The 69,566-nt window shown below is 31.0% G+C and overlaps 9 protein-coding genes across 9 annotated transcripts; 8 read left to right on the top strand and 1 right to left on the bottom strand.

Moving 5' to 3' along the window:
* The first annotated feature begins 2,972 nt into the window (after nt 1–2,972).
* Nucleotides 2,973–5,307, top strand: LOC108477094 (receptor-like serine/threonine-protein kinase At4g25390). Its single transcript, XM_017779541.2, has one exon. The coding sequence runs from the start codon at nt 3,263–3,265 to the stop codon at nt 5,201–5,203; it is 1,941 nt and encodes a 646-aa protein (XP_017635030.1). The 5' UTR covers nt 2,973–3,262; the 3' UTR covers nt 5,204–5,307.
* An 8,093-nt stretch (nt 5,308–13,400) lies between these two features.
* On the top strand, nt 13,401–14,650 carry LOC108478475 (transcription factor bHLH118). The gene is made up of 3 exons (XM_017780935.2): nt 13,401–13,930; nt 14,019–14,363; nt 14,439–14,650. Exons 1-3 carry the CDS (start codon nt 13,634–13,636, stop codon nt 14,514–14,516), a joined length of 720 nt encoding a protein of 239 aa, XP_017636424.1. The 5' UTR covers nt 13,401–13,633; the 3' UTR covers nt 14,517–14,650.
* Nucleotides 14,651–28,137: 13,487 nt separating this feature from the next.
* Nucleotides 28,138–29,865, top strand: LOC108478923 (transcription factor bHLH36-like). The gene is made up of 3 exons (XM_017781377.2): nt 28,138–28,637; nt 28,724–29,065; nt 29,638–29,865. Exons 1-3 carry the CDS (start codon nt 28,362–28,364, stop codon nt 29,719–29,721), a joined length of 702 nt encoding a protein of 233 aa, XP_017636866.1. The 5' UTR covers nt 28,138–28,361; the 3' UTR covers nt 29,722–29,865.
* Nucleotides 29,866–35,778: 5,913 nt separating this feature from the next.
* Nucleotides 35,779–38,786, top strand: LOC108478139 (uncharacterized). The gene is made up of 2 exons (XM_017780560.2): nt 35,779–37,035; nt 37,104–38,786. The coding sequence occupies exons 1-2, from the start codon at nt 35,970–35,972 to the stop codon at nt 38,510–38,512; spliced, it is 2,475 nt and encodes an 824-aa protein (XP_017636049.1). The 5' UTR covers nt 35,779–35,969; the 3' UTR covers nt 38,513–38,786.
* Nucleotides 38,787–40,718: 1,932 nt separating this feature from the next.
* Nucleotides 40,719–42,146, top strand: LOC108479840 (carboxylesterase 1). Its single transcript, XM_017782657.2, has one exon. It carries the CDS (start codon nt 40,869–40,871, stop codon nt 41,877–41,879), a length of 1,011 nt encoding a protein of 336 aa, XP_017638146.1. The 5' UTR covers nt 40,719–40,868; the 3' UTR covers nt 41,880–42,146.
* On the bottom strand, nt 42,008–46,949 carry LOC108479839 (phosphoglucomutase, chloroplastic). The gene is made up of 22 exons (XM_017782656.2): nt 46,363–46,949; nt 46,195–46,260; nt 45,971–46,015; nt 45,560–45,652; nt 45,337–45,389; nt 45,049–45,100; nt 44,887–44,955; nt 44,718–44,786; nt 44,438–44,560; nt 44,296–44,348; nt 44,117–44,195; nt 43,963–44,027; nt 43,825–43,892; nt 43,595–43,713; nt 43,451–43,525; nt 43,216–43,331; nt 42,993–43,134; nt 42,814–42,895; nt 42,671–42,717; nt 42,515–42,592; nt 42,321–42,426; nt 42,008–42,239 (listed from the first exon to the last, which is right to left on the bottom strand). The coding sequence occupies exons 1-22, from the start codon at nt 46,600–46,602 to the stop codon at nt 42,172–42,174; spliced, it is 1,908 nt and encodes a 635-aa protein (XP_017638145.1). The 5' UTR covers nt 46,603–46,949; the 3' UTR covers nt 42,008–42,171.
* A 5,000-nt stretch (nt 46,950–51,949) lies between these two features.
* Nucleotides 51,950–54,769, top strand: LOC108476872 (probable fructokinase-7). Its single transcript, XM_017779233.2, has 7 exons — nt 51,950–52,171; nt 52,989–53,206; nt 53,463–53,675; nt 53,770–53,967; nt 54,047–54,187; nt 54,255–54,371; nt 54,458–54,769. Exons 1-7 carry the CDS (start codon nt 52,150–52,152, stop codon nt 54,593–54,595), a joined length of 1,047 nt encoding a protein of 348 aa, XP_017634722.1. The 5' UTR covers nt 51,950–52,149; the 3' UTR covers nt 54,596–54,769.
* Nucleotides 54,770–55,566: 797 nt separating this feature from the next.
* LOC108480031 (uncharacterized) lies at nt 55,567–59,676 on the top strand. The gene is made up of 7 exons (XM_017782930.2): nt 55,567–55,923; nt 56,022–56,053; nt 56,776–56,873; nt 56,977–57,059; nt 57,492–57,569; nt 57,644–57,742; nt 59,103–59,676. Exons 1-7 carry the CDS (start codon nt 55,840–55,842, stop codon nt 59,397–59,399), a joined length of 771 nt encoding a protein of 256 aa, XP_017638419.1. The 5' UTR covers nt 55,567–55,839; the 3' UTR covers nt 59,400–59,676.
* Nucleotides 59,677–63,844: 4,168 nt separating this feature from the next.
* LOC108477194 (uncharacterized) lies at nt 63,845–66,657 on the top strand. The gene is made up of 4 exons (XM_017779665.2): nt 63,845–64,298; nt 64,392–64,513; nt 64,600–65,613; nt 65,701–66,657. Exons 1-4 carry the CDS (start codon nt 64,040–64,042, stop codon nt 66,439–66,441), a joined length of 2,136 nt encoding a protein of 711 aa, XP_017635154.1. The 5' UTR covers nt 63,845–64,039; the 3' UTR covers nt 66,442–66,657.
* Nucleotides 66,658–69,566: the final 2,909 nt, after the last annotated feature.

Below are 69,566 nucleotides of genomic sequence, written 5' to 3'. Positions count from 1 at the left end.
TTATCTTAATATTAATTATCCTAATAAAATAAAATAAAATAGAGTCTTCCAAAATAAAATCTCTTCTATTTGCTTTTAAGTCCTTGTGCCTTCCATGTTCGCACTTTTGGCACCATATTTGTCCCACGTTGCATATTGGCCCATTTGATCTCCAAATTGACGCTTTTTCCCTTGGATTTACTTTTCGCCTCCAATTTAGTCCCTAAAAGATAAAAAGACATAAATAGCTCAAATTAGTAGGCTCAAGCTCAAAATAAACACATGATTAATATATAAAACACGTCATTTTAAAGTATTATCACTCATCTGTATTAATTTTTTATATAAATTTAAAAATACTAAAAAAATTAAAATAAAAATTTCCTAACAAATTGAAAATAAATTTTAAAATGCGATACTTAAATAACATTAAGATAAGTACAACTTAACAAGCAAATGTCTCAAAATAGTAACAAAATTAATGATAAAATAAGAGTTATGCAATATCTAAACAATAACAATAAAATAGTAGTAATACAATAGTAAAACTATAAAAAATAGTGAGAAAACAATATGAAAATAACAATAAAATAGTGAGAAAATAACATAATAGGCCGGATCATTTTCTAAATATTTTCCAACAAATTAAAAATAAATTTTTAAAATGCGTATACTTAAATAACATTAAGATAAGTACAACTTAACAAGCAAATGTCTCTAAAATAGTAACAAAATTAATGATAAAATAAGAGTTATACAATATATAAATAATAACAATAAAATAGTAAGAACATAATAATAAAACTATAACAAAATAGTGAGGAAATAATAAAAAATGACAATAAAATAGTGAAAAATAACATAATAGACCGAATCATTTTTAAACATACTTTTTATTATTTAAATTTATTTTAAATTTATATTTTACCCGAAACTCTTTAATTCTGATATATGGTAGTAATAATTGTACTTCTACCGTTATGGGTTCAAATAACCATTTAATACCACAATTGGTGCATGACATAGCATGTGAAAGCAGTTGGTTGGGGGGTGGGTGGGTCGGTCACCCACGTGCAATTTCATATATATATATATTTACTTTGACTTCACTATCCTCTCGATGTTTTTCTTCTTCTTTTCGATTGTTTTTAATGGATTGGATTCACTTTCCAGAATTGTGTTCTGTCTAATACGTGTATACGAAAATCAATGTCATCAGACAGACAGTCCGCACGTGAGACGTGACAATTTACCATTTCTTTTTTTTTATTTCAATTTTTAAAATTAAATACAAATGAGATATACATGTTTCTAGTTTTAAAAAATTAAATTTGATCTCGAGTTAATCAATTAAAATATTAAAATATTTATTAATTAAGTTTTAATTTTTAATTTACAAAAAGAATTAAACATAAATAATCAAATTTAAACTCATTTTAGAAAATTCATCTAAAATTTTGAAGTATTAATAATGAAAAATTATATTATTTTTGTTTCATGAAACAATTTTAAAATTTAGGATCAGTATCTTATCTGTCTCTTTAATATAGTTATAAAATGTAAATAATTAATAATTGAACTTGTTGAGTACATTAAAAATTAAAAATAATAATAACTCTTAAATTTTATTAATAATATTTAAGTGAAGTTTATATACTTTAATTCTATACCATTAGTATAACTAGTTTTTAATTTAATTTAATTTAATGAAACGGTCCAATTTGATTATGTGAGTAAAAATTAGAAAATCTTATACCAAGGGAATATATTCATGTAGCCAAAGGAGGAAAAGACATTTGACAGCAGCCACTTTGGACTTTTGAAAAGAAAATGCAAATTAATGTACCAAATATATGAATTGCATTAGGTTTTAATTTTTAATGAATAAAATAGTAATATTCCTTTTACCCATCAAATTCAAATTTTGAAAATATAAAAGAAAAGTAAAAAAGTCAAATTAAATAAGTAATAAGAAATAAAAATGGTTCAAGCTTTGAAAATTGGGAAGAAACAAACAAGAAATTGATACCTAATGCACTTATTTTTATAACAAACTAGATTTAATTTCAGAGACAAAATTATTTTTTGAGAATTGAATTATAATTTATTGAATAAATCAAAATATAATTTTATAATTATATTAACTACAAATTTTTAAAGTATTAAATAATAATTTTATTTTAAGAATTAAAATTGAGTTATAAATTTTGATGGTTCAAAATATAATTTTATTATTATATAGATTTAATTTTTTAAAAGTACCCATTTAATTTGTTGTAAATTTTTTGTATAAATTAAATGCTTTGAGAAATTTTTTTAATGGTTAGTTAAATTAAAATTGATTTCTATTTTTTTGCACTTGCATTAATTCGCCCAATTGTACTTCCTTTTAATATGCCAAGTTACATTTTTTTCAAAAATGGGAAAATTGTGATTGTTCTCATGTTATAATTTTGGTGCATTAATTGACAAAAAAATCAAATTTTATTGCTCATAATCTTATTTATTAGGAAATAACTTAAGCTGTTAAAATTATTTTTTTTCATATCAAATCTAAAAGCTACTTAAAAAAATAAATTAAACAAAAAGGAAAGATTTCAATTTAAAGTTCTAGCTTTGTACGTAGCTTGGCTGGGATTATTTTGGAGGGAATAGCACTGTCTTTTATACCTTATCTTTTAACTTAAAAATTTTCGATATTCGATAGTTATATTGGATATTGTCTGATTTTATGAGCCAACATCTTTGATTAAAGAGGAATTACTTTGTACGTTAAGACATTCGCAAGTTCAATCCCATACAAATTTAAACCATTTAAATTACGTACTTGACATGGATAAAACGTAGTTATATTAACTTAGATTAAAATTAAAATCAAATTATACGAAATCCTAAAAAAAATTAGACTTAAAATATTATTTAAATGATAATTAACTCCTTACTGATCGGAAATCATATATTTTAATAGATTTTATTAAAAAAAAAAAAACAAATGATATAGCTGCTCTATGAACTCAAGGGGTGAAAGTAGGCAAAGGTCAAAGTAGATGACTACAATTTTACAACTCAAAAAGAGAGGAGCTGATGTTCCTTTTGGAGCTCTAATCATCCCCCTTTTTCTTCTTGTCTGTTCATTTTCATTACAGGAAACCAAAACAAGTGGAAAAATCATTACATTCAGATACTAAAACAACCCCACTTTTTTCCCCTTTTATCCTCGTAAAATCACCCTCTTCTTTGGGTTTTTTTTTTTTTTTAATTTTGTTGTTGTTGTTGTTATAGAATGGGAAGGTCGATCCCTCCGTTGCCGGCGCCGCCGTTGCAGCAACCGCCTTTGATATACCACCAGAGTCTTTTGCCTGCACGACTCATTTTCCCACCTGTCGCAGCTGTTTCCGCTTCCTTTTCAATCTTATTGGTTCTGTCTTTGTGTCTTCGTAAAATCCGACGGCAACGTACTAATCCCGCCGACTCTAAACCGCCGCATCGGTACTCTTATTCCGTCCTCCGTCGTGCCACCTCGTCGTTTTCAGACTCTCGCCGCCTTGGTCAAGGGGGATTTGGCTCTGTCTACCGTGCTAATATTAACAACAGTAACGGCAATCGAACCGTCGCCGTTAAGGTGATGGACGCCGGTTCGCTCCAAGGGGAACGTGAGTTCCAAAACGAGCTCTTCTTCGCTTCTAAACTCGACTCTTCCCTGGTCGTGTCGGTCCACGGCTTCTCTTACGACCGCAAACGACGCCGGATGCTCCTGGTGTACGAGCTCATGCCTAACGGCAACTTGCAAGACGCGTTGCTTCATCGGAAATGCCCTGAATTAATGAACTGGAAACAGAGGTTTTCGATCGCCGTTGATATCGCCAAGGGACTTGATTACCTTCACGGATTGGACCCTCCGATCATTCACGGCGATATTAAGCCGAGTAACATTTTGTTGGATCAGAATTTCTCGGCCAAAATTGCGGATTTTGGATTAGCACGTTTGAAATCGGAGGAAATTAAAGTGGAAATAGCAGAGGATTATGGATCGGTAGCAGAAACAGAGAGTATAGCTACCGGAATCGAGGAGTTCAATTTTCCGGTTGATCAATCGCCGGTTTCGGTTACTGGGTCTCCGCTGAATGCGGAGGTTGTTATGGCCGTAGTTTCACCCGAGCCGGTTGCGGCCTCCCCTGATATAGGAAGTGTTTCGGAGGGGATTTTCGATAAGGCGAGTGTCGAGAGCGGTATAGAATTGACGAATGCCGGGAAGCACAATGATGCGGCGGCAGCGGAGGAGAGTGATGAAGTGAAAGATTATGTGATGGAATGGATTGGGACTGAGATCAAGGAGAGACCGACTAGTGATTGGATCGCTTCAGTAGCGGCTTCTTCGAGTAGTAAAACGAATGCGAAATTGGAGAAGAAGAAGAATAAGAGTAAGAGACGATTAGAATGGTGGGTGTCGATGGAGGAGGACAAGGAAAAGAACGTAAAGAAAGAGAAGCGAAGGCCGGCGAGGGAATGGTGGAAAGAAGAGTATTGTGAAGAGCTCGCGAAAAAAAAGAAGAAGAAGAAGAAGAAAAAGAGACAAGGGACGTACAATAGCGATGATGCGGAGAATTGGTGGCCAGTTGACGACGAATTGTACACGGAAAAGAGGAAAAGGAGTAAACGAAGTAGGAGTAAAGGGAGTGTTGGCAGTGTGGATTGGTTATGGGAAGGACTTAGCGGCGAATTACGAAGAGCTTGGCACGATTCATTCAGTGGGGAAATACCGAAGAGTGGTGGTGCTAGTAGTACACCGAGTATGCGAGGAACTGTTTGCTATGTCGCACCCGAATACGGTGGCGGTGGGGACGTATCGGAGAAGTGCGATGTTTATAGCTTCGGTGTTCTGCTTTTGGTTTTGATAGCGGGTCGGCGACCATTGCAGGTCACCGAGTCACCGTTATCCGAGTTTCAACGTGCGAATTTGATTTCTTGGGCTCGACGTCTCGCCCGAACCGGGAAACTTATCGATTTGGTAGACCAAAATGTACAGTTTTTGAATAGGGAGCAAGCTCTTTTGTGTACCACAGTTGCTTTGCTTTGTTTGCAAAAATTACCGGCTCGTCGACCTTCCATAAAGGAAGTTGTCAGCATGCTCACCGGTGAGGCGGAGCCGCCTCAGTTACCGACGGAATTTTCCCCTTCACCTCCGTCACGGTATCCATTCAAGTCTCGTAAGAAGGTCCGGTGAGGCATTTTCACAGTAGTTTATTGCTTTTAGCATCATTGTAAATAAAACAGTCATTTTTTATTCTCTTTTTTTTTTATTGGCATTTAAAATTCAATGGTTTACAAGTCACTTGCATTTTTCTTGATGTTACTAATATGGCCTACAAATTCATTTTGATAATTATATGACAACATATTTGCACTTTTTGTCAATTTCATCCTCACATCAACATTTTTGGCATTGAAATTTCTTACTGCTCCCATTAATAAGCCTCAAATGCATATTTAAGACCTAGCTGAGCAGGGACCAATCATCCATGGAATGAATCCTTAGAATTAATGGTTTTTTTAACTATATAGATGGTTGGAACAATTAGTCCATTGTTTCTTGTTTTGATTGGTTCAACTCATCTAACCTATTGATCTGATTTGATTAAATAAATAATTAAAAATAAAAAAAAATGATTTAATTAGTTCAATCATCTATTCAATCAGTTTTTTTTTTCAGTTCAATTGGTTTATATTAGTTTGTAGATTAATTAATTTAATTTTTTTCCCTGAATCGATGTACCGACTGAATCTTAATCCAACTGATTTCAGTAACCATTTCGGTTTGGTTCCAACATCATTCAAGAGTTGTAATAGTTGTATTGAAGGTGCTAATTGGTAGGGAAAATAAAAAGGGATCTAGCCCCCTACCCTGCCCTTTTATTCATGGCTCCAACCCATTGCGAGCAGTGTTGCTATGACCAAAAGAGATAAAAAGCTGCAAATTGCATATTAATTGCAACTGTTTTCTTCTTTTGTTCATTAAAAGTACGGTAGTTGCTTTAAAGGCAATCAATTAATTTGAAGCTTTTCCAGCAAATGTTGGATGCAATGAGTTGTTATACTTTTTATAAATTTATAATTTAATCTTCAGATTTTTCATCCAGTTAAACTTAGTGGTTATATATATATATCTATATATATATATATATATTAATTTTAAAATTCAGTTTCAACTATTAATACAATTAGAATTGTTTTGTAAAATATGAAAAGTAAGAGAACTATATTTTTAAAAATAAAATGATATGAATTAAATTATAAATTTGTGAATAGTACAAATATCAATAGTATATTTTAACTTTTTTCAACTAAAATGTATTGGTATCACTTTGTTTTTCTTATAACAGTGGATTTATTTATATTTTTAAAATATATTTAATATATGTATAAAATATATATAATAAATGACATTAAATAAATTTCAAATATAAAATATTGAGTAAACTATACTTTTATATAGCAATTGTATTGAGCATTACCTCGACATTCATGTTCTCTTTGAACTCAAATATATTATATTTAATAAGGTTCATTAACATTAGATATTTATATTTCAAGCTCGAAATTCTCCTCTGGCTTAAAGTAGAGACTTTCCCTTTAATTCTTGACTGGCTTGTTCAATTTTATGCTCCAGTTGAGTCAATTCTATAGATTGGACTGATACAAAAACGACTTCAACATCGGTTTCACAATTTGACCATCGTAATAAATAATAGTTCTAGTTCATAAAAAATTATATACAAAATTTAATAATTGTAAAAAAATAATTTTCACTCTAACTAGTATAACTTTAAAAAAAATAATAGAAAAAATTAGTTCAATCATTAGTTTAATGAATTTTTTAATCCGATTCAACTAGTTCACATATTAACCGGTTGAATTCCATATTTCAAATTAGTACCCAATAAATTCTAGATCTAAATACTTTTAATTCGAGTTTAATCTCTAAATATTTGATTTTTAATTATTTTATTTAAACAATTAATGAGTTAATGCTGTTGAAAACTATGGGCAACAGACTGAAGTCTACTTTTCTAGAATGGGCCCAAACCAACAATACGATAAAACTTAAAAGGATTCAAGCTTAGTCTTACTTTGTTCATTGATCACATTCAATATTATTGTTAACCATTAGTCAAAAGCCCATCAGCATATAAAAATCTCCCTTTACCCTTAAATGAAGGCCCATTAACATCTTAATATCAATCTCTCTCTTGCATTGGAAATAAGCTATTAATTAGGGTACATATTTTTTCTATAACCATGTATGCCATTATCCATTTTACGGTTAAAATATAATTTTGTTCAAATCAATGTGTTACTTAGGTAAAGTTTTTCTAATTCTAAAATTCAAATTTAATATAAATATTTGAAAAAAATTCACTTTTACTTCTTTCAATTATTTGTAATTAGTCACGAAATATAGATTAACTGTATAAAATAACAAATAAAAATAATTATAAAAACATCTAATCTAAAATATTTTAGAAAATATATAGAAACTAGTTTATGAAAAAAGATTCGTTGTTTAGTTTTGATGTATATTTATGGGATTAAGACAAAGAGATTGTGTTAATGATGTAATAGAATCACCAACAGATTACGAATACTGTGGTTTAGGATACGCTGACTCGCATTTCGTAGGCCAACAGTTTATTATGGAATCCTTTTTTTTCATCAAATCAACACCAATCTTAGCTGCATTATGTCTTAAGGTCTGTCTGTCTGTCTGTCACAATTGTTTCATCATTATTTTCTATTTTGGTTTTTCTTTTTTTGGCCTTTGACCATCAAACTCTTGTAGTATGTCACGCATGGATTTTTTGCATCAATACTTAAGCCGTATCTAATACAATATATGAAATCCTTTCCTAACCTTTCTTTTTCTTAATAAATGTCTTCCAACTGCACAAATTTAAATTTAATAATTGAGAATTAGTTGGTTTGATGTTATTGTTTTCGTGACTATTTGGGTGAACTGAATTCAAACAAATTTAAGTATATTATTTTATCTATTGTAAGAATCGGGTTATGAATAGTTTAAGCATTATCTATATATAAATTAAGTTTATCGATATTCATATGTATTATGAAACTTATGATTTGTTCGGGGTCAAGTGTCAAATAATACAAATGTTAAATAACATTTTGGGATTTGAACTTGGTAATTTTTTCACGTTGGGGCTTGAACCTTCTTTTGTTCAAGTTAGGCCTTAAACGTAGTAATTGTTCCGACATTGGGACTTTAATTTTGTTTTACCCAATTTAGTTTTTGAAAACCCTAAAGTTCAAGCCTTATGTGAAAACAATTGTCAAGTTCAGCCCCCAATTAATGTAAGAACAATTGTTAAGTTTAAGGTCTAGCTTAGACCGAAAAAAGTTTAGGCCTTAATGTGAGAAAAGTTGCCAAGTCCAAGTTCCAATGTGCAAATAATTGTCAAGTTTAGAACTTAACTTAGACAAAAAAAAAAAATTAGACCCTAGTGTGAAAAAGTTGCCAAGTTTAAGTCCGTGATTTGGACCCAGAATGCTAAAAGAATAAACTATTAAAATAAAAAAGGATAAATCTCAAATTTATACATAAACTTTGATTCAATATGCATATTGATACATCAACTTTAATTTGGTATAATTATACATATGAAACTTTGATTGTGATTCAAATGTATACATGAAACTTTATTTTGATCCAATCATACACATAAAAAGAAATAACTACATCAATTTTTTTATATTAGATAAATATAATTATTTGTATGTAATATATAAACATAAAATGATGCTATACCAATAATTATGTCAATAATTTGTAAGAATTGGATCACATCAAAATATCATGTATAAAATTACACATCAGACCAATATCTATGTATAGTTTTAAAGTTTATCTCAAATAAAATAATATATTTTTGTCAATAACAATATCAAAAATTATAGAACTCTTTTGTTTAGAGTTGAATCACAAGAAATAATTTTAATGTTATTTTTAAATAATAAATATTAATTCTATTGAAATTTATTTTATCTAAAAATATTTATAAAGTTATAAATATTAATATAAAAACGTCTTAATTAATGGAAATAAATTTCAGTACACTTTGGCAAACTTATGGATAGCAAAAAAAAAAAATCGTACTTGATGGGCTCTATCATCTGACCCAATTCGATTGAGCTGGATTTTTTCTTCTTCTTAATATCAGATTTTGGGATGGTTTTTGGAATAATTTGCCTCAGCATATTTACCAAAATGCTCTTTATATATATACTATTAGTTTAAATATATGATAATAAAATTTATATTAATATTTGTATTAATATAATTATACTTAAAAAATAATTAATAAAATAATTAAAATTTATTATGGAAACGACTCGTTATAACTTGTTAATGTTTTGAATTATTATGTACTTAGCAACTCAGAGTTCGCATTTTTAGGCGTTGTGCTTCCAATGCACTAGTAGGCAAGTTAATTAATAAGATGGCTTATACTCTTGCTCGTAGTTGTATTGACAACTAATTACTTTAATTGTGAAATTACTCTTAGGTACATTGTCGATGTTTTAAGGAATGGTAATTTTAATATCAATCTCAATACTAACGAAATAGTATAATATATGTTCGAGTGTAATGGATAAGGTTGCCGGTTTAAATTAAGAAACTCTATATTTTATTAATCATTGCTCTTACTTTTTTAAAAATATAAAAAATAAAAATTATGGCATATTATGTTGGATGAAAGGTGAATGTAGCTTTGATTTTTCAGGTGGGGCGACCAAAGTAGATTAGATTAGAGTAATGGTTAGAGTGGAAATGTTGTTTGTGGGGGGTCAGCCTTTGTCCTCCAAGTTTGAAGACAATGATTCTTGGGGTTAGTTAAAGAGATCTGGGAATGATATGCCCTCCCATTAAAGTACTTGAATATAAAAGATTTCGAAGGATCGACGCAACCCCCCATCTTATCTGTACTCAGTCCCCTCGTAATATAATGTTTTATAAACTTAATATCAATGTGGGATCTAATTGATTTTTAATTTATCTTCAAAAACTATGTAATAATTGTTTGTTGGTGTGAGACTGCGAGTTATCAACTTATCACTCTTTTTATTTTTAATCTCTTAAATTTATTAAGTTAAATTCTATTATTTTTAAAATTTGATGCGATAAATATATTATCATACGATATGTCATGTCAATTTATTCTTTTAAATATTACTCGTTAAGAATTCAATTAATAAATTAATAACTGTCATTTGCATTAATACTAAAATTTTAAATTTCGAAAAGTACAAGGGCTTAGAATGACATAATTGCACAATACAACACTAATAATTGAATTTAACTAAACAAATTTAATTTTTACTATTTATATCAGGATTAAAATTTTAAAATTAGAAATATATATACTAAAATTGATTAAATTAAAGTACAAAAATTAAACCTATAACATCAAATTTCAATCCACGACAAGATGGCAAATGAGGACTTAATGGTACACAAGTACTTTATGACTACATCAAATTCTATCGATTAATCCATGCATAACAACATTTTAAAAAAAAATAGAAACAAAGCTAAATCAACTTTGATTATAAAACTTCATCATTTAAATATTCGATTTATTTACTTATTTATTTTGGCTATTGTACAATTAGAGAGTTAGTATAACACATAAAATAAGAATATACTCACGCCACAAACACGCATACTACGTCTAGTGATGGAATCAAAAATTTTTAAGGAGGTTAAAATTAAATTATATATTTTACAATAATAAAAATATAATTTATTATTTTAATAGTTTATATTTTATAATTTTCTTTATAATTTTTAAATAATTAAATTAAATTTTTATAAGGGAAGAAGGTGAGGTATAATTAGTTTAAAATTAACAACTTTCTTGTACAGCTCATGCATGCAAAGCTTAATAATATTTATAATTATAGAATTAATAAAGTAAGAATAAGAAATAAAGGAGCTTACTTCAAATATTCTGAAGATCTTTTGCCCCTTGGGTCTTGATACAGTAGGTGGGTGTTTAGGAACCTTCCCTTCTTTGTCCGACCATTTAATTGGTGCCTCCACTTTCACTTCAATGATTAATTATTTTGTTTAATGCCTTTTTTTTTTTCCATAATTAACAATTGGCTGTTGATGGTTTCAAATAGAGGTGGAAATTATATACTATTTTTTTAAAAATTATTAATTTAATTTAAATTTTTAACCATAATTTTTATTTTATATCCTCGCAAAATTTATATATTATTCTGAATTTTCATTCAAAATTTCTTCCCTTAATCTCAAAGGCGCAAGCAATTTATTGAATTACATAATTATAAAATTTGCCTCTAATATTTATTTCTTTTATCACTTTGATTATAATTAATTAATTAATTTAGTTTTTAACAATTAAATTTTAGTTAAATTATTATTTTACAAAAAATTGTTCGAATTAATAAAATTTAATAATATTATTGTGGTAGCCTATGCGATTATCAATGCGTATTTTATTGTTTACATAAATAAAATTTATTATCTTTTAAATTTTTATGAAGTACGTGTAGATTATTTATGAGCTATCATATTTCCGTAATTAAAGTTTTAGCATCCCAATCAAAATTTCATTCCAAAAAAGGAAAAATCAATTTAAAACTAAAATCAAGGGTCAAAATGATTAAAAAAACTAGAACTAAGATACAAAATAAAGAAATATTAAATATTAAATTTATCATTATTACTTAATTATAATTTCTTGCTTCTTTTAAGATTAGGGTATATAAAATTGAATTAAAAATTATAATCGCTTCCACCATTGATATTAGGATAAAAGATAATTATGTAAAAGGTCAAGATCATATATAATATATATTTCTACCCTACATTCATTACATACTTCAATTTTATATCATATTCATCGAGTCACGTGTTATATATTTTGATTATAATACATGAATATGGTTGTAGTAGCGTAAATTCACAAAGTATACTTACATTTATACTAATTTTAAATAAAATTTGCCCTCTAGAAACCATATAAAGTCTAACTAAAAGTAATTTATTAATTATTTAATTACATCTTTCTCATGGGGCACTCCATTCAAGTTCTAAATATTTTAGAATATCATATCCGGTCATAATATCCTACGGTAAAGATAGGCCTTCATTGTGTGAATGCAAATAAGTGGGGTTACAAAATATAAAGCTACAGTACCTTTCAACCCTAATTTTTAATTGAATAAACTATGCTTAAGGTCATTAAATTAATAGGAAGTTTATGTTTTGGTCACTCAATTTTAAAAAGTTATAAAATAATTATTGAACTATATGCAAGGTTTTATTTAAGTGAACAAACTATTGGAATGTATTTATTTAAGTAATTGAGTTGTTAAATTTTTTTTCTTTTTAAAGTTCGAGCTCCAAGTAGACTTGTCCAATGGTCTGGTAGCTCTCTCGACCCAATACTTGGACACAAAATTTTGCACTTACGGGTCGGGTCGGGCAGAACTGAATTTAATTTAAATAATAAAAAATTATTTTTAAAGTTAAAAATTAATTATAAAAATATATCAAATAGTAACTAGAAAATATGTTTTTATATTTTATTAATTTTTAATAGTAAAATTGGCTTTTTGGGCGTCGAGGGCCGGCTTGAAAAATATTTTGGAATCGAGCTTCAGCTCAGCCCATGGGCACCTCTAGCTCCAAATGATGATTCGACAATTGGTACAACGGATTAATACCCACCGATGAGTAGAAGAACATACCTTAGAGATCGAAGAAGAAAATTGTTTGAATTTTAGTTCGCAGATTCGTGACATTCAAAGTTTCATTAAAAAAAAAACTAAACTATAGAATAAAAAGGGAATGAAAGCTTTCGATTGGTACAAGCAGTGCAAACAGAAGAGGCCATACAACAACAATTTTAACATTTCAATAACTTAATTGAAAACTTTCAAATAGTTTTGTGACCATTTTGTAACTTTTTGAAGTTGAGTGATTAATACGTAAACTTACTAATAATTTAGTGACATCGAGTGTAGTTTACCCTAAATTTTAGTTAAAGTGAAGTTTTCTTATATAATATCACATGAGCTTGATATTTTTGCATAATACTTACAAAAAGATAAGTCATTTTAGTTAATGAATTTAACAACTTAAGTCAAAATTGAAATTATAAAATTGACCAACAAATGGTTGGAAGAAGTGTTCGTAGATGATTGAATTCACAGGGTACACAAAGTATGACACTAATAGAATAATTTCACCTAACAACTTTAACAATGATAATTTGTGTTATATATGAAATTTCGAAATTTAAAAAATATAAATATTAAAATTAACAAATTAGAGTACAAACAATAAATACACAACTTATACATAGAGTAACAACAGAATTTCTTCATTTGATTAACAGTGGCCGGTGAGGTCATTTTCCATAATTGCTTTAGTTTATTCTAAGGGGGAAAAAAATAATTTGAAAAAAAGAATTTGCAGAAAAGATTCTTTTTTTTTCCCATTGAAGAATGATCAATATCTCTTTCTTTTCTTCCATTATTTCTGGTGATCAACAGACAAAATTTAAAAAAAAAAGCTTTAATTCTTGAATAATTATCATTGAGCAATATGTTTCCTTTACACCAAAGCGATGACCTGGTGTATCAGATTTTCTCCCATACCAAACAACACAAAATCCCACAAGATCCGATCACTGGTCACACCGTAGTGGTGGAATCCAACCCTATAATATCAAATCCCACGGTGAAAAACCGCGGCCGGAAAATCTGTCATATGGAGGGCGGCGCCGGTAGTGATAAATACAAGAAACAAAAGCTACATAGAGAGATTGAACGGCAAAGGAGACAAGATATGGCTTCCCTTTATGCTTCACTTCGATCCCTTCTCCCTGGTGAATACATCAAGGTAAACCAAAAAAAAAAAAAAAACCTTTCTCATAACTATGTTAAATTTCCTGGGGTTTTGCCACTTTGTGAATAGTTGAAATTTTTAGGGAAAGCGGTCGATGTCGGATCAAATGAACGAAGCAGTGAATTATATAAAACATTTGGAGAAGAAAGTCAAGGACCTTGATGCTAAAAGACATGAACTGAAGAGAGTGTCTGACTTAGCAAGTGTTGGTTCAAGAACCAAACCAGCTGCTGCTTCAATTTCGAATCATTGTTTCATAATCCGACCATGTTTGATAGGTATTGAGATCATGTTCCGTTGTGGCGTTGAAGACCAAGATTTGTCTTTATCAAGAGTGTTGGCTGTTCTTGTTGATGAAGGACTTCGTGTTGTTAGTTGTTTTTCTACCAAATCAGAAGAATTTTTGTTTCATACCATCCAAACCGAGGTGAGTTTTGTTTTGTTTTTTGTAGAAAATAATGTTAGGGTTTTTGTTTTACTCATGGAATTTCATTTCATACAGGTTAATGATCCGACAAGTGTTAACATATCAAGGCTGCAACAGAAATTACCCCAATCTAGTGAAGTAACTAAAAATTAACCATTTATGTATTATTTAGGTTTCGTAGGGATTTGATCTTTTCACCATTGGCTTATATATATATTGACTTACTGCAGTGTTGGAGTTTTAATGAACAATATCAATGGAAGGAGAAAATGTTTTTATTTGGAAAATATGTGTATAATAATTTTTCTTCTAACTAAGCTTCTTTGCAGCATTGTACTGCTTCATCTGATAAGACCCAAAATGAAAGTGCCAAAGGTATAGCAACTTGGTTGGTAAGGTCAATGGTAAGTTAACATATAGATACTGCATTATTTTGTTTAAAAGTATATATACTCAAAAGTTTCTATTTGTTGGTTTTTTGTAACGATATTGTTGAGGGGGATAACCATAAACTATGAAAAGATTAGTATCCATGGATCGTACAATAGTCATGAAAGGTAACTTGTGATTACAAAGAAAAGTTTCTCTTTAGTTGATTTGAATCTCGAAAGAATTAATTCCTTAATAAAACTTAAAATGGTCATAGAAAATACTTTGTGGTTGTCCCAAAAAAGTATCTCTCGATTTGGAGTTCCTTAATAGAAATATTAGCTGTGAACTTTTGTTGATAGTGTTTTAGTGAATGAACTCAATGCTCCTGCTAGTTTTATATGTATGTTTTCAATTAATTTAACTTTGCTGGCGACATGTCACATTTTACCCCATCATGAAAGGTTATTCAGTGAGTTACAAGATGTTATTTGTTAAAATTATAGCTGTTATATTTGTTTTTTTATAGTATGTTCATAATATGCTCCATTAATTAATATTGTATGAACTTATATAGACCATCACTTACGTTATAGTAATTATGTATATGTATGTGTATATATATATATTTCATCAGTAACTTGAATAATTGGGTAATGTGTGGTGCCGCCAGCCAAGCTAATTAATGGAATACGCACTTACAGTACATACGTACGTATATATAAATAAATAGTATATGTATAGGAGCCATAAGGATCTTGTGTTGTTTTGATATTCCTCATCAATGATCTGTTCATTCATGAAAATTAAAAGAAGGTTCCAAGTACATGCTTTGTTGTTATAACCTCACCCATAATCTTGGCCAGCTCACCCATAATCTCCACCTTTTTAATTTTTATTTTTGTTGAAAGATCTGACAGCTCGATTTATAGGGAACAAAATCAAATCAGAAAAGCTATTTCAGGATTCATTGTTGTTATAATAATGAATTACTTTACATGCATTACTGCACATATACATGCTTAGAAGCATTCAAACTTTTTCAGCCTTAATGTATATATAGCACTTGGATGGATGGATATGGATGGATGGATTCATGCATGCATCTATATACGTCAATCATTGTTCTATGAATTGTATTTCACTATATAGTTTAATGCCTCCATCTGCTTTGCTCTTGGTTCTTGATTTCATTGACTCTGGTGTGCATATTTTTTATGGTTGTATTCTTTAAAGTTCTTTTAAAAATAAATAGTAAGTCTAATAACGTAGAATTTCTTCATAAACTCCACAGATGAAATTAGAAATTTATCATTTGTTTTTTTCAAAAATAGAAAATATAGAAAAAATAGGGATTAAAAAAATAGGATTTTTATTTTTTTGAGCTCAAATGGTTTTGCTGTCATTGTATCAAATTATAATAATATTTGTATAGTTATAAATAAGATTAAAATATAATGCATATACAAAATAATAATCAATATGATTTTATAATAAACAGACTATTAATCAAAATACATTTGGAAAAAATTTCAAATATTATTAAATTTAAACTAGAATATAATCTAAATTACACATAATATTTTGAAGTCTTAGGACCTCACTTGAGAGACTGAAATTACAATAGATTAATATAAGTTATAAATATTTTCAACAAGCAAAGTAAAATTATAAAAATATATAAAAATTACAGGCTTAATGTAAATTTGATACTTAAGTTTATGTGTTATTTTTGGTCTAATGTAATATTTATATTGGACAAAAGTTATATATTTTGGTACCGAAGATAACAATGTTAATTTTTAATGTTTAATTCAAGTTTTAAAGTTAGTTTGATGAGAATTCACAATTAACACTAAATTTATTCTATTAACAAAATCATTAAAAAATCTAATCTAATATCAATTGATTACAAGCAAAATGGTGTAATAAAAAACTCCCAGCTCATGTATGATCGACAGAGCTGCAAAAAACAGCAGTACAACCTACAAAGAAATATAACAACAAGTAGACTGCACTAATACAAATCACCAAGAAATAACAGATTACCAATAAGCTTTAAAAATGTGATTCTTGGATAGTCCAACGTTTGCCAATGAATTAGACATACCATTCTTCTGACTATTTGTGACCACAAACTTTATCTCCACTAAATGTCATAATCCTCCTTCAATATCCACAAATAAATTTCTTACTGACCATGGTCGTAAACATCTATACTTCAACCAATTAGAAACACTACCACTACAAGAAAACAGGGCTTTAGTGGCGTTTGGATAAAAAATGCCGCAAATATTATATATTAGCGGCGTTTGCAATAAAACGCCGCAAAAAATTCAGCAATAGCGGCTTTTTTGGTCCAAACGGCGCTATAGATCGAGGTTTTAGCGGCGCTTCTGGAAAAACGCAGCTATAGGTCGAGGTTTTAGTGGCGCTTCTGGAAAAATGCCACTATAGGTCGAGCTTTTAGCGGCGCTTTTGAAAAACGCCGCAAAAAATATATCAGTCTATTTATTATTTAATAGTCAAAGTCAAACGTTTGTCGGTGGCAACATCGGCATGCGTTATATAAGACTTTCAGTGAATATTGTGTGATTAGTTTCGTCGGTGTCAAAAATATAGAATTTGAGTAGGCAAGAGAAGATTGAATCAAATTGTAACGGATTCTCACCAATTGAAAGGATCTTAAAAGAAAGCGCTTTGCCTTACCTATGATGATATGACCAATATATCATATCTTGACTGATTCTTTGGATCCAGATAATCCGAAGCGATGAGTTGGTTATTAGTGCTATAGTTATTAGCTTATACTGTGGTCCGCCCATTTTTTTTGAATCCTAAGCCTAAAAAACCCAACGAGTCGCACACTAAGCATAGCAATTATATCAAATGATCAATCAAATTTTTATTTAACCTTATAGAATTTAGAACTGCTCATTTTTTTATTTTTATGTTCAATCAAAAAATCAAAGAATTTGTCATTGAAAACAAATAGATGGTCACAAGGATTGTCTTACATTTTAAGTTTTTTTTTTATTGTAATTGTATTGAAACAAAAAAAATGGATAACAATGGTTTTACTTTTTTGAATTTTTGAATATCTTTTTTTTCATTTCCGGGGCGAGGATTCTTATTTTCCCCATCGCCCATTTGTATTTGTTATGTTAGTGTTATAATTCACGTGACAGGTGATGTTTATAATATGTGAATCTTTAAGGGGCTTTAGTGAATTGTGTGGTAGTGTCTCTTGTATCATATCTACCTATCTGTTTATTTATTTATTTTAACAAAATTTGTAATAATTTGTTGCAGTTGTTTATGCTAGAGTTTTCAAGTGTAAACAGCAGTTATTGTTGAAGCTGACATCTATCGATCCGGTGGCAAGCAATTGTTTCTCATCATTTTTTATTAATTCATATCAATTTATATGAAATAGGAAAGTCCCGTGAATATATATGTATATTGTAACACCCCTAACCCGTATCTGCTGCCAGAATAGGGTTTCAGAGCATTACTACCATTTACTGATCACTAAAAAAAATTTAAATACTTACCGATTCAATGCATCATATAAATAAATATATTACCATTCAATCAACAGTTTGACACTTGTATAAGCATCAAATAGCAACATTGTTAGTATACTTGCACATATCTCATATAAATTCAACATTGATATATCTATTTTCTCGACATATCGCACTTGAGTTTAATAATAGTCTCAACTTACATAATTTCCTTGTATCAACATATAAAAGATAATCATATATGTACATGTCATGAAACATATCATGCTCTTACTGTTTCTTCATAAGCATATATCATTCATTTCATTATATCAATATTTCATGCTCCATCATTTCCATAAATTTTATGTATATTTATTCCGGTAATAGCTTATATCAAACTTAACATAAATTATATTCCATGTACTTATACTTATTTCGTTTATCTATATTCATAATTATTTCATATAACCATTCGTCATCTGATACATATTACCTGGATATCAATTATTCAACAGATGTTAGAGCGTCTCCCATGCACGGTCTTATTTATCTTTGACATGATGCCATAGTGTCTTTGAACTATGGTGTTACTCATTTTCTGTCATGTTGCCATGGTATCTTTCAACCATGGTCTTGTTCATTTCATATCACGTTCCCATGGTATCTTTCAACCATGGTCTTACACATTTCATATCAGGTTGCCATGGTATCTTTCAACCATGGTCTTACACATTTCATATCAGAGAGCACACTCCCGCAAACCTCATCCTTACAGTGGGATTACCAGTCCAGGCTAAATCCCCTATAATATAAACTCATAGAGTATTGTCGGGATTACCAGTCTAGGCTAAATCCCCTGCAACGACAATTACTCTAATGAGCTTGGATCTGAATTACCAGTCTAGGCTAAATTCAGACCCTAATTCGGATTACTCGTCCGGGCTAAATCCATTTTACACGTATTTTTCGGGAGGGCTATATCAGATAGGATCACCCGTCCTGCTAGATCCTTTTACCGTCAATTCCTTTTCGAGATCCATCGAATTTTCCTTTCATTCAATGGGATTTATTTTCAATTTATATCGAGTATTATCAATATTTCATCAAATATCATGAATTGAACATTCAAATCATATTTTCATCACATAACCACATATTTCAAGTATTTAAAATACAATTCAAGTTACACAAACTTACCTCATTACTTGTTTGTGTTTATAATTTCATTAATCCGATATCTTTTCTTTTCCACGATCAAGTCTCATATTTGAGTCGTCCGAATCTTTATAAATAAATTTGATCATCATTTTCATTCATTTCATCTTCTAATGCATTTAATTAATGCTCTAGGCAAAATTACCATTTTCCCCCTAAACTTTTAATTAATGACGATTTCGTCCTTAGGGTCAGGAAAATAAAATTCTTGCAATTTAATCCTTATTTCCAGCTATTATTCTCATATATATATTGATAACAGTCCATGAATTCTATAAAATATCAGAATTTTCCATAATTTCAACACTTTTCAATTTAATCCCTAAAACATGTTTTCCCCCGATCTTGAACTAAATTAATAATTTCATTCAATTTTGTAATTTAAATAATAAAATAACCCATTTCATGCAATTTGGTCATTTCTGACATTTTTACAAAATTACCCATAAAGTTTTACTTTTATTCAATTTAGTCCCTAAGCCTAAAATATGCAAATTAGCCATGCTTAATGAATATTCATATATGTTTTCCTCCTCCTCCTCTCCATTCCACATCCTTCATTTATGTAGCACACTTGTAAGTAACATTATCTATAATCTTTATTATTTACTTTTATGAATATTTAAGCTGTCCATCTGTGTCATAGTCACTAAATTATTTATATCTGGAGCTATAGGACTCAAAATTAAGATCAGATAATTTTACTTGAAACTAGACTCATATATCTTCTTACCATAAAATTTTCAAAATTTTTGGTTTAGTAAATAAGTACAGTTTATTCTTTAAAGTTACCCCTATTCTGCTGTCTAACAGTTGTGACCCTTCTTCACTAAAAATTAATTATCTCCTTGTACAGAATTCGAATGATATTCATATTTGTTTCTATTGAAAATATACTCATTCAGGATTCTAAACATATAAATTTAAGCCCCTAATTATTTTTATCCAATTTTTTTATGATTTTTCAAATTCAGAACAGGGGAACCCGAAATCATTCTAACCTTGTCTCACAAAATTCATCATATCTCATGATTTAGAATTCCATTTCCTACATAATTTCTTCTATAAGAAACTAGACTTAATAAGCTTTAATTTCATATTTTATTCATCCTATAATTAGATTTCTATAATTTTTGATGATTTTTCAAAGTTAGACTACTGCTGCTGTCCAAAACTGTTTTAGTACAAGATATTAATTACCATGTTATAACATCCTTATTTTCTTATTCTACACCATTTCTAATCACTTTCTCTTATTTTTTTCTTCACTAACATATCAAAAACATAGGACCTTATGTAAGAAAACTCTACTATAACATTATTTCCATGCTTTATCAATAATAACAAACTTAAAAACATATTGAAATCTTGATGTACTTACCTTTTCTTATTGACTTCAATCTTTAACTTGATTTTTCTCTCTCCTCCAGCTTCGATTTCTTGAATCCAACTTGATATTCTTGCTCCCCATCATCTCCTTGCTATCTTTCTCTCTTGATGGCTATGGAAATTCTTTCAATTTTTAGGTGAAAATAATGAATTTTTGGTGGAAGGACTAAATTGTAAAGAAAGCAAACTTCTTTTCTTCTTCTTATCTTACGTTAGTTTGCATGGGAAAGGAAATGTGTTGATAATTCTTCATCTTTCCTTCCTTTTATACTAAATAAATAATAATATAATAATAATAAACATCTCATAAAATATTAATAAAATAATATTATCTAATTAATTAATTTAAAATATCATCAACATAATCATTACATTCTAGAATTCTCTCTCTTACTAATTGACCATTTTTCTCTTCATGATCTTTTAGAATTCCATCATTGAGTCATCACTTAATTTAGTAAAATTGCGATTTAGTCCCTCATAATTTTTTTACCTATTCAATTTGGTCCTAATTCATCAATTTTTCTTGGTTTCTAGATCATTCCACCCTTAAAATATTTGCACCATTAGTCCTTCAAATATTTTATATTTACACTTTAACCCCTTAAATTTTGAGTATTTACTCTTGTGCAACAAGACTTTTCTCATCTTTGCAATTTAGTCCTTTCTTGAATTAATATATCATAATATACTTCTCAATATTGACATCACTCGAAAATTCCCTTTTTGTCACTTTATTTCCTTATTTTACTATATCACGGATAATATTTTACTGTAAAAATTTTCGGTATTACATATATAAATAATTTTTGTACGATATACTTAGAATATTGGTGACAATTATTATTATTATTATTATTATTATTATTATTATATGTTAAAGCACGTTGGTTTATGATGACGCTTAACAAAATATGTTTCTTGTTTCACCTGCTGCCATTAAGTCCAATTTTAAATTACAGATATAATAAAGCCGAGTTGTTTAATATTAATGAACTAACAAGAAATATATATAATGTTTTCGATTTTTTTTCTGTCTTGAATATTAAGTAGCATATATATGAAATTATGAACTTGAGCTTGCTTGATTTGTTCCATATGCAGGACAAAGCACTGCAAGAACAGAATATCAAAAACAAGAAAGATTGATATAAAGCTTTATCACTCCTATCAATCACTTACCAACTCCTTGATCACCATGTTTGCCAAAGGTAAAGTCATTGATTATATACATAAATTCCTCAAAAGATAAAAGAATACCAAAAATCTCAATATTCAGCTTGCTTTTTTCTTTTTCCTGTCATGAACAGACAAAAAATGTGATGAAGATGATTGTATTCTCACCTACCAGGACAAAGAAGGAGAATGGCTGATTGCAGGCGATATTCCATGGGAGTAAGAATATTTTTCCTTCCTTTTCTTGGTTCCTTACTCTAGTTTTCTTATTACAAGCAACCTTTGCGAATAATAGTAATCATGGAAGGAGTACAAGAAAAAAAAACATAAATTTATCCGGCATTTATAGACATTTGCAATCCTTTTACATTATCTTCTCATAGAAAAGAACTTTAATCAACTTAACATATTGGACCAAATTTTAAATACATACGCAAGTTAAGTTTAAAATTGAATTTATGAATAGAGTGTCTAAATTTGGATGAATTAATGTTGGTTTTGCAGAAATTTTGTTAGGAGTGTGCAGCAAAGGGAGATAGGTAGGAACTGGGGTTGAACATTGGAGTTTGATGGGATTTGCAGTCTACTTTTATAAGCAAAATTTACTAGTTTATACCAACTTTAGTACTTTGAATATCAATTGTTCCTTCCAATAAGTACGTAGTTTGTAAAATAAAATAAAAAAAGAAAAGAAAAAACATGTAAAATGAGTGAAGTAGTCGTAGATATTCTAAAAAAAAGTGGACTTCAACACTGTTAAATGTTCTCTTGTTGCTTTTACTAGGTTAAGAAGCGAATGAAGAAGCCTATCTACCAATTGGACAATTTCTACCAGAATCATTGGAGGTATATCTTTTCTACCTTCACTATAAGTTTTGTGCTCCATTATGTGCTTTATTGCATGCTGGCTGATCTTTAAAATGATGTTAAGGTTATCCTCTTTTTCATTAGCAGACATCATGCAATATTTTAACTAATTCTATTAGCATTTACCATATGCTTTTTACATGAATCCATATGATTTTTGGGTTTTATGGAAGTTTATATCTCTTAAACTGGAATAACAACCATCAGTATGAATTTCTATTAATGTCCTCTAGATATGAAATCAAATTGTGTTGAATTATATTGTAAAACCACCAGAAAATGTTTGTGTCCTCTTAATATCAAACTCTAGAGTCTAGTATCCAGGCACCTCGGTGTGGATAATAGATTATAACTAGATTTATCTGTCAAAGTGACGATGTATCTGATCATTTGGTTTTGCATCATTTAGATATTGAAGGTGCGGCAGAGGATTCAATCTTTTCAAGCTGGAAAAGCCGAGGCTTAGCACTTCTTCAAGTGGAATGTTATTTAATGTTGCATTCCATGGTCATTCATCTTAGTTGGAACTTGAATTTTTTGTTATGGAAATAGGGTTTTGTAGCTGCCTTGTGTACTAGCTTTTTTAACCATGTTGGTTAATTATTACGAGCTTTGTAGTGTTAATTATTACTAGTTTTGTAGCTTCTATTATTTAAACATAATATTTAAATTCTAAATTTAAATTTTAGTTTTAAAGTTAAAATTTTAATAGAAAATTTATTTTAATTAATATTTTTTTATTTATCCTTAAAAGTATATAGTTTAAAGTTCAAATTTCAAAAATAAAACATAATATAATATTTATCATAAAAATAAATATTATTTAATAAAATTTTTTAAAAGATATGTTCTTTAGTGGTGTTTTCAAAAAAAGTGCCGCTAAAGGTTATGATTTTTAGCGGCGTTTGCGGGAAAAGCGTCGCTAAAGGTCATGGTCTTTAGCGGCGTTTGCGGGAAAAGCGCCGCTAAAGGTCTTGGTCTTTAGCGGCGTTTGCGGGAAAAGCGCCGCTAAAGGTCTTGGTCTTTAGTGGCGTTTGCGGAAAAAGCGCCGCTAAAGGTCAAGACCTTTAGCAGCGTTTTTTTTTAAATAAACGCCACAAACTTTAGTGGCGCCATCTATAGCTACGTTTTTTGCGGCGCTTGTAAAAACGCCGCTAAAGACCTTAAAAAACGCCGCTAAAAGTCAATTTTGCTGCGGTGTACTCAATTCAAACTCTATAATCAAAGGAACTTTTACCTTCCGCATCAAATCAATAAAAATCACTGTTGCAACTTTAATAGCCATTACTACCACTTGCTCCACTCAAGCACCACATTTACCCAAAAAAAGAGCCGAGACCACTCCTTTTTTTCCCTGAACACCCCTTCACAGCCCGCAACCTCCTCCACAACAACTCCAACCATGTTAAATTTCAACCAACCCGTAGGAGTAGGATCCCAAACACAATCCCTATCCCTTCCCAATTTTCTGCCTGACTTGCAATCCTTAGGCCGTCCCCACCAATCAACCTCTGAAAATATACAATCATGTACTGATCTAGCCCACATCAATGATCTCCTTTTTGATTGAAAGACTAAAGAATCAATTGTAGCCACCGACCTTTCAAACACCTTGTTTCGAACTAGCCGTATTATCCAACACGAAGCTGCAATTACCAATAACTGTAAACTCTTTTCAATACCTATCAACTTCATACTCCAACACACAGAATAGAATTCATCAACATTTGCTACATCCTTCCATACTAAATCCCACAAGCTAAAAATGCAAGACGAGAAACTTTTGATAAACAAACATTCAAAAAACAAATGGTTAGTATTTTCGAAAACTCTATCACACCATGGGTAGCCCCTATTTGATGAATCAATTTGTATCCCATGGCTTATCAAAAAATCTTTTGTTGGATTGCGATTAATCACCAACATCCACAAGAAGTTACGCACCATTGGAGGAACTTTTAGACTCCAAATTCTATTAAACAGGAATTCAACAGCTTTCATTCCATCATAAGCTAGCAATTGCGATAACTTTTTAACTGAGAATACCCATACCTTGTCGTGAATCCACACTTTACGATCCATTACCTCATCATTTAGTTGACAATTAATTTTCACCAAATCAGCTCTAAACCTGAATCAAATACTAAAAAATTAACTGTTATTTTTTAGTACAAAAATATATAAATTTTATTAAATACAAATATAGAATTAAAAAAATTAACACATATACTACATTAAAAAAATCAATAAATATTATTTATATCACTGTTATTTAAATTCTTTTACAAGTTTAAAAATCAAACTAAAACCACGTGTATTTTCCAGAATTAATATTATATATATATATTTTCCAAAGCTTGAAAAAGCTGAGTCCACCTTTCACATCATGCTTAAAGCAATGGGTGCCTTGTCCATGAAACTTTACCATTATTAGTTATGGCCAAAGTTTTGGTTCTTTTTAAGTAATTAGTTCAAATTTTATCAACTATAATCATGATTATGATGTGTGAACTGTGAATATGCGTATGTATAATATAAATAAAATTTATCTCTTTTTATTTACTATACTTTATATTAATTTAATTTTTATTATAATAATCCTAACATATGATAAATAATGCACATGAAATATGTATAATAATTAAAATTAAAAAATTAGATTTAATTGTGTATTATTATGTTGTTATTAATTTTAGTTGGTGTCGAGTTAACTTGTAACATCAAGTCAATCAAATATATTATTAATATTAACAACTAATGAAAGTAATAAAGTGTACATAATTAAAATTAAAATGTATAAATATATAAAAATAAAAATTTAACTAATTAGTAAATTAAAACTTTTATTAATATAATTAATTTGGATTACCATCGTATGTATATTTTTAGTGATTTTTAAAATAAAATAAAATAAAATAATTTCTAATAATATAAATCATTTTAATTACGAAAAAATATTTTTATAATTTAACAATTAAATTAATAATTTAATTTAGACTAATAACAATTTAATAAAACACTTAACTAATAAAATAATAGTATAAGTTTTAACTTTCCGAGAAAAAAAAGGTTAGAGCAGCTTTGAGTCCTTTTCTAATCATGCATCTTCTAATATCAACACGTGTCTATCTATAATCAAACCAGGATAAAAGTGATTGTAAAGAAGAAAAGAATCAATAATAATTTGATAATGTTGAGTATTTTTTAATTTAAAAATTATGTTAGTGAATTTAATAAAAAAATTTGTGATATTAATAAATGGAGTAAAAATTTAAATTTCAAAGATAAAAAAATTTTAAAATATAAAATCAAAATATATTTCAATTTTTAATTTTACAAGGTTAACATAAATCTTTTCGGAGTTCTAAAAAAATTAAACTAGACAAATAAAATATCCTGAAATTATCATCAGTCAAAATCAATTTAAATTAATTTCATAACTAATTTAAACTAATTTATATAATTTTAAAAAATGAATTTCAACTATATAGTCAAATTAAACCAAAAGAATAAAAAATAAATCACATTGTTGAACATATTCTTGTCCATGGAACGGATCAGTATCTGCCTTAAAAGTGAGAAAATTTTGATAAAAATATAGATAAAAAAATGAGTTTGAACAAAAAAATAATGTTCCTTTAAAAAGTAGTTCAGGTATTGAGTAAGACTTTTTTGCCTAGGTTTGGCCCGACCCAAATTAACAAAAAGACAAAGAAATTGTTATTTTTTTATTGTTTTGCTATCATTTCACTATTATGTTTGTTATTGTTTAGATATTGTATAACTATTGTTTTATTGTTAATTTTGTTACTATTGTATAATTTTTAATTTGTTTTCAATTTGTTGGGAAATATTTATTTTAATGTTTTTAGTATTTTAGATGTATTATATTTTTATTTTTATATAAAATTATATAAAAATACAATTCTAAAAAATTATTTTAGTTTTCCATTTAATTTTCGCTTATTTTAGCCATTAAACTTGAATTTTTGTCAAATCACTCAAAATGGATGGAAAAGTTTATTGTTTTTAACTTTACTAATGTGACATACATGTGGATTGTCACATAGACGACACAACAATATTTAATTAAATTTTTTAATTTAAAATATTTAAAAGATATATATTTTATAATTATTTAATAGTTTTAATTTTTTAATTTATAAATTTTATATATGTTTTTGATGAATTTTAAAATTTTAAAATATTAATTAAATGTTGACATGCCATTTACGTGTCTATTTATGTGTATGTCATATCAACAAAGTTAAAAGGGTTTATGTTTCCATCCATTTTGGATGATTAAAAGAAAATGTAAGTTTAAAGGTTAATTAAATGAAGGATTAAAACGAATTTTTTAATTAAAAGGTTAAATAAGTTATTATACATTTTAATTGATGGCGTATAGTTTTTTATTATTATTGTAATTGATAGCGTATTATGAAAAGATGTGATCACGAATTGAGTAGAATTCAATTGTAGCCTTTCGTTTTCCCAATGATAGTTTTTCTTTTTTTGAAGTTCCAATTGAAAGAAACGTCTTTTTAATTAGTTTATTAGCACAATTACAAGTAGATATATAAATAAATAATAATTATAATTTTTTAGGAGGGCTAAAATTTAATTATGAATTTTGTATAGATCAAAATATAAGTTAATTATGTATTAATTTATAATCTTATCATATTTAAAAGGACTAAAAAGAAAATATTTCATTTTATGGAAACTAAAATATAATTATTATATAGTAATTTATAAAAGAATTGAATTAAAAAAAATCAAAATACAAATTTACTACACAAATTAAAAACCATAAGTAATCATATATTGATTTTGTTTACATAAAAATTAGGAAGAATCATAATCAAGATTTAGGGACCCTTGACTTTTTCTTTCATGCTTTCAATACGAAGAACAATAATATTATTTTATTTCTTCAAATACAAGGCTTATAAAACTAAAGGCAAAATCCACATTATATATTTTGTTTTCTTTTTCTTTAATTCAGGTTAGGTGGCTTACTTATCACCTTTACACATAAAATAAACACCTCTAATTAAATTAGTATTATGAATTAATTGATTATATAAATACTATTATTATAATGATAGTTTTATTTATTTTAGTTAAAATAATTAAAAATGTGTTAATAAAATTTATATAAGAAATTTTTATTACTTCACCACTAATCTTTTAGATATAATATAGGGATATAAGTTATTCCTGGTCGATCTTATATACTTGATTGAGGATTATATTGTAAGGAATCTTCAAATCTTAGGCCCCATTCAAAGATCTCACACCCTAACCAACGTATCCCCCATAAAACTTGTCCCCATATCTCAAATCCCCAAACCCCAAATCTCTGAAAAAAAGTTGAAACAATCAAACACAAGGGAATTAAAAAACAAAAAAAGGGAAAATGAATGCTTCACCAAGTCCATAACCGTGTTTACACCTTTACACCAAAGCCATGGATGAGTTGTTCTTGTTCCAATTTCCTTCCATTCCCAACCCTCAAAATGAAACCCCACAAGATAAGGTGTTGGATTATGTTGTTCCCATGGATGGCAGTGGCAATACTCATCTGTATAGCAGCATGGGAAGTGGAGCAGCAGGCAATGATGATGATGATGATAATGGTGAAAAGAAGAAGTTGATGCATAGAGATGTTGAAAGACAAAGGAGGCAAGAAATGGCTACCCTTTATGCTTCTCTTAGAAACCTTCTCCCCCTTGAGTACATCAAGGTGATCAATTTGCTTAAATCTTTTATGAAATTAATGGTTTTGGATTGTGAGTTTAGGGGTTTACCCTTTTCTTTTTGGGGTTTTAGGGGAAGCGCGCAATATCAGATCATATGAACGGGGCAGTGATGTACATAAAATATTTGCAGAAGAGGGTTAGTGAACTGAGTTACAAAAGAGATGAGTTAAAAAAGGTGTTGAATTCGACTGGTTTTGACCATGGGATGAGCTATGATGGAGCTGTTTTAAGTACTGCTGTGGTTCACCAGTCTTTGGATGGTGGTGTTGAACTGGTGATCAGCACTGGTTTTGGTGCTGGAGCTTTGACCTTATCGAGGGTGTTGGAACTATTGGTACAGGAAGGACTTGATGTTGTGAGCTGTGTTTCTACTAGAATCAATGGAGGACTGGTTCACACTATCCAATCTGAGGTATAAATTGTTCATTGACTCTTTAGGGTTTCTGGCTTTTCTTTTAGGTTAAATTACGGTATTAGTCACTGTATGCTTTGTGAAAATTATGGATTTAATCCTCATATTTTAATTTTGTCATTTAGAATTCTGATTCTCATCAAACAATAACTATTAAATTCATTAAATTTTGTTATTTTCAAAATCTAATGCAATAAACATATTATATGTCTAATGCTATATTAGCTTGTTATTTCTAGTTACTAATTAATAATCCAGTTAATGGATTAACAACTGTCGTCATTTGTGTTAAAACTAAAATTTCAAAATACGAACAATATAAAGACTTAGAATGATGCACTTAGAGAATATGAACTAAATCTATAATTGTACGCATAGTACACTATTAGTAATTGAATTCAACCAAACGGACTTAAACGTTATTATTTGAGTCAAAACTAAAATATCAAAACAGGAGCTAAAATTAATCAAATTAAAATATAAATATTAAATTCATAACTTTCCTAATAGCAAAGTTTAACCTTTCTTTCATGGTTTCTGAGGTTGCTAATGAAGTGCAAGCTTTTATATAGGTCATTGATCTGACATTGGTGGATCTCCCTAGGTTGGAACAGAAACTGAGTGAAGAAATTTCATCCTTGAATCGAATTTCTTAGCTAGTAATCCATGTATGCTGTTGCTCATTATTAGTATTTGGGTAAGGTTTGGTCTTTTTCCACTCAGTATATTATTATTATTATTATTATTATTATTATTATTATATGTGAATCTGATACGCTCCATTTCATTAATTTAGGATTTCTTTTACATTCATTGCATGTTATTCAACCAGATTAATTTCATTGTTAAGCCAAAACTTTTACATTCAAGTTTATTATAATTCTTTTTATTTTAAGTGAGTATTTTTTAATTTAAAATGTTAAATTAGTAAATTTAATAGAATAATTTTAATATTTAAATTTTAAATTCCAAAAGTAGGTAGACAACATTTATAAAAATAAAATAGACAGACTAAATTCTGAATATCTGAAGAGTACAAAGATTTAGAACATATTTTAATCTTTTCTTTTTATATATAATTTGCCTCTTGGTATAATTTTTTAGGTCTGATTTCTATATAAATAAAATTTTCAATATTTGTTTGTAAATTTTCGATAATTTATTTTATCCATTGATAATAATTTATTATTTAACATTTTCATGCTAATACCTTTCTTTCCTTTTTTCCCCTCTTTCGTATGCTTTATTTTTTCAATAAATTCTCTTTTAATTTTCAGGTTAGTTAAATAATTGATTTGCTGATTATTATATCTTTAGTTAATCATCTTTACTTGATACAACATATATATGTGAGCGTTTGTGATTATAATCACATGCATGATTATTGAGCGCATCACAATTGAATAGAAAATGCTAATTTATTAGCCTTAATTCAATTAACATAATTACACAATTTTAAATTTTAATAAATAGATTTTAATTATTATAAAAATATCAATAATATTTGAAGGAAAAATTTAAAATCAAATTATCGTATATAATACATAATTCAAGAAAATATCCAATAGTATAATTATTGATAAAATTAATAAGAAAAATAAATATACTAAACTATTTTATCTAACACTCTTATCTTTCATATTTGTTGGGCTATTCCTTCTCCAATATTAAACATATACTTCTTGCCATCATTGGATGGTATATAGGGATGACAAAACCTGAACCGTCCGACTCCATTTGGATCATTTTTTTTAAAAGGTGGATGAGGGATGAGGTAAGGTGAATTTTTTTGGAACAATAGGTATGAAGCGATTATGGTAATTGCTTGGCTCGCTCCACTATATGAAATTATCATTGTATCTGTGTATATATAACTATTAAAAGGATAAAAATGCAACAACGTATTATAGAAAGAAAAACACATATAGTTTATGTTTAAATATTTTATAAAGAATTATAATTATAAAAGATTGAGAATATTAAAGATAAGTATAAGAAATTGAATTGACACCGAGTGGTGTGGGGTGGGGATGGATGCATATAAATTCTATGAAGGTGATAGTAGTTTTCAATATTATATATCTATAGTGGAGTGAGGTGGGAGGTGGGAGGTGGAGCGGAGTGTGCCAACTATGGAGTGGTGGTGAATTTAGCAATATTTTTCTTTGCGCCATTACATTGCCATCTATGTAATTTAGTCAAATTTAGTATAAACCATTTATAATAAATATTATGTAACTTAGTTAAATATTTAGTAGATAAAATGCACGAGAATTTTATCTATTGTCAATAAAAAACTAAATTAAAATACTATTATTATTGTATAAAAATGACTTTTGGACTTAAATTGTGTATGAGTGAGTTTGGAGAACTACAAGGTAATTAGATTTAAGTGTAATAGCTTGTAATTACTTGCATAATTACTCTTATTTTAACTTTTCCTAATAATTAAAGAATATAATTGAGGTGTTCCAATTACCCCAATTAAATGAAACTCGCTAATTATAATTATTAGCTAAACATACCATATATATAATTATAAACACTTACATTCAAATACAATTATTAAGTCACTTTCTAGACGTACCCTTATTGATTTATTTACCAATATCATTTAGCATATAACATATGCAAATATCATGGATGATGTTTGATAACCAGGCAACAAGCATGTCTCTTGACAATATCAAAACTTAGAAACGATAGAAAGAAATGACATCCATTTGGTAAAAGTATCATGAACATCTTGATATTGGGAGTTAAATTGCATTTTGCATTCTCTACTTAAAAAATGAGCAAATTAGTCATTATATTTTATATCAAAGAGTAAACTGCTGTTTTTATTAAAAAATTTTGTTCATTTCTACTGTTAAAAATTGATCCCTGTAAGTAAGCATGAGGTACATATTCTCAATGATATCCACCAATTCTCAATGATTACCAAATTGACAAATAGAAAAATATTACATCATTCGAGCCCTCAACTTAAAAAAAAAACTGTAGCAACAATAATAATATAAACCGAATTAATACTCAATCATCATACTCATAAATTTTTAATTTTATAAAATATGACAACTTTGGGTGGCTATTGGCTAATCACAATAATAATATAAACTGAACAAATACACAACCATCATCTTCATAATTTTTTAGTTTTATAAAATTTGGCTACTTTGGGTGGCTAATCTGATTTGAGATTATGGTGAACTTATTTTCAAACAAGATCTTAAAATTAGATAACTACTCAAGCTTAACTATATGAATAATTTCACCAACTCAAATCATTTTTCAATATTTTAGAAAAGGGAATCTGAAAAGTTAAAATCGGAACTCCTTAGCAGTTAGCACAATCTCAATGACGTTGCTTTATCTAATTTCTTATATAATTTGCAATTAGTGCTTGCTCCTCCATACGGAACATGCAATGTTACGTTGCATAGGTAACTCTATAATCATAATTGATAATATGAATTAGAGTATTTTTCATAAAAAAAAAAAGAGATCAGAATATTCGTAACATCGAATTTGTACTAGAGTTTGGTTTATACGATACACATATTAATTGTACATAATATATAAAAAATTTGTTATATTTTGTAAGAAAAAAATATTAATTGTTTCGATATTTTAAAGTAATAGTTGAATATGTAAATTTAACAGTATGATCTCTTTGGCCGGAGGTGTGCATGCCGGTAGTGTTGTCCGGCTGATTCGGACTTCTCCTGTTGGCGGTGTCTTAGCAGCTAAGTTTCTTTCAAGAGTTGAGTCTGTGTGCATTAAGGCCCATTGTACTTTCACACTTTTGCTTATTGGGCTATTTTTGGGCTTGTTTGTTATACCCACTATCTTTTTTGTTGGAATTTTTTAATTAACAACCAAGAAATTAAAATTATCAAATCGGTATAAAAATAATTTTAAAAAATTATTTGATACACTATAAAAGAAAGTGTAATAAATGTATTCAGAGCAGCTCAATTAAATTTAATTGGTATGATTTTAATTTTTATTGTAACATTTCATTGATCCCATTCATACCATAAACTTTGTAAGTCGAGTCAGTTGGTTAGAGATCATCAGCTGGGCTAGCCATCCCTATAAGTCAGTGACCAGTTTTCTAGCCCCTGCAATCGTTGACAACATTGGGGCACAGTCCCAGAGGCCTTGTTATATTTCAGGAGGGTGCCCTAATAATCTAATTTCATAAACCAGTACTAATACTAATTAATACATTCTTTTTAGGAAAAAGAAAAGGAAGTGCCAAATGTTCCTATCCAAGTGAAAGCAACAAGTTCAAAAAAAGGAAAATGCTAATTGAAGGCCAGAGCTATGATACTTTTACCCAATTAATGATACCAATATATAAGTTGGTTTAGGGTATATTAATTAAAATTCCTTGGGGAGTCAAGGCCTACCTGCCTTCCTCGGATTTGCCTCTGTTCAACCCCATTGTATTTGCCTTGAAAATTACTAAGACGATGCGGCTTGGCAAGCGAACGAGCGTCAGGCAGCTTATGTAGCAATACTGCGGGACTTGGATGACATGGTTCAAGCTAGTTGTGCTCGATGTTTAGATGGTTCCTTTGATGCACTATTAGTCAAGGGCTTTTCCATAATCGAAGCCTTTAGGATGCTAAGAAGCACCGCTTTCATCACATCATTGTTGAGTCTGATTGTTTTGCTGTTGTGAATAAGCTTAATAGTCGAACATTGAATTTATCTTTACATGGCTGAATCATTAAGGAGGCTCATAGGTTGATTGTTTTTTCTTCATAGGTCGGTCGGCTAATGGGGTAGCACATAGGCTAGTCCAATAGTTTCTTCATGCGAACATGGGTAGAGCTTGTTGGTGGCAGTGGTAAAACAAATTCACTATGTAAATTATCTAAAAAAATCCTAGAATATATAATACGGGACTTTAGTACGTAAGTATATAATTATTATTATACATGCATGCAATAAACTGTAAAAATCTGCAATTATAATATAGAATAAAGAGAGCTACTGATATAATAATAGTGTTTGAGAAATCATTTGCATATATGCAGGCTTGGACGACAGGGACAAGTTAAAAACACGACAGAGAAAAAGAGGTAACCAAAAGAAGACAACAATGGACATAGCTGGAGAAGCTATAGGGTTGAAAAATGGAGATGAGCCGACCTATATATAACACACTAGGATTTTCTAGTAGAGCTAGGCTCAGACTCAGACAGCCTCGGATGCCATTTTACTTGTCGTTCTGTGTTTTTCTTTTACATGCAACCAACGGTTTGAGACAATTTATGGGGGATGTTTGTTTTACATACATTTTTAATGAATCAATAAAAAAAGGAATACTATGCGCCGCCGCAAACAGGGATACCTCAGCAACCAAAATACCATGCGCCGCCGCAAACTGGGAGTTTCCGGTCGGGCGCTCTCAATCGACGCAGGGGTGTCCAACCCTTTGTTCCTTCTTTTCTTTTTAGAAAAGCATTAAATTGTCTGAGGAAACAACGTTAAGATACTTTTCTTTTGGGAGCAGCGTTTTGCAGTTGCTGTATAAATTCATGCACGACAATTGGCATCCCTCTTTTAACCTCGGTGTTTGTGTTTATGTACATTATGTGAATAGATTTTCTTTTTAAATTTATTATGATTTAAACTTTAAATTGGGTACATTTTACTTAGATTATTATGATTTAGTTGGAGATGAACCCCATGAGATAATAGCCTTCCTGTTATCGGATCTTCATGTTATCAACCCGATGACCCTTGGGTTTAATGACCTCGCTAATGGGAACTAGAGGGTTACCAACAAGGTCATCAAGTTTCTCCCACCTCAAAGTCAATCAGAAGAGTAGCAAACCTGAGATAGAAGGGTAAGTGGAATAAAATGCCTCAAACCCGTACAAGGGCAAAAGAAAACACTTCCTATCATCCACCAATCACATTGGTAGGCACCTGTCCGAATACATATAATGGGGCTAAATGTAACTCGGCTCGTTTCTCCCAAAAGAGGCACACCAAATCAATTGCCTAGACAAAAGGGGTTCGCCCATACTGTAAAAAGCCATGCCCATCATCTCCAAATCTCTGGAGTATATCTTTATTAGGATGTTCTTAATCACATCTCATATATTTTATTTTTTTAATGTTTGTTGTCAATCTATTCCATTTATACATATTTTTAGATTTGTTTTACCATTTATAAAAGGTTAATTCTTTTAACATGACTGAACACCAAAATTTTTAAAATTAAATCAACGATGAAATCTTTGATTTATAAAAAAGCAGGCATTCTCAAATCAATTAGCTAAACCTCACAATTTGAGAAATTTTGATTAATTTTTAATTTACTTAATCAAACCGAAAAATTAGTTCTCCAAATAATATCGTTGTTTTTCCAATACTTGTTTACTAAAATCAATTAAATCTTAACTTAAACTATATAGACATTACTATTAATATAAAAATATATATATTGAAATACATTAAAATATATTATTTTTTTTATGTGTTAAAAATAGACTATAATTAATTTTAGGTATTTTCTCATTAAAAACAGCCTTATTTATAGCGGTAAACATAAAAGTTAAAATTCAATATTGTAATAAATTTATTTTACCGAAGGGTCACAATCAAAACAGTTCCACAGTCTTCGTCTTTTTTCTATTTACTTCTTTCTTGGTCTCTATAATTGCTTTACTTTCCCTTTGTGAGTTACGCCTGGCAATCATAATCATACACACACACACACACACACAAAACCCACAACAATACTTCAATGAAAGACACCACCACTATTATCTTTGTACCTCACTTAGTTTCTCAATAATGTTATGTAATGGTGCTTGTCCTTTCTGATCTTGTTTTTATCTGATTTCTCTTTCAGCTCTCTTCTGTTTGAGCTTCATTTGAAATGGGCGATAACACCACTGGGGATGGTACCCGAAAGCAAACAGTACCCCAACAAACTCAACAACACTTCTCGGCTTCATCTCCTATAGAGCCCCTAGAGTGTGTGAACCCCAAAAAACCACGATATTTCAGTAGTGATAAATGGAAACAAGCTCCAATGGCTGAGTCAACTCAAGCTCGTGTCGCAGCTGGTTCTTCCTCGGATACTTATTCGTCTCCGCCTCATTCTCCAACCATCATAAAACCAGAAGGAGATCAGTTTCAACATCAGTTAAGGAAAGGAAAATATGTGAGTCCCGTTTGGAAACCTAATGAAATGTTGTGGTTAGCTCGGGCTTGGAGGATTCAGTATCTTGGTGGTGTTGGGGTTCAAGTTCAACCATCTAGAGGTAAAACTAGGGCTGATAAAGATAAAGAAGTAGCAGAGTTTTTAAACAAACATGGGATTAATCGAGATGCAAAGACTGCTGGTACTAAATGGGATAACATGTTGGGTGAATTTCGAAAAGTATATGAATGGGAAAAAGGTGAAAAGGAAAGAGTTGGTAAGAGTTATTTTAGGCTTTCACCATATGAAAGGAAACTCCATAGATTACCAGCTTCTTTTGATGAAGAAGTCTTCGAGGAATTGGTTCAGTTCATGGTTCCTCGTGATGGCCGCACAGTTGGGTCCAGAGCTCTGCCTATGCCCCCTCCTGTGATGACGACAAGTCTTTTAGGGTTCGACACTGCACTAGACGGTGGTCTACTTGGCCTTTATTCTTCATCATCCTCAAAAGAGCTTCGTAGGATAGGGAAAATAAGAATGACATGGGAAGAATCAGTGACTTTATGGGCAGAAGAAGGTGAACACCATAGAGGAAGGGTTAAACTTCAATGTTCAAGCTTTTTAAACGCAGATGAACTCATATTCTTTGATGATGCCATGGTTGGTTCAACAATGGAAGCTTTTGAAGATACTCCATTAAAAGGTTTCTCCGTTGATACATTCGTTAATGGACAACAAGTTAAAGTCTTTGGCCGGAGAAAGTCAGCTCAGCATCCATTTGTAGAACCTTCTATTAGATGTAAGTCCAATTAAACCTCTTCTATGATCCGTTTTCATGGCTGAAATTCATTTTTTGTTTTGTTACAGCAATGCCTCCAATGGAGTTCCAAGACCCTACGGATTTCTACATGGCGTGTCTTCGGGTTCCACCGACGACATTACCGAGCTTGTTCGAGCTTTCATGGCATTTACAAGAGCCACCACCGGAGGATTATCGGTTTCCGTTAAGGCGAGATGTTTACCGAGATTTACCACCTGGTAAAGAAGTTATGTTTACTGCTTCTAGTGAACTGTTAGATTGTAGAGCTATGGTATATGATATGTTGGGACCGATGATCCGCACAAACACTAGTCCTAGTGCTGCTAGTGCCACGGACCGAGACTCGTTTATTGGACTTTGGGATGATTGCATCAATAGGGTAGTCTCGAAATTTTGTTCGGTCGAAATGGTTATTATCCGAAAACCGTCTTCACCGTCGACTGATCAGCCATTGCGGGACCGATGGCCAAACGTGACGGGTTTTGTTAAAAATTTCTGCTTGTGGAGGGGAGAGGAAACTGATCGATCGAGGGAAGGCCAGCTTGATCCATCATCAACTATAGTGGAGAAGTTGCTATGGAGTTACATGGATCTTCCTTACATTTTAGGGTATTATGCTGTTGGGTATATGGTAACATTTTGTGCAATAAGCCGATCGGAAGACCGTGTTATAATGACCGATTTATATTCGGTTGATTTGTCGTTCCCCTCGGAGAGACTAAAAGCACTAGTGCCTTGTTATAGAATAGCTGGCCTGTTGCCTTTGCTAGCTGATCGATGCTTAAATAGAGTCTTGGACATGCAAGTCCCCTTCAGCGATTTTGAAAGGATTAATTTAGGCAACGGAGATATAATCGAAATGACACCAAACACGGTAACGAGATCGTTCTCGAGCAAGAAAAAGTGGGCAATGGTGAAAGAAATATACGACATGTTAGATCAAAGAATCCCGCATGCCGAATTCATTTATCGAGCAGCCGAGATAGACAGCACGTTGGTATTCAAGCCTAGAGGGTGCAAATTCAAGCCACTTAACTATGACCAACTCGTAGAAGCTCTCAAATACGTGACAAAAGCATTAGTAGCCTTACATGACCTAAGCTTCATGCACAGGGACTTAAGCTGGGACAAAGTTTTAAGAAGGTGCGACGGTGAAAACGAATGGTTCGTCACCGGGTTCGATGAAGCTGTGGGCGCACCACAAATATACCCACACCCGGTTGCAAGCACGGAGGCGCGCGGAACCCATGCACCAGAGATGGTAAGGGGTTTACATGGGGTGAAAGTGGATGTGTGGGGTGTAGGTCACTTGGTCAAGACCTGTGGGTTAACGAACTTGCCAAAAATGCTGAGAGAGTTACAAAGCAGGTGCTTGGATCAGAACCCTGACCAGAGGCCAACCGCAGCCGATTGTTACCACCATTTACTGTCAGCTTCATCTACTGCAACATATTGAAGTGAGCAACACCATATTACATATTCATCAACAATGTAATTAGTTTATGGAGTAGGGTTTATTAGGTTATTGGGATAATATGCTATATAACATTAATTCTTTTGGCAGTGGTATTTTAGGGTGTAATAGTACCTTAAAAAATTGAATGAGTTTGGTCTTTCCGAGGAGGTTCTGTCACTGCTCAACTTGTGATATTGTCTGGGATTTTGGGAGTGAAATGGCGGCTGTAAGCTATTCAACAGTCTTTTCTAATCAAATCAAAATTAAAGTTTTGAATGTACTTTACTATCATGGGTTATGCTTTTTTTTTTTCCACATCATGGGTTATATTTTCATTATTTAGATGTGTGTTGTGTGTGCATAATGCATTTATAATATTCTTTTCTGGACAAATATTAAATTTGTATAATATTATTCAATATTTTAAGGTATAATCAATACTTATAACAAGACGCAAAAGACATTGATTAAAAATATATTTAATTGAATGAATGGTATGTTTATTTACTATTAGCTTAAAAATAACAGTAAAAGAAGTAAAAAAATTAAATGTACTGCACTGAAAATTAATATTTATCCAAAAGGTCCTAAATTTATTAGATTTAAAAGAAAATAAAAATCAAATTTCTAAATGCTACCATTATCTTATGCACTTTAATTAACACAATGTCGTCTAACTCAATATGCATCATGAATGGATATTTTTGTATTAAGAGTATTTTTACTTATTACTTCTTATAGTAAATTTGTCATTCTGTTAAAAATTATCCTCATTTTTATTATTAAGTATTGACATAGCTAGCAGAGCAATCATAGAGTGACACATGACATACTATATGTATCCTATACCGATGTTGAGGGATTAATTCAAGCAAAATGGATGAAAGCTACAACACAAGGAATAGATGAAAATTTTAACAGTCAGTGAGATGAATTAAAATTTTTTTACGTGGAGGAATTAATTCAAGTAACCATACAATTGACTCGTCATTACTTAACACTAGAAATTAATAGAATTTTAATAGAATGAGAGTTTATTCTTTAATCTAACATATATGAATTAATTTATTATTTTGAATAATAAAAATAAAATATAATTTAACTCCTAAAACAAAGAGCTCACACTACTATATTTTCTTATCTTGATGCAGAAAAGTGAAATTTAAAGCCAATTTTGAAGTCTAGTAAAAATGTTTTTACATCATGTCTCTCTCTTACAAGTGCCGACATTTTTATCCATTGATGTTACGCTCGTATGTAATGTGTTACATATATAGTCATTAACAAACATATTTGATTAAGTTCCAAACAGCAAAATACCCTCACATCCTTTGGAGATTAAATGTATCAATTTAATCTTTATTAATCACACTAAATTTTAACAAAATTTATAAATTTTACAAATAAATATATACATACATGAATTTACCTAAGTTGGAAAATGTTGTCCTAAACAACATTGTTATTGTAGCAACTTTGTTGGGCAGGTATCTTTGAATAAATTATCTTGGCCCCAAACGAAATATAAATGGTTCAAAAAAAAGTATATGTTGTTTGATATTCTGATACAGCTTTTTTTTTATGCTGCCCTCTTTAGCCTATTCAGGCAACAGCCCATTTCTGCTTTCATTGGACCATCTATTAGGTCTTTAGGATAAAATAATATTTAATTATTGAGCTTCACAACTTTTTCTAATTTGGTATTTAGATTTTCACAACATTTTCTAATTTGGTATTTAGATTTTTTAACGCATTAGTCTTGTAATGTGATAATTTTTTTCTATTTAATCTCTGAACTTGATTTTGTTAAGGTGTTGATGGTGTAATATTTTGAAATTGTCATATCATCATAAATTTTTTAAATATGTATAAACTAATAAAAGACAATTAAAAATAATTTGAGTCATGATGTATTATAATATTAAAGTGTTGAATCTAAATTTAACTGTCAAATAAAAAAAACCAAATTAAAGGGCTAAATGCACTTCATCCCTAAACTTTTTTAACATAAAATATCATTTAAAAAAAATTCTAACTTCACTTTCGATTGTTACGACTTTTCGAGAGATAGTAACAATGAAAAGGAACATAAATGAAGCTTCATTAAAACTTTCAAAATTAGCCATTCGTTCTCCCTAAACGTCAATTCATCCCAATGAATTTCTAGTTTTAAAATAGGTAACTTGTTTGACAAACAAAACCAAGTCTACTGATAACCCGGCAGCCATCATGAAAACTATCGAGTAATTGCTTACTGCTTACTGCTTACCCAAGAAATCTCTCTCTATATTTGTCTTCATAGGAAACCCAAAGTTGAAAAAACCAGAACAAAAGACCTCATCCGAGGGCTCCGGTGATGTCGGATCAAACAAAAGCAGCCCCTTCTTCCAATCCCACTGTCGTTGATGATCCTTACAAGCGCCTCGAAATCATTCTTAACCCCAATGGCTCGCTTACGCGCAACCCTAATAGGTTTCCCAACACTTCAGCCATACCTGATCTGGACCCAACTGTCCCGGTTCTCTCCAAAGATATCACTATCAACCAAACGACACACACATGGGCTCGTGTGTTCCTCCCCAGGCAGAAACCGCTTGGTAGGAACAAGTTCCCTCTCATAGTTTATTACCATGCAGGAGGATTCATCCACTGCAGTGCGGCATCCACGATCTTCCATGTTTTTTGCTCAAACATGGCGGTGGAACTCCAAGCCATCGTTGTGTCCGTCGATTATCGTCTTGCCCCTGAGCATAGGCTTCCTGCTGCTTACGACGACGCTATTGAAGCGTTGCTCTGGATCAAAACCACCCAAGAAGAGTGGTTGACACAATACGCAAATTTCACCACTTGTTTCGTTATGGGGTCGAGTTCAGGTGGTAACATAGCCTACCATGCAGGAATACGTGTGGCGGAAGAAGCCGACGGTCTTCGACCCTGGAAGATCCGAGGGCTAATATTGCACCAACCATTCTTCGGCGGGTCCGTTAAGGTTGAGTCAGAGTTAAGATTGGTTAATGATCCCGTATTGCCTCCTGGTGTGGGAGACCTGATGTGGGAACTGGCGTTGCCAATCGGAGCTGACCGTGACCACGAGTACTGTAATCCAACAACAACCAAGGGGACAAGCCTTATGGAGAAGCTCGCTGCGGTAGGATGGAAAGTGTTGGTGACCGGCTGTGACGGCGACCCTTTAATCGACCGTCAGGTGGAGCTCGTAAAATCAATGGAAGAAAAGGGTGTAAAGGTAGTGAGCCATTTTCGTATGGGGGATCATCATGGAGTGGATATTATGCAGCCTGATAAGGCCAACGCACTGTTTTTGGTCTTGAAGGATTTTATTGCATCTGCAACCTCAGTTACACTTTGAATAAATGCAAATGTTGAATGAATTTTTAGCTATCTTTATCATGCAATAATGGTATGTATGTATAGAGCAGTGGATTATCTTACTAGTGGTACTAAAAAAGTAAACTTCGAAATTTTTATTTCACCAGATTATTATAGCACTAGAATCTAGATGCTTTTAATTTATTCCTTCCAAGTATTTTACATAAATTTACATAATGCCAAGCTAACTATAGCATTAAAAACAAAACTGAATGATGACTCAATAAAAGTGGGAATTCATAGGGGAGGGGCTCAATATGAGTGTCGCTTTTTTATGTGATGACTGTAGGTTTCTCCCTGCCTGTGAAGTCCTTCAGCTTCGATACAGACAATGCCAAATCTGAGATTTTCAACCGTACAATTCATTTCATAAGTTTGTTGAAAGAAAGAGATAGAAAAACGATCACGGTCGCGAGCATACCTATTAATGGTTTTAATGCCACTTGGGCGTCCATGTCATGTTTAGAAGCATCTGGTTCAAATTGCTCAATGTAGATTCGAACCGTTGCACCAGCTGAGCCAGTTCCCTGCATGTATATGAAGTTAATCATATCAAAAGAGAGGAAGACTGTATACGCCTTTAAAGATCACGGGAAACAAAAACCCAGAACGTACAGATAAACGGAATATAATCCTTGAACCATCTGTGAAAACAAATCGAACACCCTGCTTTGAGGCCACACTTCCATCCACCTAAGAAAACAGACAGAAAATATATAGCAATTTGTTGAAGGAGATCAATCGTACGAAAATTGTAGAGAGCATACTTACGGGATCGGTATATGAAAAGTCATCAGCAAATTGAAGGACATAATTTCCTACAATGGAAAATTTTTTTGAACAATCAAACAGATGTAAAATTTGTATAGTACAGTAGCTGGTGCCGGGGTTAAAAGGGTCGGTTGCAAACTTACCATACTTTTCACCTGCCTTACTCTTTGAGATTAGACCTCTAAGGTATTCGATCATTTTATTGGCACCTTCAGATTCACATTCCTGAACAGAAAAACTAATTAAAACAAGGAATTTTCGAGCTGAACCGAATATGAAACTATACACTCGTGTTGTTTTGAGAGAGAGCTATCGTGCTCACTTCGTAATCATATCTAGAAAAGAAATTTCTTCCATAAGTTGCCCAGTGTTCTTTGACAACATCAGAGATAGATACCAATTTCTCCCCTGGTTTCTTGTCTTTGTTTCGATATGCAATAATCGAGAGCCATGCTAAAACAGCCCTGCCATTGACAAAAATAGAAACCATTTTACTTTGGTCCCCTGTACTCGAATTTGTTAGACACTCCATAACAAGAAATTACCATATGCCATCCTTCTCACGAATGTGATCTGAACCCGTACCAAAACTTTCTTCCCCACAAATTGACAACTTTCCAGCATCCATAAGATTCCCAAAAAATTTCCAGCCAGTAGGAACCTGAAAAAAAAAAAAAGAAAGAAAAAAAGAAAAAACCCAAAGTTCAAAGTATGTACCTTTAGAATATAATCTCTTTTTTTCATAGATTATTAGAACACTTAAGTTGAAATAGTGCTTACCTCAAAAAAGGTAAGACCCAATTTTTCAGCAACTCTATCGAGAGCACCACTAGTTGGCATGGATCGAGCTAAACCCTGAAAATGCAAGACGTAAGCATCTTCGGTTTAAAAATCATGGAAAGCAAAGCTACTAGAATTTTGTACCTTAGGGCCACTCCGGAAATATGGTATTGCTGCTTGTGCATTCGCAGCAATAATTGCGACGGAGTCCGAAGGGGTAACAAAAAACTTTTTACCTAGAATCATGTTTCTGTCGCCGTCTCCTGAGGAAACATGATTGTGATACATTTGTTAGTCAGTGAATCCTATTATGCATGCATAATGGAGAAATCTGACAATACGAGAAATTTATTTCATATATATAATTTCTTTACCATCACTTGCTGCTCCAAAATCAGGCCCATTCTCACTATACATGATATTGACCAAATCCTTTGCATACCTGTTTTGCCATAAAGATTAGAAAGTGGTACGATTTTAAATCGTCGAAAAACGTATAGTGACTATCTTACGTAAGATTAGGATCAGGATGACCATGTCCAAAATCCTCAAGAGGCACTCCATTCGATATAGAATCCTACATGACACATCTAACATTTAAAGTCAGGAACTTTATTAAAATTTAGGTCAATAGTATATTTCAGATTTTTCATACACATGACATACCGGGCGAGCCCCAAGCTTGTCCACGAAGATGGGTTTTGCATAAGCACCAGTAACAGCATGCATGGCATCAAATGCAAAACTAAAAAAGTAACAGCCAATACAGTAAAAGTTAGTTACCAGAATTGTAGCAGGCAACCTAATGATACCCGTTCGGGATTAATCAAGGGCATACAGTTTACCTGAAGTCTGATCTTGAGAGAAGATTTTTGATCATCTGGAAATCGAACACACTCTGCATATGATCTAACAGTATAAGTGATACAAACAAGTGAAGTTTCATTCGGAATTATAGGATGAGTAGCTGTTTTTTTTTTCCCTCACCTCCATTAATTCCAAATAGTCGGAAACCGGGTCTATAACCTCGACAGTGAAGTTTCCGTACTTGGTACCTCCAAGGCGAGAAAGGTCAACATCAGGAATCTCAGCCATTTTAATCTCGGAAATCTGCACAGAAGTTCCATTTTCAAATATCAAGCAGGACGTATTCACTTGCATGTTAGAAAAACAAAAAATACACACACAAACAGATGAAATAACAGACAACGAAAAACGACAAGAATAGAAAAATATATAATATATAACAGCAACATCCAATACTTACAGAAAGAGTATTCCCATATATCTTGTCAGTGATGGATTCAGGTGCAGGTTGGCCACTGTTGTAATTAAACTAGAAAACAAGTAGATGAACACAATGGCATTTAAAGTCAGAGACAGAGACCGGAGTTGAAGCAATGAAGCACAATTCCACAGGTGCATTAGGAATAAACCTTGATACCCCAGTCGTATTCGGGGCCTCCTGGATTATGGCTTGCACTCATAATAAATCCACCATTGGCCTAAAAGAGGGTGAAAATATTGTTTAACCAAGTGATAAAATATGTAAATAGGTAAATATTGATACCATTTAAAATGAAAAGAGACATGCTTGCCTTCCTCTTTCGAATGACAGCAGAAACGGCTGGTGTAGACAGAATACCTTCCCTGCAACATCATATGATCAAAATTAGACAGATTATAAAATACAACATATTAGCAGGAGGCACAATAGATATTATATGACAGCTGGGAAGACAAATGAGACATTTCAAGTGCTCTTCCCAGGAACAATGGTGACACTAGTGCATTATTGTTTAAAGCGGTTTAACATCGATAGGAACATTTATTGTTTTCAAACTCGAAAGCTGAGGCAATGGCGATGCCAGTGAAAGAACACACACCTGCCAACCAAGATTTTTCCAACTCCATTTCCAGCAGCAATTTTGATAATTGTCTGCATTTCGAATTCAAACATTCGAATAAGACAAATGCATTTTAAGTACATACTACATATATAATTTATGAGCGGGAATCATTTTGTTTGTGTTCCTTTTTTGTTCCTAGTCCTCTTAATCCAAATCCAAGCACAATGAACTGTTAAAGAGTACCGGTTCAGAAAATGACCTGAGAAGCTTCGCGGTTAAAGTACCGACCATCGCCTCCTAATACCAACACCCCATTCTTGTAATCCTCAGGCGGTAATGAATTAAACAACGACTGCAGACACACAGTTCCAACCCATCATAAAACATTGAAACTAATGAAAATGGGATAAAGTAAATGGGAGGTCCCTGTATTATAGGGACTAGATCAAATTAGTCCTTCTATTATTAAATGAATCAATTTAGTCCCTATACTATTAAAAAGAATCAAATAAGTCCAAATTGTAATAGAGTTAACATTTACCCTATTAAAAATATTCTTTTCAATAATACCTAAATTGATTCATTTAATAGTAGAGGGACTATAGTAAGGGGATCTCTTAGGTACATTCACCAATAAAAATGAATGCCAAGAAAAAGAAAAATTCCAAACCTGGATCCAATTTGAAAGGTAATTCTCTTCCATAAAAACCTTAACCTGAAGCAAATGAAATTATATTAAATTTGAAAAAAAAACGAATTTTCTAATGAGTAATTGAATCCCAACCCAATTTCAAAAATTCAACAACAGATTACTCTCTGTTCTTAGCTATCCCTTGAGGAAGGAAGAAACAATTCAAAAGCAAAGTGATATGAATAACAGTGAAAAAAATTTACCTTTTTCCGAAGCCCACTTGTCCCGGTCTTTTGCCCTTCAATCGGTTTAGTGGGAACTGAAGTTATCTGTAAGATTCAAATAAAGAAAACCCAGAATCACTATTTAAGCTAATTTTTAAAATAAATTAAATAAGAGAAGAATGAAAGCCAATGGGAAAAAAATACAACCTTGATGCCTTCAGGCTCGGCAATGGTGGTGGAGGAAGAAGAGGAGGAGGAGGAAGCTTTGATGGTAAAAGAAGGGGAGCGTGATACTGAAAAGGAAATGCTTTTAAGAGGGAAGCGATGGTTACAGAGATGAGAAAAAGAAGAGGAAGGGATGGGAATGGCATTGGATGATCGCTTAGATGATTTAAAAGCAGAAGAGAAGAAACCTTCAAGTCTCAAAGAATTGCAACAAGAAGCCATGGATATATGTTACTTCAAAAGCTCTCTCTCTCTCTCTTTTTCTTCAAAGATGGATGAATCAATGGAGGAAAAATGGGGTTTTTGATATTTTGAGTTTGGGTTTTATTTATATATTGAGTGGAGCAGGAGAGAGCAAAGGAGAGGAGAGAAACTAGGAAGAGGGATCTTTGAGAGTGAGTTTGAGAGAGTAAGCAGCTGCTTCTTTTACTTTCTTTGGCTATAAATTAATTTAGTAAAGAAACAAACGAATTGCCACTGCTACTGCCTGGAGCACTGCCACGTGTACGTTGGACAATGCTTTATCTTCTCCACATCCTAAAACCTGTCTCATTTCACTTCTGCCATCAATGTCTTCCCACTTACTTCCAAGTGATGGTTTATAAATTGATTAACGTTTATAACTTCGTCAATAATTAATAATAGCTCTAAATATATGGACCGTCAATCTTTTTCCATTCAGATATCAAAATTATATTTACCAATTTCACGTCCATTTTTAAGGAAACTTACTACTTTCCATCCTTGACCTTAGTTTAAATAAATATTCAAATTCCTAGATCTAGCCTTGGGTTTGGGTTTAAGCTAATTCCTTTGCCCCCTCTTCAATCCATCTCTTTTACCATAAATATGGTGCTCTACTCCTCCTACAAAATGCAATAAATGAATATATTCCTCTAACTTTTCACTTTTTATTTTTAAAGAAAATCAAATTTCAGGAAAATATTAAATTCTACAAGTAACAATTTTTAAAATTAAGATTAAATTAATATAATATATAAATATTAATAGTTAAAATTATTATTATGTTAAATTACCGACCATGCAAACTTCCCTTATTTAATTAAACCGATAGCGAAAACAAATATTTATATAGTGGAATGTTTTGTTTGAAGAAAAAACAATTAATGACGTTCAAACATATAAAAATAATGGTATATTATAGTTTTGTTTTCTAAAAGAAAATATATGATATTCCAACATTTAAGTTAAATTAATGAATTTTAAAAAGAAAAGAAAAGCAGAACTGGAATCTTCACGATACAAGGTATCGTGGTATGATTTACTTGTCAAATAAAAGATGGCTTTGTGTATATTTAATTACGTTAGGAAATAAAGGTAACACGAGATTTTGTATGGAATGTGGGTATGCATCAACTTCATGTGCGACACTGTGACACCAACAATGCAACGTTCAGAAAATAAAGTTCCACCAATTTATTCTGTTATCATCGTTATTAAATGTTAAATATTAACAAAACCATATACTTTAATTTGATATTTATATTTAATAAAAACTTTATATTAAAATTCACTCATTATACTTGAGTAAATCTTTATTGATTCCCATTAAAATTTACTTGAAGCAGTTGTCGGCAGTGGCCTGATTCTCTTAAAATAGAATTTTTTTCATTTAGTCATTTTAAATTAGTATAAAAAATTTGCACTTTATTTCCTAAAAATAATAAAAAATTGATTTAATCATTTAAAAATTATAAAGACACAAGCTATTAAAATTATGAAATTATATTTTTACTATTATAAAATTATAATTTAATTTTTACATTCTAAAAAATTTTCTAGTTTCGCCTCTACTTAGAGGTCACTTCTTTCACATTCAAGGTTTTCATAATTTTATTATTAGATATATATGCTATTATCAAATCACATCTTGACAAGGCTATCAGGTTTCTTTTTTCCAATTAGACTCTAGGCAACTTTAGATCAAGGATGAAGTTTGGGTTGGACTTATGTATAATATCAATACCATACATAATTGGCCAAGCCCAATTTAAACCATAAATCTTAAATGTTATCTAAACTTAATTATATTTGTAAATAGTTAATCCAAATCTATTTAAGTTCACATATACATACATATATTACTTTTCCAAACATTATGTTTCTATTTAATATTTTTAATTATAGATATCTTTTACTATCATTATATATTGTTATAATTACTTTTTTTTTTAATTATCTGGTGGGCAAAGAATGAAATAGTTTGAAATGAATCAACGATATCTTGTCAAATGATAATTTTTTTTTACAATTAATCCTTTGAAAAAAATGGTAGAGTGATTTTAGAATGTCAATAATGAATGATCATAAAGGAGAGATAAGGGCATGCAGAGAAGATGATGATTGGAGAAAAATGGAGGTGTTATGTTGATGGGGTTGCCCTATTATCGCCTTGAGTGATTAAAGCAATTGCTCATGGACTTTGGTGGGCGATGTATAACCTAATTGGTAGGAGGGTGGCATGTACCGATGCACAATAGGTCTCCAAGATTGTTTATTTTATGGAAGATGGTTGATTTGAATTTGGTAGCATTATTCAGGACTTTTCATCCATTTTGTAAAACAATACAAAATTTTTAGTCTTTTGCAAGTAACAAAGGATTGTCTTGACAATTAGAAGGTGTATTCCAGTTGGACTCTCCATATATTTGCTCATGAGACTTACGAAATACTTAATGTTTGATATTGTAGCAGTTATATACATCAAATTGCCTGCAATTTGCTCCTAAGGTGTATTGTCCACTTTTTCCCTCTTCCAACTTTACTTAGATTCAAGCCAAACTCAATTAAAGTGTTCGTAGGTTTGCAATTATTTATCTTGAACTATCCAAAATTTCTTGAATACTTCTTCTTTTAGGAAACAAAAATTCCATCATCAGTAATGTAGAAAACCGAGGATCAATAACGAATCCAAACAAACAATTTAGAGGGGCTCGACAGAAAAGCTTTTTTAAGCTTTTCTTACAGCGCAGGTAAAGATAATTTTGTGAAATTCCGACGACAAGAAGGAATAATAATCAAGAAACAAAATTAAAGAAGAAAGAAGAGAGATACATAGGTTTAATTGAAGAATTCGATCTTTCTTGGTTGCTAAGTAACTTGAGGTAAAGATGATTTCTCTTTTAAGTAAAATTTGAAAATTAAGAATGAAAATAAGAAATAAAAATCAATATGTTGTAGATATTGCTAAGATGAAACAAGAAAGATGAATTTATGGAAGGATGAAACCATATTCGATGAAGGTGGACCAGTGGTGATGGTTGAGTAGATAGATGACCTGATCCCTCTTTAATATTTGAGTTTAAACACCAATTAAGGACTTCAAACAACCTTTAATCAACCCTCTAATCAAGTTACTATACAAATTGAAGTTATGAAGAATTTCACCAACATATTTTAATAAGGATTGAATTGAAATCACTATAAAAAGGACCACAAGAAATAGATCTTGAATAAAACTCCATCAGAGTAATTTTATTGAAAACAAAATTATAACTTATTTAAAAATAGATGTCATATATTGAAAAACAAATAAAGAATCCTTTCTTTTGCATTTTGGTAAGTTTACGTTTTGTTTTACTTTAAAATTATAAAATAATTATTCAATTATTCGAAAGTTTTCATTTAAATTATTGAACTATTCAAAAGATTTTAAGTCACTGGGTTGTTAAGTTTTGTTTTATATATAAAAAAAAGTTCAACCGGTTAGTTTTAAGTTTTGATTCGACGATTGGTATGGTGGATCAATACTCATCAATGAGTATAACATACCTTAGATACAAATTGATTTAATATTCAGTGTTGGAGATCAAAGAAGAAAGCTGTTTGGATTTTGGTTCGGAGATTCATAATGCTCAAAGCTATTTCATGAAGAAAGAAGTAAGTTGTAGAAGAGAAAAGAAATGAGAGCTTTTGATTGGTGTAGATGATGTGAACAAAGAAAGCTATATAACAACGATTTTAATAACCCAATGACTTAAATTTTTTAAATTAAGTAACTAAAACATAAACTTACTAATAGTTTAATGACATTAAATGTATTATACTCTTAATTTTTATCAAAAGGATTTTTTAAAGCTTAAACTAACTATTCAATTAAATAGAGAAAAAATCAAAGAGAGAAACCAAAAATCATAAAGGACAAACAACTAAAACTAAAATCATCAGACTTACTTAATACACCCCTCTTAGATCTTTTAGAATCAATATTAATCAACATTGTAGTATCATTATCGACCCACTCTTGATGATATACATATAACAAAGCAGCTCCAAACATTCGGTAAACAGCCAGATTGGTCTCCCGTCGAGTAGAAACCAAAAGACAAGAAAAATTATTCCTCTGTCTGTAGTAAACTTTACCAAAATATTTACGACCAAATGGCAATTCGATTGAACCAACTTTATCAAAAGGTAAGCTTTTAACCAAGATAGAGCCTCTCCTGCCAACAAAATTTCAGGTATGCGAGGTTCCAACAAAGCCCAGTTATGACCTTAGAAATCGACCACTACCATCAAAAGGTTATTAATCCTTGGATTGGAACGTATAAAATTATTTGTTACAATAAATTAATATTTACCGAAAGACTGAAAAAGAAATATTAAATTCACGTTCAATGAATCAAATAGTTGTACTTACGTTGTTTCACTTGAAAATTATGGTCCCACATGGGACACACCCAAGCTTTTGTCCGAATACAGCAAATATCTAATATAATATCGGTCTTTAATAAAAGGCAATTTTTGTATTTTTAAAATATTTTTAATTCATTTGAATTTTAAATGGCTTAATTTGTTCTGAGTCCCTATTGTCTTCGTATTCTTAAATTTTAATCCTCTATTTTAATTCTCAGCATTTAGTTCCTCAACTATCTAACTTTATTTCTAACATGTGTTTACTCTGATACGATTTTATCTACTTTAATTGATGGTTGTAGGATACTTTTAATTATGATCGATAAAAGGAGTTTGAGACATGTTTCGATCAAAGTCCTATATTCTTTATATATTTGAAATTTAAACAGATGTGAAGTGAAAAGGATATTACTCAAGTTTTTAGTTAACAGGATCTCTTATGTACTTTATAAAAATAGATTAAGATATGTTCTAAGTCTTTGTATTCTTCAGATATTTGGAATTTAATCGTTATACTTTATTTTTAGGAATTTAATTCTATATTTTTACCTATCAAAATTTAAATTTAATTTTTAACGTCATTCAAATTTTACCAGTATGACATGTTGAAATAAAAAATCACTTACTAGCCTTTAACACAAAAAAAAATGTTGTAATGAAATGAATTTAAGAGAAACATTTTAATAATATTAATAATTGAACTTGCATTTTAAATTCAAAAAGTAAAGGGACTAAATTTCTTAAAATAAAAGTAGAGAGACTAAACCCTAAATGTATAAAAAAGTATAGAAACTAGGAAGATATTTTAACCAAATAATAGAGGGACTAAATTTCAAAATCCAAAGAGTAGAAGGGGTGTGGATCAGGATTAAACCTTTTTAAAATTAAGTGATTCATGTGACGGTGATCTTAATAAATTTGTCAACTTATCTTCTAAAGAAGAATCCAATTCAAGATTGGCGACGGCCACGCTCCTATTCTATACGTTTCTGCTTTCTTCTTCGTCTTCCAAGTTTCAAATACAGGGACAAGAAAACCAGTACCGGCTTTAGCGGCCATTGTTTTGCTCCTTCAAATTCAATCTCTGTAATTCTCAGAAAAGACAAAAGAAAAATGGCTGGGAATTTAACTACAGGTTCTTCTCTCTCTCTTTTTTTTCTTGATTCTTTTTCATTTTTTAAAATCTTTTTGATATTTCATTTTCTTGAGATTCAAAAATATTCATCTTTGAGCTTAACTTTGCATGTTGTGCCATTTCTGGGTTTTGAGTTGGTTTTCTGCATAAAGATTACAATTTTTTTATTAATTGTAATGCGCTAAACTGCTAATTAAATTTACTAACTTCAGTCTTAATAGAAACATGTTTTAGAATTGGCTTTCAAAGATGATAATAATCTATTTGGTTATGGAATTCAAGTTCAATCTCTAGCTTAAGAAACTGGATCATTCTCTTACCTTGTTTCAAATCATTTGGTTCCTTGCTGTTTATAGTGTTTAGAAATAATAAATATTTTTTCTTTCGTGTCCAATAGTTTTTTTTTTTTTGCTTTATTTGTCATCTGTTATGAACATGTAATCCTATAATTCTTGCTTTACGAGTTTGGGTTTCCTTCACTTCTAATGAAATTGTTTGATCTGATGGTGTTTGATTGTTTTTCTAAGTGATTTGAATCCTGTTTGGTCTGGAAAATTTTGGTTTTCTATTTTTATACTTACATGTTGGTTAAATTACATGCTATGTTTTAACACTAATTGTGTGCTGGATCTGTGTTAGATTACCTTTTAAATATAGATTAATTGCGAATCTGAATGCCAAATTATTCGATTTGTTTCGAAAAATCATTGATTTTGTAACTCGAAATGGACAAGGCAATGTCTGAGGGCTAGGAGTTGTCACTTTGAGCAACTTGTTAGAAAAACATCTATGATACCGATAAAACTACGAATTGTAGGTGGTGGCAAAGATCTTCCCGGTGATATGAACAGGAAGTCCGCAAATACGGATTCACTAGTTGTTTGCTTTGGTGAATTTTTGATCGACTTTGTACCAACAGTCGGAGGGGTTTCTTTGGCCGAAGCACCTGCTTTCCAGAAGGCTCCCGGTGGCGCTCCGGCTAATGTGGCTGTTTGTGTATCTAGATTAGGAGGATCATCGGCTTTCATAGGCAAGGTAAATTCAGAACATCTAGCTTTTACTCTGTACCAGTTACTAGAATAATTCGCTGGAATCATATGATGTTTATTCGTTGAAAACAAATTGCTTTAATCTTTGTGTTCAGAACTAACTTACAATACCGTAGAATGATATGAATAAGAAGTCTCTTTGTAGTTCCACTACTCGCTTTTTGTTGCAAATTGCAATCTCGTGCTTTTTATTTGGATCATGAGAATATCAATGTACATGATGCCTTGCAATTTGATACCAGGTAGGGGATGATGAATTTGGGCATATGTTAGCTAACATTTTAAAAGAAAACTACGTGGACAATACTGGCATGCGATTTGATCAAAGTGCAAGAACGGCATTGGCATTTGTTACGCTCAGAGCTGATGGTGAACGGGAATTCTTGTTTTTCCGTCATCCAAGTGCTGATATGCGTCTCCATGAATCAGAGCTCGATATAAACCTCATTAACAAGGTTTTTTGTTTTTTCTGCATTTCTCATTTTTGTCCTGGTTAATCAAAATAGTGGTTAGATTTTTTCTGATCTCTGTACAATATTTTCATTACAGGCGAAGATATTTCATTATGGTTCGATTAGTTTGATCGAAGAACCATGCAAGTCAGCTCAACTTGCGGCAATGAACATCGCCAAGAAATCTGGCAGTATCCTCTCTTATGATCCGAATTTAAGATTGCCACTGTGGCCATCGGCAGAAGCTGCTCGGGAAGGCATAATGAGCATATGGGAACAAGCAGACCTTATCAAGGTACAAATTCGAATACGAGACTCATAAAATGCGGTCTTGCTACTTCCATTTATTTGCAGCTAATCCATGAAAAATGCAGGTAAGCGAGGACGAGATTACATTCTTAACCGAAGGCGGTGACCCTTATGATGATAATGTGGTGATGAACAAGCTTTTTCATCCTAATCTTAAGCTTTTGATCGTAACCGAGGGGTCAGCTGGTTGTAGGTATTACACCAAGGTAAGCTTGAGCTTGTCTAATTATTAAGTTTACTACATGGAAATAAACAATCGACCTATATATACAGGCTTTCAAGGGGAGGGTTCCCGGGATTAAAGTTAAAGCTGTTGACACTACGGGTGCTGGTGATGCTTTCGTTGGCGGCTTACTAAGCAGCCTAGCTTCCGATTTAAATCTATTTCAGGTACCCTTAGTTCTTACATAACTCGTTGTTCTAGTCTGTAATACAATATTTTAACATGTAAATGAAACTTTTATCTTTTCCGACAGGACGAGAAGGGATTAAGAGAAGCCTTGGCATTTGCAAATGCTTGCGGAGCGTTGACGGTAACGGGAAGAGGGGCAATTCCGGCACTTCCGACAAAACAGGCAGTTGTTGATGCCTTGACCAAATATAATGCATCATAGAAATGAAAGGAGATCCTGATTGGTATACTTTGTTGGCCATTAAAGCTGTTTTAGTTCAAATTTTTTACACTGATTTCAAGCCAATTTTGGGTTACTCAAAGAAGTGTTGTAGAAGATTGATGTAACAATAAAACAAGTGACTATTTTTTATCATATTAAATTCGTTTTTTTAAATGGAATCTAAAAATTAACACGTTCTCTTCCAATTTTTAATTTTTATACTACATTTATTATATATATGTATATATATATTTTACTAAAACATCTAATTACTTTTCAAAAATATCAAATAATTAAATTATTATTCATAAAGTATTCACGAATAATTTATTTATTTCTTTTTTAATTATAAAATTAAAAAATTCAAACTCTTAACTTCCAAACCTAAAAATATATTTAAATACGCATCAATTAAGTTTTGACTAATTATTAAGGAATAAGTTTTTAAATATTTTCTTAAAAACAGTATAATTTTTTTGAAGTTAATAAATCAATTATCATTATTCAATGATTTCAGTAGAAAAGAAATCCACTATTAAAATATATGAGTAGCTAAATAAAAGAAAAAAATTCTCTTTTATAATTAAAATTAAAATTAATATATTTAACATACAATTGCATGAAAATAATTAAAATAAATAAAAACACAATTATATGCATAGCATTCTATTAAATATAAAATTATATTTATTAACTTGAAAATTATTATATTTAATATATACTTATATTAATAAAAATTATTTAGTAAATTGTCAATAAATTTTAGATTCCACAAAAGGTCAAAGATATAATAAAATATTAAAAATATATATTAAAAATAAAGATACATGTAAATTTTAAAGCAATTTATAAAATAAAAAGAATATACTACAATGAATGAAATATTAACACTAAAATTTAAAGCTAAAATTTTATCGAAAAGAAAAGTATGAAAATAATAATATTAATAATAAAATTATTATTATTATTATTAAAAGACGCGGGTAACGCTCGCGATCGGGAACGAGGATAGCGGCGATTAACGATTAGCCCTCACGTGTTTCCTTTTGCTGTCAATTGAAGAAAACGAAACCCAAAAAGATTTTTAAAAGTTAAAATAAAAAACTCAATGCTTCAAGAAATGAAAGAAGTCCACTTCTTTTGTGTAAAATCAGATCAGATAAATTAGAAGACTGTTTTGCATTTCGATTTCCAGTTCCGATCTCAATTTCTAACAAATGAGAAAATAATAGGAAGAAGAAAATATGACCTCGAATCCAACGCTTTTGCCCGAGATCGGACCCGATGGACTCCCTAGGGAACCTTCTGTCATTGCCTACACTGAGAAGGTCAGTTTACTTTTCTTCTTTTTTCTCTTTTATGAGTTTCGTTTGATTGCTTTGACGAAAATGTGATGCCGAATTTGTGGTTATAAATGTGGCGGCAGATAATCGAGGAGGAGCGGCTTCAACTCACGAAGTATGTTCATGTTGTTAATTACTTCTAAGTTTTTTTTTTTTTTTTCAGATACGTGAATTATTTCGTCTTTTGTTTTTAACTTTAACTCACCTGAGTTGATTCTGTTTCAATGCTGGAATTTAGTTCTGTTGTAATGAGGAAAGCCTTCTTCTAATCTGTGGGCCTTATGTAGAAAAAAGGAGGAGAAATCGATAGCGTTGAAGAATTAGCTTAAAGCCTTACACTGTAATTCAGATCTAAAGAGATAGGATGTGATTAGGGCCATCGCATGAAGTTCTCGTTAGAGTTTGATACTGCTTGAAACGGGATTTGAACCTTAAATCTCAAATGATTTTGATGTTTGTTGCTCTAATTAAGTTCTTACTATTTGAATCCGGAATCTATTCTATTTGAGCTTGGTGATGAACTCTGGCATTTTTATTTTTTATCCTTTGAGTTCCATGAGTTGCTTTTACTAAATATTAAAAACTTCAGTTCGTTGTTTACTAGCTCAATTAATCAAGCCAAAAATGTAGTTCTTTTTTCTCATTTAAATTTGGTTGTTAAAATTTTGTTTGGATTTAAGAATTAATTTTCCTGTGTGTAGCACTTGTACAAAAGGTTGAGAGAGGTATACGCCTTGTATAGTTATTATTTCTCGTCTTTTTAATGTTCTTTGAGTTTATTTCTCATGATTGCATTTGTTGGTGGGGTCTTGTCTAATCTCATATGCATGCTTTCAGATATATAGCCGAAAATTATTCTAAAATTCATGATATTGAAAGAGAACTAGCAAATCTTACAATGGAGATGAAACTCACTGCTGGGCCTAAAAAAGCAGGTTTGCTTGAACTTGCCATTGTATGGGATATTTCTCCATTTATGTATATTTTTCTGTTCTGGACTTACTTCTCCATTGAATAATGTGTGGTGCATATCTTCAGCCCTCGAACATATGAGAAAGAAAATTGAAATGTCAACTGAGAGAATACGCATTGCCAAGGAGAAGGAAGAACAAGCCCGGAAGGTTTGCCAAATTCTCTCTCCATCAACTATATTTGAGCTTGAATCATGGCCTTTATATCTCTTATTTTCTTAACCGAGTACTGTCCTCATTATTTCCTTACACTTTTGCTTGCTTTGAACGGACAATAATACTAGGTTGATTAGGGCCTGATGGACCAAAATATAAATGGAAATGTTCAAATGGCAGTGTATCTATGTAAAACAATTTTATCTGAAGAGAGGAAATTTGCAGCTATAGCACATTAGTCTTCCTGCATGAAGTTGCAGATTGAGATCGATTCTGGTTGTATTTCAATTAATTAAGGCCAAAACTGGACTGTGAGAGGCTATTGAATCTTTTTTATATTTAAAAAAAATCCATTTTATTGGAAAGTAAAATTGCCTCCTATCTTAAATTTGATAGCTGTTTTTTTTCCCTTTATATGCATTTCAGGCTTGGGAATCAGCATCAAAAGCTCTGCATGATGAGGAAGCAATTAAGCAGAAGCTATGTGAGGACTTGAACAATCTGGTATACTTCTTTGCTATAGATGGACAAGCAGGCATTAATCAGCTGTGTTATAACGTGTTGCTTTTCGCTAGTAGGTTCAAGAAAGCAGTAACTCTCAATTTGCTCGGCTTGAGGAGTTGAAAAGGCGATTGGAAGCTCTGAACCCAAGTAAAAAATCCACTTTTTCTGATCATGTAAGCTTTCTTTCTATTTCTCCTAGTATCCAATACTCAAACGGTCCTCTATGTGGAGAAGATAACTGTTTAACAATGGTCACTAGAATAGACATGTTAGCTGATGTAAAATTGTGCACTTTTAGTGTAATTTGTTCTTGTGATTTTCTATTGCTATCAATTTTTTTGCAGTAAATGCCACTGTCATAAACTGGATTGATAATAAGGTGTCTTGTTAAAACAAAAAATACATTCATGTCTGTTGTACATATCTACAAACGCTTGAGAACTGTTACAGATGATCTAGTTTAGGCCTTGCTGATTATTTGTGAATGTTTGGCTCCCTCTAGGTAGTTGTTCTTTAATCAATTCAAACTGCTCACCCATGTTAAAAAGGCGAAGAGGAAGAAATATTAACTAGCTGATCTTTCTGAGTTTATGTTTACTCTAATATGATAAACTATGGAAATTGGTTCAAGAAGCCAAACTAAAATGCCAGAGTGCTTAACTGAAGGGCTCATTCTTTTGAAACACTTTTTGTATATCATTAATATTGTCGGGCTTGTGAATGTTGTCACAAGCACTGGTGGTATATGCATGTAAATCAGTGATAAAAAAGAATGGATAAGATCAGCCGGTTCAGCAGCTCAACATCATACTTATAATGGGGAAATTGGACTGGAAAGAACCTGTCAAATACCTGGAATCGGATAAGGGAAAAATCAGGCATGACAATTTCTTTAAATATTTTTGGGCTTTTTAACCAAATTGGACCGGTTTTTTCACCCAAATCTATCACCTTTAACTCCCACTTGATTACCTTCCCAAGTTGTGCCAATCTTGTCTGAAGAGAAGCTTCCTGGTGTTGTCTGAAGATGATCCGGGTTGAGATGGTTTTCCATTACTCCTATCTTCCTGCTAATGTGGAATTCATTCCCTCTCTTTTTGGGCATTGAAGAATCTAAAATGGTTTTGAAAATGGGAAGTTAAGTAATTGTCTGCTTCTACGTGTTGAAAAAACTTCTACATGTTAACTAATGTGGAATTCATTCCCACTCTTTTTTGGTGGTGTGGTGCGTTTGACTTGGTTTTCAGGGGGGCAAGTGAGGAAAATAGTGGTCTACGTTTGATTGATGAGTTGAGCATGCATTACAAATTTACTTTTTATCATGAAAAATTAATTATTGAAAGTAACATTTGATAAAAAAAAAATCGAAATTACTTGTATGATTCTTTTTAAAAATGTTATAGTTGAATCAGCATGTTCAACTAGTTGAACCAAAAATTGGAGATTTGATCAATTTGATCTCTTCTTTGGTTCTTTATTCACTGCCTTAAATAATAGAAAGATTGTTGAAAGTTTGACTTGGATCATGTTTAGGACATGAAAGCAATTGGATTGACACAACATGCTGCAACCATAGGCGTGTCCTCAGTTCCACAAACAACAGAATCGGGCTCTACTGTTTCCACAAGGGTACCTCATCAAGGAAATGGTGGGAATGTTCAAGTTATGAATGGGCAGAATCAACTTGCTACTAATGATGGAGAAGTAAAAGGAAAGAAGAAAAACACTTTTCATGGAAGAGGAAAGGGGATTGGTGCGGTGCCCAAGAGCAGAGGATCTGCAGCACCTGGTTGGACAGGAGCTGGGTTTGATGTGGATGCTAGAACTTAGAAGCATTTTTCTGGATTTTCTCTTTTCTTTGCTGAAGGATCAAGGCAACAATCAGTGTTTTCTCATGTTGTAGGGTATCACCAGTCTTTCTTCCCCTTTGTTTTTTTGATCTTTACCTTGTATTCTTTCAATTGCTTATAGCTTGTTGATATGAATGTGGCATTTGACTTTATGTCATTAGTATTGTCTTCAAGCAGGAAATTATTTAGAAACAGATATAGAATTAGAAACTCATATCTTCAAAAAAAATAATAGAAAAGGAAACCTTTTGTGTGAACTCTCTGCCATGAGATGATACTACTGTTGGGGTTTTTGGTTAATGTTTAACCTCTGGCTTTTGCGAAGAACTAATTAGGGCTAATCAAAGTGAGCAGAGATTCCTATTATTTGCCAGTGAGAATATAAGAAAGAAGGAAGAATCATTTTTCATCTATTAGTGTCAAACTTTTATGAAATATATGCCAATACTTGTGGTTTTCCTTGTTCGTATCTCGAGACATTCTACACCATGCTCTTAACAGTCTGTTAAATCATTTATGTACTGCTCTTATTATTTACTTAGGTGTCATGTAGTTTAGGCATTACTCAACTCTTTTCAAGGTACCAATTGATAAAATTGTTTGGAAACGTACAGTTAAGCCCCACTTCTGCTCGAGGTTCTTTGATTGGCCTCCATTAGATATTGAAATCTACCTGGCATAGCATCATTGTGTCTGCAGCTGCATTAGATGACTGCAATTACATATGTTTGTACCACATGAGCCTTGATTTATACATTCATCCTTTTCATGCCGTCATGTTATACGAACTCGCATCTCATTTCTCTACTGCTTGTGGCAATTTTACATGACTGAGAATTTTTAAGCACCTACTGTTTAAAAATTCAAAATTTGAATGCTCCTGTTCACATGTAATCATGTTGTTGACCGAATGAATTTTTGAAAGTGTGCTAATGATGATAGCAGTAAAATGTTGGTATGCTGCAGTTTCCTTTCATCGATAATTTGGAGAATTTTTATCAGGAAAATTTCTTTCCTTGAATTCTTTCTGCTGATCTTTTATGAGAATTATGTCCCTATGCATTAGGTTTGGTATATGGGGCCAGGGATAGTAAATGTTTTGATGCTTTGATCCTTCAACATAAGTTTTAGAAAATAATTTCATAACATGGACTGGCATGATCTTGTGAAACATTAACGAATATACTGTACACTAATAGTTGTTGTGACGAGTCATCTAAGCCGAATTTTGATTGACATTAGGTTCCGGGTTAACATCAGAATATTTTAAAAACTAGTCTTAAAGAACAAGAACATGTTGAAATGTTAGTAGTATCTTTGGATGCAGGCTATTCTGATTTTGCGATTAAAATCTTTCACTTAAATATACCTTTGTAGGTATCAGATGAGAGTTATGAGACGTACTAATAAGGTCGTTGAATGTATTTATGATATAAAATGGATCTAAACTGATTGAAAGACTGTAGCTAGTGATTTCAATGTGAGGACTCTGCTCAAAGTGGGTAGGTTAGGAAAATCAATGGCCAATTTATTCATCGAAAGACTTGAGAAGAAGAGTAGGAGAACAATGGCGGTACATTGGTACATAGACTTTAGAACTGTATTTGTAATTTTTTGGAAAGTGGGTGTGGGTCAACCCTGGTCTCTGAAGTATCACTTTTGCCATTTATTATTATTTGTCTCTTGGAAGCATCTTCTACCATTGAGAATTTGCCATATTCCACGGGAAGCGGCACTTTTTAACTGTAAGTAACAGTGTTTTTCATTTTCCTTTTCTTTACCCTCTTGCTATTTGCTGGTTTTATTTATTTATTTATTATTACTCTTTTCTGAAATGGAAAATGGCTGTTTTTTCTTCTGCCCTTTTCTGTGCTCTTCCATTTCAGTGAAAGCATAATAAACTCACTTGCAGAACTCTCTTCTGGTGTTTTGATACGTTAAAATCAAATATATCAAAAAAGATCTCAATCACCATGATGAGATCATTGTATTAGATCACTGAGACTGACCAAATCATTTAGAATAGTGACGAGGTTTTATTATAGAGAGAGGAGCGATATTCAAAATTCTTTTTGAGGCAAATTCACATTATTAAAATACGTTTTCATATATTTACTTTTTTATTATTTATTTTTATAAGAAAATTTCATATTTTAGTCATCTTTAGACAAGACAATTCAAGTGATCATTGCATAGGAATATGTTAGCAACTTAGTATTACGAAACTGACATTGTTGCTTTCTTTTAATAATGATGTTTATTCTAGGTGTTATACATATTATACCTTGTTTAAAGGAAGGTAAATTTCATGTTCACCTTTAGACAACACAATTCAAGTGATCATTACATATGAATATGTTACAAACTGACATTGTTGCTTTTTCTTAATAATGTTGATGTTATTTTAGGTGTTATATTTATGACTTGTTTAAAGGAAGGTAAATAATCTCTTTTTTTTATTAGGATTTGTTTCAAAAGTAATGCTCATGATCACAACAAGCGGTTGGTCTAGAGTGATAATGATATGTGTGAATTTCAAATCCATTAGCTGTCGGAGTGGTAACTGGGTTGGAATTTATGTTTTGTAGTAATCTAGATGTTGTAGAAGCTTGTACAATCTCTAAATGTAAACATTACGTTTGAAACATGATTATCTGAATCAAACCTTATACCATAAAATCGGAAAAAAGGATTGAATCGGTTAAAATTTAATTAAAAAATTAATAATATAATTGATTTAGTTTTTAGAATATTGTTTGAGGGAAGTAATGTGAGTTAGATAAAGCTCTAATCTAACCCTGGGTATATCAAGCAGGATAGAAAAAGGGAAATGATAAAGGATAATAATAATAACAACCATAACCTGAGACCATACGGTCATGGCTATCACAATCCATAGACAAGTTCACATTACACCTGCAGATCCCCACCCTAGGAAATAAAATATAAAAACCCAACTCGTATTTAAAACTACAAAGGGAGGAATCACATTGTAAATCGAGCTTGGGAGAGTGAGAGCTATTTGTAAATGTGTCCAACAGATGGGTGTGAAATTAAAAGGGTGCGTCATCAATACCTTTCCAACATTTTTATACCCTCCCCACTGACTTCAGTCCCCACTCCCCACTACTTTCTTTATCTTTTTACCAATTCCATTTCCCAATAAAAACAGAAAAAAGACGACCACACTCACCCTAGTCTACCCCCTTTTTCATATCTATGGAAATTGGATATAGATAATTGATAAAATATTGGATAAATTGCATTCAAGGTCATTAAATTCTTAATAAATTTATTTTTTTGTTATTTAACTTTTAAATGTTATAAAATTGTCACTTAATTATTTAAAAGTTTTTAATTAAGTTATTGGGCTATTTTTAAGTTTGGTTAGCGAGTTCCAAGTGTTGATTCAACAATCGATACGGTGGATAAGTCCAAGTTGATCTGATGATTAGTTTAGAGATCGAAGAAAAAAATTGTTTAGATTTTGGTGAGTAAATTCATGATATTTCATGAAAAAATTATAAAAGAGAAAGGGAATAAGAGCTTTCAATTGGTGCAAATGGTGCAAACAAAAAAAGTCATACCACAAAGATTTTAATAGCATGATGGTTTAAATAAAATTTTTTGAATAATTTAATGGCTATTTTGTAATTTTTTGAAATTGAGTGACCAAATAGAAATTTACTAAAAATTAGTGATCTTGGGTGCAATTACCTAAAATGTTTGTTTATATTTAATTTTTATTTGGCAAATGATGTGGTCCATGTTAAAAGTTTGCCCGTACTCAAACGCTACGGTTGAGTTTTTATTCTAACATTTTTGAATTTAAGTTTTAGCGATTAAATATGTGACTTGTATTTATATTTATAAATTTTAGAAAAAAGAAAATAACTTTTACTAATGTTATATGATTAATTTGTATTTAGCGTATTTAGATTATAAACTAAAATTTAAATTTTATTTTAAATTTTAAAACGTTTTAATTAAATTTTAAAATTAAAATATGTTTTTTAGTTTAACCATTAGTTTATATATTAATTATTAGCTCAAAGTTTATGTAATACACATGAATTGAATTAAGAATACCTATCTATGGATAATTTGGATATAATAATAAAATAAATAATATTTTTCTAAAATTTATTAACGCATACCTTTTATTTAATATGTATGGGATGAGTATTATTTGATTTACATGATTTAAAATATCTAAATTGAACATTTAATCCTAAGAATAATGATAATATAAAAATTCAATTGAACTATTTCGAAGTTTTATGGACTAATTTAAAATCATGTAAGAATTTGAAGCTGTTTGTGTGGAGTTATCCGTATTGCCGCGCGCCCACAAACCATATTTTTGTTGTACTTTCTAAAAAGTCCCTGAAATTATAAAAAAAAAAAATGTGGGCTGCTTGCTACTGATTTATTTAACATGCTTCGTGGATCCACTTTTCTCGCTCCTTCTTCACCATCTTATAATAACCCTTTTTTTCTCATCATCATCAACTTTCAAACTAACAAACCTCTTTTGCACTTTCCTCTTTTCTCTCTCTCTACCTCTCTCTCTCTCATTTCTATCCATTTACTAAATCCCCATTTTCCTTTTGATCGGAAATGGGAAGAGATTGGCCGTATTGGGCTACCGGAGCTAAAACATCCACCAAAAGACCACCACCATCGAAAGCTGAAACCACCACCACTCCCACTGGTTGTATAAGTGCTGTCTTCCAGTTCTTTGATTTCCATCATTTCCAGTTCCCTTTAAACCATCAAACAAATAGTAGCAGCAATAGCAGTAGCAGTTGTGGTTGTTTTAAACAACCCTCCTCTTTTATTTCTCCCCATAGTAACTTCGTCCCCACTGCACTTAAAGGTTCTTTCTTTCATACGCTCTTCTCTCTCTCTCTCTCTCTCTCTCTCTCTCCCTCTTTTTGCAGTACATTATCGAGTTCCAATGCAAATGCAGGTACTGAAGCACCAAGGAATAGTTTAGAATCAGAGGATGAAAGTTCAACTTCAGTTTCAGCTTCAGTTTCAGCTTCTTTAACAACATCAACCAGTAAAGAAGATGAAAGTTTAAATATCCCCGTAAGTTTGCTAACTAGTCCTTTGTTTTTCTTTTTTTTTTAAAGGTGAGTGATGATGATGATGATTTTTTTTTTATGAAAATCTAGATGGGAATTCAAATTAAAACAAGTGGGGACATAAGGTCAAAAGTTGGAGCTTCAAATAATGACACATTTTCAGAGATTAGCAGCTCACCAGGGACCAAGACACCTACTCTAGTCGCTAGGCTGATGGGTCTTGACCTTTTACCCGAAACTCATTCACCATCTTTTTCACAACCTAAGTCTTCTTCTTCACATTTAAAGGGTCGTAGGAGATCAGTAGACGGTGGTGATTTTAGGGGTACTCGGTCGTTACCGGAAACTCCGAGGTTATCGTCTGCTAGGAGGTCGGATGTGGACTATCACCATCGGTTTTCGCTTCAGATTAATAAAGAGAACATGAGTACGACCGAAGAGGTAATGGTTACTCGGTTCTCGAAAAGGAGCGAAGACGAGAATAAGAGTCCGGGTCATTATGCTCGGCAGATAATGAAACAAGTTAAAGAAAGTGTGGGAAGAAAAGTTGGGATGGATATTACTAATACTGTTCGGAACAGGGAACAAACTAGAGAGGAGCTTGTTAATCAATTCAAGTACAAGAAGATTTCAAAGGCGATGAGTAAACTAGCCGAGGACTCGACCAGTAATGGCAATGGCAAGCACTCGACGACACCTTCGTGTTCACCTAGGCTTAGGTTCTTGGAACCTAAAACCAAAGATCAAAACCCTCAACCTCCAAAACCATCAGAAATTAGTATCCAGCCACCGCCGACCAGGGTTTTACAAAAGCCCAAGTTGCAGACAGTGGCAGAGGAACAAGATGACCAACAGACACAGAGAAGCACAAGCAAATGCAAGAAAGTGACAAAGCTGAAAAAGCCACAACGAACATCGGACATAATACGAACCAAGCAAGAAGAGCCCTTCGTTCGTCCTTCAACAGCCAACAGAGCTAACATTCCAGACAAGAAATGTAAGAAAACACCATTATCAAATGATCTCCTCAACATTACAGTCTCTTCCCTTTTTCCAGTCAAAAAAGACCCGTCACCTCCAGCTACTAAAATCCCTCAAAAACAGGTATATTCAAAATCAAATCATCACTTCTTTCAATTTTCTTTTTAACTTTATCATCATTAACTTATTGTTTTTGGATTCGTTATACAGGTCTTAGATGCTACAAGACCAAAACGTAGTAATAGCTCACAGTTATCTAGTTGTTCGAGCCAAACGTACAACAACAAACAAGAAGCGACGTACTTACACAGTTCCCGACACGACAACATCGGCGACAGGTGTAACAATGTTACTACCACCACCACCGGTGAAGAAGCAGAATATCATGAGTACATTGCAAGAATACTAAGACGTACTGGGTTAGATAAACATACCCCACTGTCCTTAGCTTCTTGGTTTTCTCCTTCTCATCCTATTAACCCTTCCATTTTTTACTACCTCGAACATTTCACCACTAATAATAATAAAACCAGTCAACTGAACCTACGATGCAATAGAAAATTACTGTTCCATCTAGTCGATGAACTTTTGACTGATATTTTAAACCCTTTCTTCAATATGAAACCTTGGGTTAAATTTGTTGGACGTGAACGTTTTAGTAATATGGTCGGGTCTCAGTTAATAAACACATTGTGTTCGAAGATTGGTCGTTTTCCTCGAGCTGATTGTCGTGTGCTTGAAGACATTGATGCATTGATCGACAAAGATTTGCCGGAGATGAAACTCCGGTGTGTGATGGCGTATGAAGAAGAAGGGGAAGGGATTGTGTCGGAGATCGGAAACAGCATATTAGAGGCGTTGGTACATGAAACGGCAGCTGATTTCGAATTTTGTTTTGCTGGTTTCAATTTTCAAAAGTCTCGTCTTTTAGAACTAAACGGTGCCGTTTAATGTTTGAATAGTGGTGAATGAGAACATATCACATGGGTGATTCACGTGATGAGATGCTATTCGTTGGGGTCTTTGTAGGACTGTACACGTGGATAAGTATAGCTGTTGGACCCTTTTTTATATATATATATATATCTTGTATATATAAATTGTAATAATGTATTTTCCGAAATCTTTTCGGATTAAGTAGTAAAAAACTCGATATTATTTAAATAAGATTTCGAGTTTTAAATTTTGGGTATTTAAAAACTTTGCCTCACATTAAAAATCTAACTCGGTTCCATTCTGTATGTAGTTGAAACCTAATATTAAAAAATAGATATTCATTTTGGGGTTTTAAAAAAATTTTAAGTACTTCAAAGTTGGAGTCACATTTCGATGTAATATGCTTAGTACAATGATGCTTTTATATATATATTAATTTTGGGTCACATAAAATCAATATTTAAGATTATCCTTGTTTTCTCTTAATAATATGTGTTTGTTAGTACTTAAGAATATCTAATCATTATGTTCTATACTGTTCATATGTAACTTATTAATGAAGCAATTAGCATTATACTATGCATGAAAGCTTTTATGAATGGAAAGCTAGATTTTTACTTTTAATGATAAAAGGACGAAATCTAACATAAATATATATATATATATATATATATTTATATAATAATAATAATAACTCTTATTTCAATAAATTTGTTATCCTGCCCTGCCAAAGGCACAAATATTGAAATCAACTCAAGAATGTACTAGTTATTTAAACATGTTACATGTTATATATATGGGGTTAAAATCCGAAAGCCTATTCAAAGGTTCCTTAAAATATACTTTTTTTATTTCTCTAGTTTCAAAATGCTCCATTTGACCTTTGACCGTCCAAAAGAGTTGCACAACCATTGGTCAATTTTTGCATATTTACTTATTATTAATATAGTAACTCAATGGTTAAAAATAATAATAGTAACTCAATGAGGCTTTGATTTTTCTTGTCTCAACACTCTCCTATTCGAGTTTGTCTTATAAAAATTACACGTGAATTATTAATTAGTTTATTTGAGTTTAATTAATTACTTGTAACTTTAATAAAGACATAATCTACATCTAATAAAAAATCTTATAAGTAAATAACGATGAATATTTTTTTATTCAAGTTTATAAACTCATAAGGAAAAGATTTTAGTCATTTTTTTTTGTTAACAAACAAATTTGTACATAACTTTAAAGTAATGAATAAAATCGTTATAATTATTATTATTAAGTTTGGTTCCCCATTCATGGAAACTTGAGCTTGTAGAAGAGATAGATGAAAAAAAAAAAAAAGCTAAAAGAAAAAGGAAAAAGTGAGGTGGTAAAAAGCTGGTGGTGCATGGATTTTATGAGAAAGTTCATGTTACGTACGTTTGATTTTGCTATTTTTAGGGCCAAGCTAAAGCATGCATGCATCTAAAATTTTGCTACTTTAACTTTAGTTTTGGCTTTAACTTTATACAACATAAACAACAATTTAAAAGAATCTGTGATAAAAAAAATTTTTAAAAAGAAGAAGCTGAAAGTGCAAACTTTTGTGATGAATAAGTAATCTTTGATACGTTCCAAAATTAGGAAAAAAAATTATTATGAAATTATTATAAATTTTTTTAAATTTAAATTACAATTTTTTTTTCACGATATATATCAGTTACTAGTCCTAGAACTTTGAAGGAACCAAAGGGAACTAAGGCCTTATCTAACTTTTCTTGGAATAGCCCTCTCATAGATGCTTCATAGCTTAGTTGTATAAATTTAACCGGGTAAACATTTATCATGCAAAACATGACGGATGGTGATGGAATGTGTCATTGTGTTTGACGGACCTACTTAATTTTTTTTTAAATTAAGGGTTTTAATTTTTAAAATTTTAGGGTTTAATAAAATTTTTAAAAATTACGGGTTTAATTAATTATTTATTTTAAAAGGATTAATGAGATTTAAAAAAAGTTCTAATTAAAGAATTTAAAAGTTTAAAAATTTTGAGTAGGGCTAATTAAAATTTCAAAAACGTTATACATTATATTATTGTAATTATTTGTGTATATAATATATAAACATATATGTCGATAGTATTATTGTAAAAATTGAATTAAAATTTCATGTAAAAATTATATAAAATTAAAGTTCATATATAATATTGTATAGTTTTGATATTTATTTTAAAAGAAATTGTTAATATAAATATAAATTTAGAAGAAATTTTTATCACTATAGTATAATTCAACTTTTGTTATATACAATTATAAAGTGGTCAGAAAAGGAACAAGAACAGCAATGGCGTGGTCGGGTCTCTCCCATCATCTGAACTATAAAACAAAAATAATTTAATAAATACAATAAATATGAAAAATACAATACAAGAGAATAAATTAATATGCGAAGACAAATTTCGAAAATAAACTAAAACGAGTTATGGTATGAGAAGTGAAACATACCCTAATTGATTAGAGGTGTCACGTCAATTGAAAGGAATGAATCAGTGGTGGAACCAAAATATATATATATATATATATATATATATTTTAAGAGAATTAAAATTAAATTGTATATTTTATAATAGTAAAAATATAATTTTACAAAATTAATATATTATATCTTTATAATTTTAAAAGATTAAATTAATATTTTTATTATTTTTGGAATCAAAGTGTAATTTTATTATTACTAATTTAAAATTTTATAAATTATAATGGGTATAAGTGAAAATTTTTCTATTTTAAAGGAACCGAGACCCATGCCTACCCCTTGACTCCACCACTGAAATGAATTTAATAGGACAGAGAAGCCTTACTCCTTGTATATTTTATATAGTATAAATTAGATTTTTGTGAATTTGAATTACAATAGTAACACACAAAAAAATTAAAATATGAACTTCAAAGTTCAAACCCTAAGCTCATATTCTAAGTAATTTCTTTATTCGTTGATGGATTCTTCAATCATCAAGCAATGCTACCACGAGATGTTTTAAAATACCTTTTACAATATTTTAAATTGTAAAAATTTACGAGTATTACAAATATATTTTCGAATAATTATAATACAGAATTAAAATAAAATATAATAAATGAGGAATCAAATAAAACTCACATATA

This window comes from Gossypium arboreum, chromosome 12 (genome assembly GCF_025698485.1).
Source record: "Gossypium arboreum isolate Shixiya-1 chromosome 12, ASM2569848v2, whole genome shotgun sequence".
Classification (NCBI taxonomy): domain Eukaryota; kingdom Viridiplantae; phylum Streptophyta; class Magnoliopsida; order Malvales; family Malvaceae; genus Gossypium; species Gossypium arboreum.
The sequence above is the reverse complement of the archived record's forward strand: the minus strand, read 5'-3'. Positions and strand labels throughout refer to the sequence as shown.

What these genes read in the sequence shown, in the direction of transcription:
- LOC108477094 (XM_017779541.2), top strand. Translation starts at nt 3,263, where the DNA reads ATGGGAAGGTCGATCCCTCCGTTGCCGGCGCCGCCGTTGCAGCAACCG.
- LOC108478475 (XM_017780935.2), top strand. Translation starts at nt 13,634, where the DNA reads ATGTTTCCTTTACACCAAAGCGATGACCTGGTGTATCAGATTTTCTCC. An exon ending in TCCCTGGTGAATACATCAAG is followed by an intron (nt 13,931 to 14,018) that starts GTAAACCAAAAA and finishes TGAAATTTTTAG; the next exon opens with GGAAAGCGGTCGATGTCGGA. An exon ending in TTCATACCATCCAAACCGAG is followed by an intron (nt 14,364 to 14,438) that starts GTGAGTTTTGTT and finishes CATTTCATACAG; the next exon opens with GTTAATGATCCGACAAGTGT.
- LOC108478923 (XM_017781377.2), top strand. Translation starts at nt 28,362, where the DNA reads ATGGATGAGTTGTTCTTGTTCCAATTTCCTTCCATTCCCAACCCTCAA. An exon ending in TCCCCCTTGAGTACATCAAG is followed by an intron (nt 28,638 to 28,723) that starts GTGATCAATTTG and finishes TTGGGGTTTTAG; the next exon opens with GGGAAGCGCGCAATATCAGA. An exon ending in TTCACACTATCCAATCTGAG is followed by an intron (nt 29,066 to 29,637) that starts GTATAAATTGTT and finishes GCTTTTATATAG; the next exon opens with GTCATTGATCTGACATTGGT.
- LOC108478139 (XM_017780560.2), top strand. Translation starts at nt 35,970, where the DNA reads ATGGGCGATAACACCACTGGGGATGGTACCCGAAAGCAAACAGTACCC. An exon ending in TGTAGAACCTTCTATTAGAT is followed by an intron (nt 37,036 to 37,103) that starts GTAAGTCCAATT and finishes GTTTTGTTACAG; the next exon opens with CAATGCCTCCAATGGAGTTC.
- LOC108479840 (XM_017782657.2), top strand. Translation starts at nt 40,869, where the DNA reads ATGTCGGATCAAACAAAAGCAGCCCCTTCTTCCAATCCCACTGTCGTT.
- LOC108479839 (XM_017782656.2), bottom strand. Translation starts at nt 46,602, where the DNA reads ATGGCTTCTTGTTGCAATTCTTTGAGACTTGAAGGTTTCTTCTCTTCT. An exon ending in TATATGGGAATACTCTTTCT is followed by an intron (nt 44,561 to 44,717) that starts GTAAGTATTGGA and finishes ACTTCTGTGCAG; the next exon opens with ATTTCCGAGATTAAAATGGC. An exon ending in CATCCTGATCCTAATCTTAC is followed by an intron (nt 43,893 to 43,962) that starts GTAAGATAGTCA and finishes ATGGCAAAACAG; the next exon opens with GTATGCAAAGGATTTGGTCA.
- LOC108476872 (XM_017779233.2), top strand. Translation starts at nt 52,150, where the DNA reads ATGGCTGGGAATTTAACTACAG. An exon ending in GGCTGGGAATTTAACTACAG is followed by an intron (nt 52,172 to 52,988) that starts GTTCTTCTCTCT and finishes TACGAATTGTAG; the next exon opens with GTGGTGGCAAAGATCTTCCC. An exon ending in GTTGTAGGTATTACACCAAG is followed by an intron (nt 54,188 to 54,254) that starts GTAAGCTTGAGC and finishes CTATATATACAG; the next exon opens with GCTTTCAAGGGGAGGGTTCC.
- LOC108480031 (XM_017782930.2), top strand. Translation starts at nt 55,840, where the DNA reads ATGACCTCGAATCCAACGCTTTTGCCCGAGATCGGACCCGATGGACTC. An exon ending in AGGAAGAACAAGCCCGGAAG is followed by an intron (nt 57,060 to 57,491) that starts GTTTGCCAAATT and finishes TATGCATTTCAG; the next exon opens with GCTTGGGAATCAGCATCAAA. An exon ending in GTGAGGACTTGAACAATCTG is followed by an intron (nt 57,570 to 57,643) that starts GTATACTTCTTT and finishes TTTCGCTAGTAG; the next exon opens with GTTCAAGAAAGCAGTAACTC.
- LOC108477194 (XM_017779665.2), top strand. Translation starts at nt 64,040, where the DNA reads ATGGGAAGAGATTGGCCGTATTGGGCTACCGGAGCTAAAACATCCACC. An exon ending in ATGAAAGTTTAAATATCCCC is followed by an intron (nt 64,514 to 64,599) that starts GTAAGTTTGCTA and finishes ATGAAAATCTAG; the next exon opens with ATGGGAATTCAAATTAAAAC. An exon ending in CTAAAATCCCTCAAAAACAG is followed by an intron (nt 65,614 to 65,700) that starts GTATATTCAAAA and finishes TTCGTTATACAG; the next exon opens with GTCTTAGATGCTACAAGACC.